Genomic DNA, 72089 nt, shown 5'->3' on the forward strand with positions numbered 1-72089 from the left:
TGTGAATCGAGGCGCCCTACTTCAACGTTTATAGAACCGCGTTTCCCTAGTTCACGTGCGTTCCAAACAGAACGTGGAACCTATCTAGTGGAGCCTTTAGTAACCCTTGCCACTTGACTTCTTCAAATGCCGCCCGAAGCTATATGGCGCGGGCGACAGCAGGCGACGGCGGAGTGATATTTTTTTTTAGTTGATGAAGAATTTATTCTCGCCAAAATCAAACATGTACAATTTTTTATAAAGGAACGCTGCAAATATCACACCGGTATTAATTTGTTGTGTTATATATGCGTAATGTCTTGTTGTTCTTCAACAATATTGACAAGTATGAACATTACACCGTACTTAGACGGGAACATCCAGCTGTGACTATATAAGACTATTGCGCAGGCATTGTTTTACTTTGGCCGGGTGGCTGAATCGAGTTGCAGACAGACAGACGGAGAGACAGACAGACAGACATACAGACAGACCAAAATTTCTGGGTTTAAGGAGCCCAAGAAAGACTATCGTCTTTAAAAAATATTACAAGTCCAGGACTTGGCAAAAATTAATTGTCTCATTCGCCGGCGGCATTGCAGTTACCCCACAGCACTCCCACTGCCAGATTAGAACAGCTGGGCGTTTACAACACTGCAGAAGAAATAGTCGAGGCCCATCAACTCAATCAACTTAAGCGCCTATCGACAACATCCAAAGGTCGACAGATCATGCATAGATTAAATCTGCGAGCTCCGCTAATCACTGATCCCAAAGTCCCCATTCCTCCAAGCATTCATGCGCACCTCTGCATCCGCCCTTCCCACGCAATATGCACCCAGTGCACATCAAAGCACGCAGGAGAGAGAGAGAGAGAAACATCTTTAATGAACAAGTGAGGTCAGCCAGGCGGGGCGCCCGACTTGCTACACCAAATGGGGGTGAAGGTGTGATGAAGATTAATGAAAACTCTCACTTACACATGAATACTCAAACACACAAACTCACACAAAAAGCACACACACAATCAGGCGATATAGTCATTTGTCTGAGAGTTCATAGCTCACTGATAAGTCCAGTGCTCCGGAGGAACGTTAGGAGCACTGTTGTTGCGCGACTTGCCATGCCGGTTGTAAGCCAGGGCCCAAGGAGGTGACTCGAAGATATCTGGGCGGACACGGGAAGGCCCAGAGAAAGCTTTGCCGTGGTACGCTCAAGTTCGTAGCGAGGACATGCGCAGAGAACGTGTTTCAGGTCCTCGCGAACTGCACAGGTAGGGCACAGAGGTGAGGAAACTCGACGTAGTTTAAAAAGGAAATGCTTAGTGTACGCCACATTCAGTCTTATTCGATGCAGGACAGCTTCATCTCGCTTGCACAGACCACTTGGCATCCGAAATCGACACTCTGGGTCTATTGTGTGCAACGGATAATAGGTATTATTTGGGTCTGTCCACAGCAATCGCTGAGAACTCTTGGCAAGCGATGACGCCAGAGTCGCTCCGTCTCGCCTTGTGAAAGGCACTGGCGTAATAATTGGGCTGGAATGCGCTGATGCAGCAGCTCTGTCGGCTTCGTCGTTGCCAGCCACACCGCAGTGAGATGGAAGCCACTGCAGAACAACGATGTGGCGGTTGTTTATTGCCTGCGTGTGCAGGCCATTAATTTCTTGAGCAAGCTGCTCTTGTGGCAGCACCATGAGGTGCTGAAGGGCTGCTCGAGAGTCGGTGAAGATTGCCCATGCCTGAACTGGAGCAGTTAAAATGTGTTCCAATGCAGCACGTAGGGCCGTAAGTTCAGTAACCATCGACGAAGTTTTGTGACCTAGTTTTGTGGTAATGTTTGTGTGGGTTGATGGGATCCATATTCCGATGGCAGATGACGTATCCATCACTGATCCATCTGTGAAAATGTGAGTGTAATTTTGGTAGGTAGTAGCAATGTGCTCCAATGAAAAGAATTTAGGAGCAGGCAGAGGCAACTTAGCTTTGCTCTGGATGCCGGGAACGGTTAATGTTATTTTCCAGGAGGCAAATCTCCATGGTGGCTGGGTATGCTCTGGTGGCCTCTGATACACTGCTGGTAATAAGGCACGTACCTCGGCTTCCGAGTCACAAGCCAGCGGATGGTCGACAGTCCTGAACAGCGAGCACGGGCCTTGACTGAGAAATATCCCATTAAGTCGAGCACCCTCTATGTAGACGCAGCAGACTATAGACATCACGACGCGTACGCTGTCACAGCAATATTCAGCCCTAACTCCCCACCCCTCACCTCCCTCACAATACGAACCCGTCATCCGGCAACGGCGGAGGAAGCGGCAATCGCCCTAGCACTAACTCAACGGCCAACCCCCACAATCCATTCAAAACTTTGGCAGAGGTACCATCTCTCCTCAGGCGCTCCAAATTCTTGTTCAGAATCCCCCTACCGACCCCGTGGAGCTGATATGGACTCCTGCCCATACAGGGCTGGGGTCAACGAGGCAGCCAACAAAGCAGCTCGAGAACTCACTGTCCGAGCAGGCCCAAGCCTCGTACCCTTACACGGAGCCTGATCAGCACGAGAAAGCTTGCTTAGCTATCGGGAAATACCTGAGCATTACCGCCTCGCCCGCCGCATATTCTCGCCGGCTCATCCTGCCCTCTCTCACTCTGAAGAACGCTTATGGCGCCTCATTCAAACAAACACTTTGCCCTGTCGCGCCAAACTGCACCTAATTCATCCAACACTGTATCAGTCCCCCAACTGCCCCGCACGTGGCTTGAAAGACATCATCATCCATACCATGTGGGTATGCAAAAACGACCCCTTCCCATTAATCCGTACCATCGAGCAATGGGAGGCGGTGCTGGGTAGCTCCGACCCGCAGATGCAAACAAGTCTTACGGAACGGGCTGCCTTGGTCACCGGCAAACTGCAACTACCGGTCACCGCCCCCTCCTAACTACGAATCGCAATAAAGTTTATTTCTATCTCTCTCTCTCTCTTTGCGCCGCCGCCCCGCGCCGCCGCCCGAGTCCCCAAAGTGAGCACGCCGGCCGGGATTCGCTCCTACTTAGTGACGCAATTGCACGTCACGAAAAAATGAAAGGGGAGCGGGTGAGAGAAACACCACCTTTACTTATTTCTCAGCGAGGAACGCATCGTTGCTCGCTGAACAAAAGCCCAGATAGCTACGAAACGGATGATCTTTCAGTTAAAACAAAATTTTATTCAGCCTTTCGTGTCCCTTTCATTATTATTTGTCTTGTCTTCCTCCTCGATTTTCTTGTTTTATCCGAGTTTGGGAAACACATTTATTGATTACATACGTCAACAGGGTATACAAAACCAGAATTCCGAGTCAAATGGAGCATTTATGCCGCAGGAAATGCCTCCGCGTGCAACAAATTTCCACGTCGACTTCGGCAGCTGTGAACATTCAACCGCAGAGAGCCCGCCACGAAGGAGCGTCACATTTGTGATACCGCTAAACGCTTGAAGCGATAATTGGGTTCCCTTTAATATCAGAAGTGCGTCCACTGATTACACATTCAAGCTAGCTAGGGATTTTTACAGAATATTAAGACGCCTCATTCGTTGTAGAGGATCAAACTGACGCTAGTAACGAACCCCCGAAATAGTGTGAGCAATGTTGGTTTAGCCGCGCCGTAGCGGTCATTAACTTTATGCACTAATTGCTGACGCGCGAGACATGAAGTTCACGGAACAGAGTGTTCGTTCCTTCATCTCTCCGTGATGGGTGAGCACTGCCCCATGTTAAAGTTGCATCACCCAACCAAGCTCGGCAAATTAAGCCACGCAAGTAATGAACGTGCCCGCTATCGTGAAATGTGCACGTCAACGGCGACAAGCTAAATTCCTGCTACAATTAATTTTCCTCGCTTAGTACTTGGAATACATTTGACTGACTGCGGAGTAAAGCGTACTTCCAAGACTGCGTGCGTCCGAGCTCGTCTCTGACACCTTCCGGTGAGTCGATTGGACCAACAGCGGCATCCACGCGACACCACGGCTGTGGTGCTCGTGTTCTGTCTGAGTAGCCGAATGATACAGCCCATTATATCCGCGAACCCCACACACTCCGCCCTAAACGTCACTTTCTCATCGCAGACGGACTGGGAAGCTGATTGCCACTCGATGTTCTACAGGATAAACTTATCCAGGCCTGATGAGCACTCTTACTGCGTATCACAGTCTTTGTAAAAATATTGTAGGCCACGGCGACCGAGGCCGGAGCAGGCGTGCGGCCCAGCAGGGGTGCTCCGTTTGCCGCCTTGGGCTGGTTGCGGGACTACAAAGAGCAAAGGGTACTTTCGCTCTTGCTTTCGTGGTTTGGCGCGAGGTGCATGCGTTGAAGCGAAGTGCCGGCACTGAAAAACCGGCCACGCGCTGCAATTATAGCGCCAGCCACACTACAAAAGAAAGAGCGAAAGTTACCCTCGCTCGCAGCCGCCACGGAACCAGCTGACAGCGGCAACCGCAGCACCCCTGCTGGTACGCACGCCTGCTCCGGCCGCGGTCTGTGGCCTACAAAATTTTGGCAAAGACTGTACATTTGAACGCGAATGGCAGCATTTTGAGGCAGAGCAGATTTTGATAACAAAAGGTGCCAACGGCACATCGTCACAGGCATGGTCGCATTCGCATTACCTGAAGTCCAACTTTGCCAGAAAGTGTTACCAGGAAAGTGATGAAACTTAAGAGTTACCCGGGAAAAAAATTATCGGAGCTCTACGCAAGGGTTTAGCGCTTGGATCACAAGCATTAGGCTCTACCCTAAAAAAACGGTGTTTCGTTTGCTCTGTTCGGAATAAAAGGAATACCCAAGGAGAATTGTCTCTGTTCAGAATCAATTTCTCTTTGACCGGTGTGAGAAAAAACTTTAAAAACAATAATTTATTCCCATTGTTTACATGAAAAGACAAGTTTAGCAATAACGACAAAACATAATATTCTCTCATTCACACGTAACATTCAGAGTATACATCCGAGTATTTTTCTGATGCCGGTCTGACACATGCGGAGGACGTATTTTTCTAGTTTCGTTGTTAAATTCTTTTTCTTCTCTTGCTCTGTTTTTGTCTTTCAAACGTAGTTCAAAAATTGTGCAGGCGAAGATGGGAGAACTTCGCTATCCCTGTTTAAAAGTTTACAGGAGCGCGAAAGCTTTCTCACATTAAAATTGAGTCAAAACTATGGTAACCCCTTCGCCAAATGTGCCTCCAACCTTCCTAAAAGTGCGCGCAGTCGATCGTCAGGCCTTCAAAGAACTAAATTGAAAACAAATAACGAATACATGAGAAGATTTTTCCTGCGCTAAGTAAACACAACTTCGAACAGATAATATAGGCCAGTACGTGGTTTATCGTACTCCTTTTTGATTATTGGCGCACTTGTTGTCTAATGTAGAACGGTGTTTTTTGAGATCTTCAAGTAATCTTGTTCACACAATGAAAATCGGGTTTCACGCACGCTCCGCGTTTATCTGGATCTGATCAGAGCGCTTCGCGGTCGACAAACCGGTCTCTTGGGGAAAACAAGTCTTAGAGCAAAGCTTTCTACCTCTACCTGCCAACGGTTCGACCTGCCCACGTGCACTAAACTCCCAACGCGGAGGACGCGGCGGCGCGGGGGGGAGGAAGGTGTTTCACTCACGGAGCACACTGTAAATGGCGCGGCGAATTTACACGCTTTCTCCGCGCGGAGGTGCCTCTTCGCCGGCGGGCGCGTCGGTGGTTCGACTTTGTAGCCTGCTTTAGCGACGTTTGTTTTGGGCCTGTTTTGGCACAGCTTCACGTCCGTTGCACGCTTCCTTCGTACGGCTTGATTAACTTGTTCGACAGCAACTTCTGGGTAACCCGGACCCGACAGAATTGAGTAGTCGTACGGCAAAAATACGTTAAGGATTGGTTTCCAGGAGGGAAAGGAAAATGTAGGTATTACAAAAGGCGAAGGGAGCAAATGGTTCTGATAATCAGCGATTATAGAAGTTCCCTCAGCTTTTTCGCAATTCTCAAACTTACTAAACTAACTGATCTTAATCGGCGTAAATGGGAATCTTAAGCTCACATACCGAATTGTTTCTGTGTTTGCGTTTGTGTCGCGTGGTGGTACAGCCCCGAGCTATAACATCGGGATGGATAGGTTCCACGGTCTCACCCTTGAAAGAGGCTCCCCTCCTTTTTCTTCCTTCCGACGTACGGCCGGGCTAGAGCGGCGGCGTCCGCGATTTTAGCCCGGCCGTGGCCGACACTGCTGCGTTCGGGATTCCGCCCCGCGAAATCCTGGTAACAGCTGGCAGAATCTCTGTTTTTACTCTTAGCAGAGCTACGTGTATGAATTCAAGTGACGTCGCACGGGCAATCGTTGGGGGTGTCGTTTGTACCTTTGCTTTCCAATCACCTCCACAGCGTGGATTGGAGGAAATTTTTTCTTGAGATGACGCCATCGACCCCCTCTATGACAGCTCTCGCTTCAAATTAAGGGCTACGTCCCTTATGCGTTCCTTGGAGTTCTTGACTGTTCACTTTACGCTTTGCTTTCTTTGTTTTTAGATGCGCCGCATCTCTTTAACTCCCCTTGTCCGACGTAGTCGGCGTAGTCCGCACGTCTCTCCCCCATTCTCCTCGCCGCGCCAGCTGCGCGCTAACGCCTCTCTCTCACCGCACCGCCATCTGCGTTTCGCGCTCGCTAGCGCTCGCTCCCGTCGCCGTGCCAGCTGTGTGTCAGCGCGCGTTAGCGCTGGGTTAAACACATGCGCATGCGCTGCTCTCTCTCATTCCGCTACATATAAACGCGGTAACTGCGCCGCTCCATTCAGTCGTACCGCCGCCGTTCCACCGCGCCGCTGCACCGATGACATCCGCTGACCACCGATGCTTTGACTGGAGACTAACAGGCCTGCTATCGCGATGGACATGCTAACATAACGGAAACGCAACGGAAACCCACGATGCGTCGCATCTACCCATGGTTCCCCTCGCGGGAAGATGGTGTAAATTTTCCTTAACCCCTCAGTTCCCAATTGTGATTCGCCCTATGCACAAAGCGGCGGACGGTGGCACGAAGAGTCATGCGCTTGCATCACGGATAATGTGTAATAACACGTAACACGCTAAATCAGCTGTACCTGCTCGCCCAAATTGGAAACAGATCGTTCACATGTCCATACATTTGCGGCCTTTGTCATTCCACCACGGAACGTCTTTGGCGAGGATGGGAAGTCATCATCACTATCCTTGTACCCAGCTTTGCATCGTATCCGTGTGCACAGATTCATCGATGGTGTGCGAGCCATGTCAGGAAGCTGCAACCTCGACCATTTTCGCTGTGTCCCTCTCGTTCGATGTCGTTGCAACCACCTCACCGCTGTCACCTTGGATGCAGCGTGTTCCGCGGACAGTCTACACCGAGCCCACCTTCATCTGCCGCGGCAACAACTTCCCTGTTTATTTTCACCTCGTATCATGCTCAAAGTAGCCGTCCACTGAGAGCGGCCTCCAAAAGGGCAGAGGTACCGGAATGTAATCCCCACACCTGCCCAAAGATGTTACGTAGTGGAAGAACGTTGGACATGAAACATGCAAGATATGAACAATGTGTTTCTCATTCAACCACGACAGCTAGATATATGTTTACATACAGATTTTTAATTCAGAGTCATTAATGCTGGATATGGATAGCGCTTTGTGCCACTGTCCACTTCTTTTCCTTCTTTTTGAAGAAGAAGTTACATACGTGCAATGAGCCGCGCGCTTCAGGGCGTCGGTAGCACACTGTGTTGGTCAGTACCACCTAAAAATATTAGATAAAGACTGTCGCCACAGATCCCCGCCATTGCTACGCTTCTACAGCCGCTCGCGTGAGCTGAAAGGGTGTGAGCGACGCTGCCAGATACCGCCTCTCTTATGAGCGCCATCGATGAGACCAGTATGTTGCGAATAATGCTGGAAGCGCATTGAAAGAAGGAAGTTGAGAAGTAGAGATGGGCTATCACCGTCGGCAGGTGCGCATGCATGTTCTGCTCCTTTCGTTTACCGCCGGTGTACCTTTACGGCGCTCCTATGCGGTTCCACCACAGCTCCCGTGCTCCAATTACTGTTGATGGCACCTGTTCCGCTTGATTACCATGCATGGGGATAAAGCTCTAAATGCGCAGGGGATTAAGGAGAGTGTACACACCAGACGCGGAGTGCTTGACGTCTGTCTGGCTTTTCCTGGTTTTGGTATACGCTGTATACGTAACCGTAGCCCACCTGTTCATGTCATCACTCTAAGAAATTGGGGGAGTAGTTGAAGAGTCCAACAGTCATTGTACTCCTGCAAGCGTTGGCGCGCTCCCCTCGAAAGCTGCGGGGAGTCGGATGCAATGTTCGCTCCCATGAGGAGTAAGAGCAAAACTGACAGTGTACTCTTCACGTGCGCGGCGGAGTGCAGCCCCAGTTCAGCTCCGCACCAGTGAAGAGTAAACTGCACATCGTCTCCTGCATCCAGTACGAGGACTAAAATTGCAATTTCATTCTTGTCCAGTGCGGGAGTAAGCATGGAGATGCACTCCTACCATTTACGCACACCAACTCATCAGCGATGTTTTATTTGCATACGTATATATTATATAAAGCAGTTGTGTCAAAAGCGCCCGACTACTTCCGCCGCGCATTCTAAACGAGCAAGAATATGAATTCGTGTAACGATTGCTCGCAGCGCTCAGTGACATGAATGGAGCAAGCTTAACAAAACTAAAAAAACGCATGTCTCGATTTGGTTTTGTTTCTTTGTTTTGTTTTTCCTCTGTCATAGCTTAGTTATCGACATTTAAAAAGTTGGCAGACTATGCATCATAAACGGTGCGCACCACGGAGGAAAGAATACTGCGCGCCGATTTCAGCGATTACGCCGATTACACTGAGGACATCCCAGCGGAGGCGCGGTGGTGGACGCCGCGTCTCCGTAGTTCAGCCCGACGAAGATACGGCGTACTACCACGGCGGATTTTCCGCCACGCGATCTCGCGTCTACGGTGAAAACCGACACAGGCGGTGCACCCTCAAGGACCGGGCGAGCAACGACTGATCGCGCCAGATCTTGGGACAACGCGCAGAATACAGGGCTGCGCTTTGTAGACAAGTGCTACGCACGAAGTGGACTTTCAAACAGACGCCTTATCCAACATGGGAAGTTCGACCTGCCCTTATCGTCGTACTTGCTTGAACACAGTACGACGCGAGCTCGCATCGAATAGGAGAAACTAGGTTTTGAGAATTAAAGGTGTAATTATTGAGAAAACTGAGGTTACAGTGGATCAGGATAGAAGAGCACGGAGAGAAAACGTCTGACGCGGTGCGCAGGCGTGGGGTGACTCTCCTCGGCGAACAGCACACGCACGCCCCACGCCAGACTCCAAAGCATAGCTCGTTGGAACATCCGGCCGCGTTCGCTGCGACGGTGGAGGTTTCAGGTGTTTCGTGCTCCGGTCTTGGCCCCTCAGCAGGCTCCCGGTGTCTGTTTTCGTTTTCGCCTTCTCGGCGCCAGCGTTCTCGGCGCTAGAATTATCCGAAGCTTCGGAGACGGTTCGCACAACATGGGAAGTTTGACCTGCCCTTATCGTCATACTTGCTTGAACGCAGTGTGACGCGTGTTCGATAACTGCTTGCATGCCTGTGCGTCAGCGTTAGATGACGAAAATGTCAGCAAGCCGTATATTAGTTCGTTCGTGCGTGCGTACATGCGTGGAACTAGTTTTTATTTCGAACGGACATCACAGCTGCGGCGGAGCAGAGGCCGATACCGGAACTATGTGCACTGTGTAGCTTGTGGGGTCCTGGCGCCCGAGGCATTGCGCGGCTCTTTTCCCCCTTTCTCCTTCGTGTCCTTCGAGTTGCCGGCTCGTCTCGGCGCCGCTGTGTAGAGCCGAGCCGTCTTCTAAAACTCCTGCAGCCGTTGCGGCGATAAAACACTGTCACGCAGCGGGGGCTCCGCCCTGGTGTTGGAGCTAACCTCACCTCATTGGCCCGTTTGAACGATGCCCGAACACCACCCTCGCCAGGACGCGAACGCGCGCCCTGCGCGGGGGTCCGTTCGGGGAGACGCTCAGGAGGACAGCCGAAGGTGCGTAACTATTTCCTCACCACCCGGTCGCAGCTCTTTTGCGCCGGCTCTAAGCCCGCTAGCCCTTCCGGCTGCCGGCCCGTGCCTTCGGTTGATCCTCAGTCCGTTCACTCACATATTAGCCGTACCTGACACTCGACGATCGCTCCGTGCGGTACGCGCCTGGGAACGAAAGGACAGTGTCTTTCTATTGCGAGCCCATCGGCCAGCACCCCAGATTTTGCCCTTATTGCTGAGCCCACCGGTTCAGCGCACCGAGGACGCGCACACTTGCGCGTGGCGCCAGATCGCCCATCGCCCCTTTTCACCCACGGGGATGTTGAAATGTAACTGAAGGGGTTGGCGCGAATAAACGCCTTCTGATGTACTACACTGGGCTTATTCCTTCGTCGCCCCCTACTCCACCTGCCCAACAGAGGCGGTGTTTAGCTGGCGCGACGGCGTCTCAGTTCCGTGAGCGTTCTCAAATAGCTCGAACCCGCGGTGGCTCCTCGCAATGTGCATGAGTGCATGCCTTATGCAATGCTAGGGTGGTGCATATTGTGAGGTAGAGACCACAAGCTATGCGCGCGCAATTGGCCGGGACAGCCGGAGTGCAGTCGCTGCCTTTGCAGGCTTCGCGCCTTAAGCTTGGGATCTTGGGATGACGACCTTTGATTTATCTACCGGAAGAAGAAACGCTGGCGGGAAGTGGAGGTAAGCCATTAGTTAACCTGGAATTCTTATCTTGTGTATTTAGCGAAGCAGAGTTGCTCTCGTAACTTCGGTCCGTGGAAGCGGTTAGGCCTAACGTTTTCGTGACTCCTTTTGACCGTTTCTTAGATTTGAAGGGCGGCTTTTGCACCCGTGTGAAAACACCGTCGATTCTTGCACCGTTTAAATCCCGGTGATTCGTGAAGTGCTGGTATCCTAGCCTAATGTTTTCGCAGGTAAGAAGCACCGTCGCGTCAGTAGTCGCAGCGCTACCCTTTACTCTTAGCTCGGAGGCTAGGGTTAGAGTGGCTGCCGTGTAGTAGCTGTGGCTAGCTGCGCGGCTCCAAAGAATTGCGTGCAATAGGCTGAGTGTTAGAAGCGCGTCTAGCACGTGGCGGTCACTAAAATTGCAATAATTTTAGTGACCACCGCGCGTTCAGCAGCAGACTGAAATGCTGTTCAGACAGGTTTTTTGCGTTTTGATCGAGGGCAGGATGGACGGAAATGGGACTTTTCGGGGCGTACGCCCCGCACTGTTAAGGGGTAACTACATGCGTCTAAGGCGATGAGCGACGCGAGAAACCTCGCTCAGTGTGTACAGCAAACAGGTATTGTGGGTGACACAGACAAGCGAAAATTTTTTGCAGAGGCCGCTGACGGTGGCCACTCCGGCAGGCGACGGGCCGTCGCCTTCGGGGCTTATTCCCGCCCAGAAGCAGCCCATAAGCGAGCGGCAGCTACGACGACGAAGGGCATTCACAGGAATATATTACTTTTTTTCGTTTGTCGCTGTCGCCGACACTGTTTGTTGTACCCATTGCAATACTTTTTTCGCGTCGATTGTCGCCGTCGCTGCATGTGGCTACCCCTTTAATTTTAGAGCGTTCTGATTGTTCAATAACCAGTTTATTGGTTCTCATCAAATGTTACGATCTGCAGCGTGCATGCAACGAAGCGTACTCGAGAATGAAGAAAACCGTAGCTATATGACCCATTAGCAACTTTTCCACGAAGTAATAGTGTACGTATAATGGGCCGTACGTTGCAGTCAGCTGAGGACGAAATCCAATGCAAATTCATCAGCGATTATAACCTTACAAAACGAGTTATCTTTCCTTAAATTTTGTGCAATGTTTAAATGCCGGGAAGGATAGTGGGGTAAACAATAGGATCTGCGGACACGTAAGCACTAATGGGTTTGGGGCGCAGTGCGTAGGCAGACAGCTGTAGGGCGCGCTGTCTGACATGACATTGGCCAAGTGGCACAATGAGCGTGGCTGCATCCAAGGTCACCGCACACTCGCATCTGGACTGGTGACTGCGCCAAGCAGTATTGCATTTCAATACGGGTTTAGTGCGTGCGCTCGGCGCAAAAACTAATCTATCACCCAATAAACCTCGTTTAACTGTCAAACTCGTTAATTTTTTTTTCATTGTAGAACATATCTTTGCTGTCCTGCTTTTTCTGCCTATGTAGGAACCACAGGAAGACGCTACTTGCCGGAAGATTCTTTTTTTTGAGAGAGAGTGAGAGAGAGAGAGAGGGAGAGAAATCCCCGAGGCGTCAGCAGGAGTGGTCGTCGCATTCAATACACTTCTCGTCGCATCCCTGGACATCGTGGATGGGTTTCCATTGCTGCTGTCTGTGTTTTGGCTGTTCAGTGCGTAATACGCTTCAAAGGCGAAGCGCACGTTCTGTTACTTCGGCTCAAGCACGGTGCCCTGGTCGGTACTGTTCTGAAGGCCGCCACCAACATTATGAAGAAGTCAGCTCGAACGTGTTGTTTTTAATACAAGTTATGCCTTTTTTAAATCTTACTAGCGCATCCTCATTTGAGAACCACCCGCCTAAAAAACCCAGTGGGTGTGTTTCCTGCGGTTTCCTGTTGCAAAGTTCCAGTGTCAATGGCTTTGTATCTTTGTGTTGATTGCAGCTTGTAATATGTTAATAGTAATCCACGCTGAATTGTATTAGACCCACATTTTTGTTTCGCAAAATTTATTTGTAGATGTTTTTATGTGTGCTATATAAGTTCTGGCTCTCCAGTCCATATGAAGCACTCACTGATGTACTAAGACCATTTTGTTTTATGTTAATAGTGTTAACTATTCTCCCATTGCTGTATTTCTACTGAAGCGTTTCGTGCTAATGCCAGTACCTTTTTATTTGTGGATGTCAATCGTCATTTTTATTGTCTTAATTTATTGCTTGTATTTCAGTGTTTTCAATTGCTTGGCTGCCTTTTTATTTGTGAATTTTTCTTGTGTGTATCCTAAACAGGCGCTACGTCTCCTGTGTGCATGTGGAGTAAGAACCGTTTTTATGCTGTGATATTTTAATTGAAAATAAATTGCTTTTTGTGTGAAATTGCAGAATGAACCGATTTTGTGGTATTTTTTTTAAATAAAGTCTGACGTTGTTTTTTTTCTTTTTTTTCCATGTTTCAAAATAGCTTGTCCTGTTTTGTTTGCTTGTAACTGCCTATAATACCATCGTGGGGATGGGGGGGGGGGGGGGTTTGGGGGGTGCTAGTCGCAGGCGGAGCGACAACACGCTGTCTCGCGGGGAATATCAAAACGCTCTTGAGGCGTGACGAGATGCTTTCCAAGAGAGAGTAGTAGTACCCGTCTGCAGTATCCAGGAACGCCGAAACCAATAGAGCTTATTCACGCCAGAAGGGAGTGACGGAACGCTGCCTTGGAGACGGCATAGCGATTCCCACGCAGGGTTCAAGTACTCCGCTTCGAAAGCAGCAAGTAAATCCCACGAGGAGTGTTTCGCCTCTCGTTTGGCCACCACGCGCTACTCCTCGGAAGATTAGCCCTATGCTTCCAAAGGGTGTGAAATATGGGACAAAAGATTTACTCCTAGACAGAGTGCCCAGCACTCCTCGTCTTCTTAGAGTGATGACTGCCCCCGATTTTGCAGCTGGTATTTCTAGTTCAAAGAGTACTACATCTACGATTTCACGAACGTAGTCCTACTTGTCTTCAGTGATGCTTGGATATCAGGCAGCAAAGGAAAGTTCTTTTTCTTTTCCTCCACCTGAGGGGTGAAGGTCAAGGCCTGTAACATGGTGCTCATGTAAACATTGAAGGATATTTATGTTGCCGAACTGACTTCGTCGGAGCCTGTGCCGTGTGGGCGTCCCTCAAGAAAAAATCATGCATTGCCACCAAAATTTACTGCAGTTACAAAAGTTTAGTTCCAGTTGAAATGCGTCACCATCTCCTCCCATCCGCACTGCAGCCCATCCACATCCAAACTACTCCGATGAAATTGCAACCGTAGAGTGGGACGTCGAAGAAACTGGTTTATTGTTACTGCACTCACCAAATAAATCACTTCGAATCAACTACTCTCCTCTATTCGCTCTATACCCTTACCAATATGAACAGTTATCCGTGTTTACTGCTACTTATTAACCCGAATCCTGTCGCTGCTTTTCTTTGTATGCATACATAAACACATGCATATATACACGAATACAATCATACATATTCACACCAGTGTACGCCCAAGTATATTTTTTGGTAATAACGTTCAGTTTCTGTCCTCTCAGATGGCAACTAAAATTACAACTTCGGTTTTTTACCTTAATGCCTCTGTTTATCTCTGTACAACACAAATATGTTTTCCCTCTGTACAACAGAAATATGCCTGTTAGAGTAGCACAGAGGGAATGAATTTCGTTAATTTTGCGGTTTCATCACGGTATATCACTTCTGTATAAATACCCATAGGCGGTGAATTTGTTATAACCGTATTCCCATCGAAACACACAGAAAGAAACTGTTATAGGCTAGTTATTCACTTCTCCGTCATTTTTGAACAGTTTAACACGTGTGGAAATTACCGACGAAAGATTAGATTATATTGTGTGGTTTAACGCGCCGACGCAACGCAGGCGATGAGGCGCGCCGTAGTGGGGGGTTTCGGATTAATTTTGGCCACCTGGGGATCTTTAACGTGCGCCGAAATCTCGTACACACGAGGTTTTTGCTTTTCGCCTCCATCAGAAAAGCGTCCGCCTGGGCCGGGAATCGAACCCGCGACCTCGTGCTCAGCACGCACGAAAGATTAACATACCTCCTTCCGTACAATGTGATGCTGTATGACTAAGCCGTGTCATTAGGACAAGACGAGACACACTGAAGAACCTAATTTATTTCAATTATTTATGCAAACAGTTTTTATTTATTCGGAATGTAATTCATCACTTCTTGCCATTCAAACTAAAGCTGTAGTTAACATTGACGTCCAGTTTTTCGTCCTTTCCTAGCCTTGCTTTGCCGGACGCCAGGTCGCCGAAAAATTTCATAAGTACATGGCTTAGTGGCGACTGTTGGCCCACTGACGTGTTTCCGATTTCTGAAGGAACCATATTACACCGTCCTAAAGTGAAGTTGAAACGCTGCCCTTCACCGCATTTTCGAAGAAGCGCCATTCCGTTGTAGCAGCGATAAAAAAATCCACCATCGGACTCGTGCGGTACACTTGTCAACGTCTTGTTCTTGCACCTCCAGTCAGCACTTTGCTGGTCATTGCTCAAAGTGGAAGCCGTCGTGGATACAACTGCAGTAGTTGTTGTTGCCGGGAAATAATCGCCAGTGCTAGTGTAAGCTTCGTGCGTCGTCTCGTATGGGGATGTTGAAATCCACTCGTCCTTTGTGTCATTCTCTGTGCTAAATGATTTTGTAGTGAAGTCGGCGCCAAACGAAGAAGAGTTGAAAGCAGTCAGGTTTTCTTCCTGCTTCGGAGATTCGGTTGTAGTTTCTGGCCAATAATCAACAGTACTAGTATAAGCTTCGCTTGAGGGCTCGTATAGAGATGTCGCATTCCACTCGTTAATTGTGTCATTCTCGGTACTAACGTCTTCTGTAGTGAACTCGTAGTCGGGCAAAGAGTTGAATGTAGTCATATTTTCTTGGTGCTCCACTGTTTCGTTCCTTACTACAGGGAAGTAATCATTAGTGGTATTATAAGCTTCGTGCGTGCGCTCATATTCAGAGGTAACATTCCACTCGTTAATGGTACCATTCTCTCTGCTTAAGTATTCTGTAGTGAAGTCATCGTCGTGAAAAGATGAGCTGAATGAAGTCGTGTTCTCGTGCTCTGGTGTTCCGGTTGTTCGTGCCACCAAATCATCGACAGTAGTGGTATAAGCTTCGCGCGTCGGCTCATATTTGGATGTCGCATTCCTCAAGTTAATTGTGCCATTCTCTGTGCTAAACTCTTCCGTGGTGAAGCCGTAGTCTTGAGGAGAATAGCTGAATGAAGTACTGTTTATTTCGACCTCTTGTGTATCGGTTGTTTGTGCCGGGAAATAATCATCAGTGGTAGTATAATCTTCGTGAGGCCCCTCATAATAGGATGTCACATTCCATTCGTTAAATGTGTTTTGCTCTGTGGTAAATTCTTCTTTGGTAAAGTCATGGTCGTGAGAATGAGAGCTGAATGCAGTGGTGTTTGCGGGCTGTGGTGTTTCGGTCGTTATTGCGAGGAAATAACCATCAGTGGTGGCATAAGATTCGCCCGTGGGCTTATAATGAGATGTCGCATTCCACTCGTTAATCGTATCATTCTCTGTGCTAATGTCTTCTGTGGTGAAGTCGTCGTTGTGCCAAGAAGAGATGAATGCTGTGATGTTTTCTTCATGATCTGGTGTTTCGGTTGTGCGTGCCCGGAAATAATCATCCGTGCGAGTAAACTCCTCGTGCTTCTCCGTGTAATGAAATGTCCCATTCCACTCGTCAGTTCTGTAGTTCTCTGTGCTAAAGTTATTGTTAGTGGAGTCGTCATCGTGCGAAGAAGAGCTGAATGCAGTCGTGCTCTCGTGCTCTGGTGTTTTGGTAGTTATTGCCTGGAAATAATCGTCAGTGGTGGTAAAATCTTCGCCCGTCCGCTGATAACGAGATGTCACATTCCACTCGTTAATCGTGCCATCCTTTGTGCTACTGCCTTCTGTAATAAAGTCTTCGTCGCGCGTAGAGGAGCTGAATGCAGTAATGTTTTCTTTATGCTCTGGCGTTTCGGTTGTTTGCGCGGGGAAATAATCATCGGAGGTAGTATAATCGTCGTGCTTCTCCGTGTAATGAGATGTCCCATTCCACTCGTCAGTTCTGTAGTTATCTGTGCTAAAGTTATCGTTAGTAGAGTCGTCATCGTGCGAAGAAGAGCTGAATGCAGTCGTGCTCTCGTGCTCTGGTGATTTGGTAGTTATTGCGTGGAAATAATCGTCAGTGGTTGTAAAATCTTCGCCCGTCCGCTGATAACGAGATGTCACATTCCACTCGTTAATCGTGTCATCCTCTGTGCTACTGCCTTCTGTAATAAAGTCTTCGTCGCGCGTAGAGGAGCTGAATGCAGTAATGTTTTCTTTATGCTCTGGCGTTTCGGTTGTTTGCGCTGCGAAATAATCATCGGTGGTAGTATAATCGTCGTGCTTCTCCGTGTAATGAGATGTCCCATTCCACTCGTCTGTTCTGTAGTTCTTTGTGCTAAAGTTATTGTTAGTGGAGTCGTCATCGTGCGAAGAAGAGATGAATGCAGTCGTGCTCTCGTGCTCTGGTGTTTTAGTAGTTATTGCCTGGAAATAATCATCAGTGGTGGTCAAATCGTCGCCCGTCCGCTGATAATGAGATGTCGCAATCCACTCGCTAATCGTGTCATTCTCTGTGGTGATGCCTTCTGTGATAAAGTCGTCGTATTGCGAAGAGGAGCTCAATGCAGTGATGTTTTCTTCTTGCTCTGGTGTTTCGGTTGTGCGTGCCCGGAAATAATCATCCGTGCGAGTAAAATCCTCGTGCTTCTCCGTGTAATGAGATGTCCCATTCCAATCGTCAGTTCTGTAGTTCTCTGTGCTAAAGTTATCGTTAGTGGAGTCGTCATCGTGCGAAGAAGAGCTGAATGCAGTCGCGCTCTCGTGCTCTGGTGTTTTGGTAGTTATTGCCTGGAAATAATCGTCAGTGGTGGTAAAATCTTCGCCCGTCCGCTGATAACGAGATGTCACATTCCACTCGTTAATCGTGCCATCCTTTGTGCTACTGCCTTCTGTAATAAAGTCTTCGTCGCGCGTAGAGGAGCTGAATGCAGTAATGTTTTCTTTATGCTCTGGCGTTTCGGTTGTTTGCGCGGGGAAATAATCATCGGAGGTAGTATAATCGTCGTGCTTCTCCGTGTAATGAGATGTCCCATTCCACTCGTCAGTTCTGTAGTTATCTGTGCTAAAGTTATCGTTAGTAGAGTCGTCATCGTGCGAAGAAGAGCTGAATGCAGTCGTGCTCTCGTGCTCTGGTGATTTGGTAGTTATTGCGTGGAAATAATCGTCAGTGGTTGTCAAATCTTCGCCCGTCCGCTGATAACGAGATGTCACATTCCACTCGTTAATCGTGTCATCCTCTGTGCTACTGCCTTCTGTAATAAAGTCTTCGTCGCGCGTAGAGGAGCTGAATGCAGTAATGTTTTCTTTATGCTCTGGCGTTTCGGTTGTTTGCGCTGCGAAATAATCATCGGTGGTAGTATAATCGTCGTGCTTCTCCGTGTAATGAGATGTCCCATTCCACTCGTCTGTTCTGTAGTTCTTTGTGCTAAAGTTATTGTTAGTGGAGTCGTCATCGTGCGAAGAAGAGATGAATGCAGTCGTGCTCTCGTGCTCTGGTGTTTTAGTAGTTATTGCCTGGAAATAATCATCAGTGGTGGTCAAATCGTCGCCCGTCCGCTGATAATGAGATGTCGCAATCCACTCGCTAATCGTGTCATTCTCTGTGGTGATGCCTTCTGTGATAAAGTCGTCGTAGTGCGAAGAGGAGCTCAATGCAGTGATGTTTTGTTCTTGCTCTGGTGTTTCGGTTGTGCGTGCCCGGAAATAATCATCCGTTCGAGTAAAATCCTCGTGCTTCTCCGTGTAATGAGATGTCCCATTCCATTCGTCAGTTCTGTAGTTATTTGTGCTCAAGTTATCGTTAGTGGAGTTGTCATCGTGCGAAGAGCTGAATGCAGTCGTGCTCTCGTGGTCTGGTGTTTTGGTAGTTACTGCGTGGAAATATTCGTCAGTGGAGGTAAAATCTTCGCTCGTCCGCTGATAACGAGATGTCGCATTCCACTCGTTAATTGTGTCATTCTCTGTGCTACTGCCTTCTGTAATGAAGTCTTCGTCGCGCGTAGAGGAGCTGAATGCAGTCATTTTTTCTTCAGGCTCTGGCGTTTCGGTTGTTTGCGCGGGGAAATAATCATCCGTGGTAGTATAATCCTCATGCGTCCCCTCATATTGAAACGTCGCATTCGATTCCCCAGTAATGTCATTCCAGGTCCTGAGTTTTTCACTGGTGATGCCGCCGTCTGTGCTGGACGTATTTATCGGAACCATTGTCCGTTCATAGTTCTGCGGTTCAGCTGTGGTCTCATCAAAGTAACGTGTTGCGGTAGCAGTAGCTTCCTCATCCGCCGCATACATCTGTGTTGTACCTTCATACAGTGAGCCAGATGACAATTCATGGGAGGTGGAACTCTCAGCTGTATGAATTATCGATTCAAATGCAGCCCTAAGTAGATCATTTTTTGTGGTGTTTACACCATTGAAGTTGTCCATGTCAACACTCCAACCGACGACTCCCGTGATTCCTAGGGATCTTGCTTGTTTGACCTGAAATATATGACCCAATTTTGTCAACCATGGTCAACAAGGGCGTAGCGTGTTGTCTAGGCACATGAAATACTTTCTGGTGTTTTTGAGTCGGTACATTTAAATTGCATTTATTTGGTCCCATTGTGCTTTTTAGTTATAAGCTTCGCTTATTGAATAAGCCCTGGCCGAATGTTTGTATCACAGAAGTAGTCCTGGAACGCAAATTTCAAAGATGCGCCCTAAAAAACGTACATAGATATTTTTATGAAGAAGCTTTTCCAAAATTTGAATTGCACAGAGCTTTCTCTAGTGAAGCCGAACAAGCTAAAAGCCGATTTTACTGGCCTCACAAGAAATATTCTATTGAGGAAGAGGGATGCAAAAAGCAGTCGCACATGAGCAATAAACAATGGCATATCATGCTCAAATGCGTACACCAATTATTCATCAAGGGCTCCACAACGCTGTTTTCTGTTTCAGTCTGACTTGTGCGCCTGTGTAGGGGAAAGTCTTTTATGAAAATTGTAGGTCAGTCTTACCTTACGACGAACGCTCTCGGTATCCTCGTAATGGAGACGACGCCCATTCTCAAGGATTATGTAAGGTGATTTTTGTCTCTCATCCCAGTGGATGGAAGCTCCTTCGCGAATGGAGGCGCAGATCTATCAATCAAAAGACAATAACACACACTTGAAAGGCTGAACAACACAATTATATGCCTCCCAAAGCAGAACGCTAGCCTGCGAACTCTTTTTCCTAATTGCTAATACTCTTGTAAACCCGATGATTCTATTAGGTATTGATTAGGCAAACATTAGTAACCGCACATATAAGGGCGATGTACCAATCATAAACCTGGCATGGCATAGTGCCGGTTTTTGAAGGGAAACACTTTAACTACTAGGTGATGATGGTATTCGCGAAGAGAAGTTTCGGGGAAGCTTCGACGCTAGCAGATAATTTTATAAGTCCCAAAGTGTGTCAGGTCAGCCTTTTCGGAGATTAACACTGCATTAACTGACCGAAGCCCAACCTTTCAGTTTTTTGTTGTGATAGGCTGTTTTCAAGACTGTTGCAATTTATGCCCCAAAGACATGGTGCACTATCATTGCGAGGACACTATGGTCATAAAACGCACATTTACAAAAAGTGGCAACCACGAGAAGGTCTCGAAGTTCATGGATCTTGGAACCCTAAGTGCTATAACACAAATCTAGGCTTCTCCACAGACAACAGTGCTAATTTCAGCTTACGAGGTACTTGAAAACCCTGTTTGATGTGAGCATTCTTGCATGAGTAAGGGGAAGAGTGGAGTGGAGTGGCTAAAAATTATGTAGATGAGCTTCAGGCGCTGATGGTTCGAAGCACACCCGGTGGGGGGCCTCCCCTAGTAGGGAATCCCTGGTCCGCGCTGGCTGCCCAAGCCCTCTCCACCAGGCTACGCTGGACTGAGAGGTCGTAGCTGGACAGCTGGCCCGCCCACTGCTCGTACGTTGGGTGACGATTTGGGGTAAGGCATTGGGCTTTCTGACACTCCCATGCCATGTGGTACAAGGTGCCGGGTTGGGGACAGATATTACACGTAGAGTAGTAGAGGGCAGGGTACGTGGCATGGAGGATAGTGGGGTGAGGGTAGGAAATTATCTGAAGTCGCAAAAGGAAGTCACCTCTGCTCTAGATAAATGGGGATGTGGTGGCAGGTTTTGTTTCTTCTTTATAGTTACTCAAACCACGAATTGCATCGACAAAATAGGACGACATCCGTCGATTTTTTTCTAGATAATTGTTGTGAAACACCTCCTTCCTCTGCACCAGTACAACATGAACCTCAAATGGCAAGCTTTTAAAAATGGCGTTCATGCGCCAATTCCGCCATGGCAGATGAAAGTTCTGCGAACCCTGAAAAGTTTGGTTAACAAGAAAGTTCGCCTTTATCCACTTTTGGTAATGTGCCGCAAAACGTCCGATATTTACGCTGTCTGATATTTACGATATTCACAAGTTTTGCGTGACGATGCCTTGAGAGTACTCCCAAAACGTGTGCAAACGCAATCATGTATCCAGAAAGAGTGTGGAATGTCTTTCAAAACATGCTACTGTGCATCTGCCCGCTGTGCTGTGGTATTTGGCTGATGGGCACCAAATGGCGTTAGTGGCTCACAACCACCTCCTTGCCGCGGCCTACAAGGAAGTTCCTTTGGCCACCGAGCAGATCTTCCCAGAACGCGGATTTCCTTCAAATTATCAATATTATCAACCATGAACAGTTTCAAAGCAAACCACGTGAAGGCGCATTGCATTTACGTCGCATTCTGTTGAACTTTGTGTCCGCGTTTCATGCCTCCTCAACGGCCTCAGGACTGTGCGTGCCTCAGTGAGTACGAACTAACTGTGATTGCAGTTACCATGAAAGTGGCGGTATGGGGTCGGTTAAGTTTGGGCTTGCAGCGTCTAATTGCGAAGACTGGCAGGCGATGTTTCTTTTCTTCCCTCATTCGCGTAGAGGCTCTTACTGTGAGAGCCAGCCTGGAGAGGCGGAGTGGAGCGACGCGCCGCAGATAGAGGCACTTTCTTCGTGTGCATTTTAAGTCACGGAGCACGGTGTAGATGGTGCTGCAATTCTACCCAGAGTTCCCCACGTGGAGGTGCCTGCTCGCCGGCGGAAGCGTCGGAGGTACGGCTTTGTCGTCTGCTCTAGCTACGGTTGTTTTGGGCTTGTTTTGGCGCAGTTTCGCGTCAATTGCGCGCTTCCATCACCTGGATTGAATAACTTGTTCGACAGCACGTCCTCGGTAACCCGAACCCGACGGTATTTAGTGCTCGTACGGCAAAGCTACGTTAAGGATTGGTTTGCAAGGTGAAAAAACAACATGGGCAACCGACATACAGACATCTGGCCGCTAGAGAAGCGCTACCTTTACCCACTGCGTGCCAGAAATGGGGTTTAATTTTCGAAATTGGCGAATACAATTCGGTTGTGTTTTAAGAGGTTATACAAAAGCCCAAACGAGCAACTGGTTCTGATAAATAGCGACTATAAAAGTTCCTCAGCTTTTGCAGAATTCTCAAACTTACTAAACTAACTAATTTTAATTGCCGTAAGTGGGAATTACTAAGCTCACATGGCGAATTGGTTCGGTGTCTGCGCTTGTGTCGCGGGGTGGTGTAACTACGAGCTGGCACATCGGGACGGGTAGGTCCCACTGCCTCAACCTTGGAAAGACGCTCCCTCCTGTTTTCTTTGTGCCGACGCATGGCCGGGCTACAGTGGCGGCGTCCTCCGCTCTAGACCACCGTGGCTGATGCTGCTGCGTTCGGGACGCCGCCCCCGCCAATTCGAGATAACGGCAGGCAGAATCTCTCGTTTCACTCTTTGAAGAGCCGCGTGTGCGAATTCAAGTCACTTCGCATGGAAAATTGTTTTGGATCTTGTTTATAGCTTTGCTTTCCAATCACTTTCACAGCGTGGATTGGAGTCAATGTTTATCTAGGCTCTTCCTCTGGGGGGCGGTGGTCACACTTAGCGCTTCGGCCGTAACCGGCGGCGGTTGGTCCTAAGTCTCGGAAGTATGCGAGGGAAAGTCCCGCGTGATCTCGCACCGGGCGCGTTGAGTGCCCAAACTCTGGCGTGGGACCGCAAGTGGCAGCGGCCGGGTCATAAATCGCTTGGTGGACTCGTCAGAAAATAGCGAAATGTCAATGCGGTGGCGACGGCTTTCTTAGAAACTGTAACAGGCTCTGGTTTGTCTTGAAATGGGTAATTAGGTCCCTTTAAGAAAGGGGCTTTTGTGAGGTGTCCCTTTTATTATCTATGGCTGTCTAAAAATGACAGGAAGCACGAAGAAGTTACACATCGGCCGGGGTGCTGACTTGCAAAAACAAAATGCGAGATAAAACTTCCATTATCTCCCAAATGAAAGATTGTTTTTCGTGCCTTCAAGCTATGAAGATTTCGACGTCATTATGATGCTTTAACTCGAACTGGCTATTTGTTGGAAAAAACAGTATTTCGCGTGGAATTCTCTCGTTCTTGACTTCAACCACGGGAAAGCTAGGGAGAATGAATGTGCTTAATGCAAGTCATTGTATTCCCAAGTTGGCCAATTGGTTGAGGCGTTGCGCAGCTGACTTCAATGACGCGGGTTTAACCCTTGTTATTGGAGCATTTTTGATGTAGGTCAAAAATGAAAACAATGGTGTGCAAATTTTGTCATTCTCAACATATCTCTACGTGGACGGAAATAATGAGTGCTCCACTAGGGTGCGCCTCATAACTCAAAGCGCAGCTCCGCCTCGCGAAACATCGATTTGTAGAGTTTTTTTTTTTTCATTTTCACGACCAAGCGTATAATTCATGTATGAAAATAGGCGAGAAAAAAACGGCCATGGATACGGCACCAGCACCGCTAGCAGTAAGTTCCGTTCAATGCTGTAGCCAATCAATGTAGCAAGTTCTATTGGAGACACTGTCAGTTTGGGCGACCACAGTCGGGCTCATGCGTAGGCGCGCTTGACGTTAGGTGGGGCCTGGGACGGCTGTGACTTATACACCCTAGTTTCTGCCCCCAGCGCAGCCTTTGTCGCGCCGATGTTCATAGCTTCTAGTGCACGCACGAATTGGCGTAGGCACCTTCCACCCCTGCATATGGCTTGAGGCTGGTTTAAAACTGCAGGCGGAAACAAAGTTACAAATGCGCGAATGTCTAAGTATTGTTTTGAAAATTGCATTAGAGATTATCAGCCACGCTGCTAGTGAAAATGGCGAGCAAATAAGTGCAGCGATACTAACACTAAAATATTTTTATGACAACGTTTCAGAACTACAGACACCGTAGCCTTATCTCGTACTCCACAGGTAAGACTTTCTCCTCAAAAAGAAAATATTGGGCGCTTTTCGGTTTTATTGTTTGATCGCCTAATTCGTCGCGGCAGCCACTAGTCTCACCATATAAAAAAGCCGCACTATTCGCATCGTCGCAACATATCTCGCTTAACATTATTTCATAAACTAAACTACCATGTGTCCCTTTGTAACGAATTCTGTAAACCCGCGGCCATTTGTCCGCGTCGAGATCATTCATGTAGAATCAAACGCATCACATGTAGTACCCTTGCTTTTGCCGAATCATTGGTTCCTCGTACCACAATAGACTGGAATAATACAATCAAACATTGTTATTAAACCGAATACCAGGAAAGTACTAACGATTTGACCAAAAATACCAATGTATAATGTGTATCATTTCACTGCATCCTTTCCCTCAGTTCTTGCGCTGTCAAATGACGCGTGGTAATATTCCGTGTAGTAATACTGTGCGTAGTTCATATTAGTTACTGTACCAAAAGCTGTTCTTATTGTTTCTACTAAATTTTTCCTAATTGGTTTCACTCTAGCGATGTTAATTATATTTGCCTTTTTTAGTTCTTGTATTTATTTTGTTCTTTTTGTAGATTTTGTGACACCAGTGTAACCCCCCTTACCCTATGTAATTCCCTCCCTAGAGGGCCTTTAGGGTTCTTTTGAAATAAATATATAAAACTTTGCACGGAGGTCCTGTTCCAAGCGTAGTTGAAATACATTAGAGTCACTGCTTATAAATTTAACTTACCTCGTAATAGGGGACCAAATCTTCCTTTCTTCCAATTGTCAATGGCGATACGGTATGTATGCTGCTGGAAATGGGCGGGTCATTCAGTCCAGAAAACTGAATTTCCAGGAGCAACTTGTTTGTAGGCACACCAAGATGTCGGAGATAGTGAACACCATTAGCCTGGTCAAGAGGAAGTAAAGTAGAAGTGTTAAGCTTATAAACCAAATGTACTGAGTTATTTTATATGTTGTATTTACTCATATATACCGCTAATGTCGTGAGATATCACAGACAGTGCGCAAATAAATCAGCAATGAAGTATGAAAAAGCAATGCAGAATATGATTGGAGGTCCTGAAAAGTATATCAATACCACGAAGAATAATAAAGCCCACTAATAGAGCAGCTTAAGTGACCACACGGTGCATATTACACGTTAGCATAAATGAAATGGCGTAGATCATCATCATTAGACTCATCATTATCATCAGCCTATTCAAGTCCATTGCAGGACGAAGACTTCCACCCGCTGCTGTCATGCCCTAGCAGAGTCAATTCCTTCTGTCCGAATATCATCATTTCGTTTCACTATTGACTTATTAGCTTTCCCTTTCTCCTACAACAACCACCAAAACAATGCCATACCGAATACCACAAAATTTACTAATGATTTAAGAAAAAATACCTATGTATAATGTGTATCATTTCACTGCCCCCTTTTCCTCAGTTCTTGCGCTGTCAAATGACGTGTGGTAATATTCAATGTAGTAATATTCTGCGTAGTCCATATTACTAACTGTACCAATAGCTGTTCTTATTGTTTCTACTGAATTTTTCCTAATTGGTTCCACTCTAGCGATGTAAATTATATTTGCCTTTCTTAGTTATTGTATTTATTTTGTTTTGTTTTTGTAGATTTTGCTAGACCAGTGTAACCCCTTTACCCTTTATTCCGTGGTTGAAATGTTCACAACAGTTCGATATTTTAAAGTAACACAGGAAATTATACAAAATATAAATGTACTGTGAACAAAGGTACAGATGATGACCATAGGTTACAAAACGTTTAGCAATGAATGCCACGTTTGTCTAAATTTGAATTGGACGTATTTATTTGCCGCAAGTTTTCTATGTGTGTCCAGTGAAGTAGCATTCGTGATTGATAGCCTTGGTTTCGTTTCGTTCTTTATTCGTTAGCGGGAGAAAGGAGGCCTTGAGGCTGTCAGGGCGCCAAGGGAATTCGGTTAGTGCAGGAGTGTGCTTATTACGCGTAGGTCGTGTTTGTAAGACCGAGACAAGGCGTGTATCTCATTATCTCACAATAACAACGTTATCTTAATATGAAGCCGTTGGTGCCTAAATTTTATAAGAACTAAGTTCGCACTCTTATCATAGTCGACAATCCAGCTTAGCCTTATATTTAAGAGTATCAAGCCGGGTTATGATAATTACATTTTGAACCGGCTAAATGTCCTCGCATCAGGCACGAAATCTACGGCATAAACAATGACACAACTTTCGTCTAGACGTCCGCCAAAGAGCAATAAATAATTTGTTTTCCGTGGTCAATGGATCCAATAAAATTTTATAATATCACTGGGTGGGACCAATTTTTTTTTTCAGAAGCTCAAAGTGAGTACGCAATACAACAGAGCGCCTGTGAATCCCTCAAAAACCTTTTTGATAAGAATATTTGGCGTTTTGATGCACAACGTAGGGAAATTTTATATTTGGTACTTCAATATTAGGGAAATTTCAGTATTAGATAACGCTGGCACCACGCCAGCTGGATTATATTTGATTCCATAATCATCAGCATCATCATCATCACCATAACCATCCTATCCACGCCCACTGCAGGGCAAAGCCTTCCCCAATGACCTCTAATTATCCCTGTCCTGTACTAACAGCGACCAATTTATCCCCGCAAGCTTCTTGATCTCATCTGCCCATCTAACTTTCTGCGGCCCCCTGCCACGCTTGGCTTCTCTAGGGATCCACTCTGTTACCCATAATGACCAGCGGTTATCTTGCCTTCGCATTACATGCCCTGCCCACGTCCATTTTTTAGTCTCAATTTCTACTAATATGTCCTTAGCACGCGATTGTTCCCTGACCCCGTCCTCCCTCTTCTTGTACCTTTATTTTGCACCCCTCATCTTCCGTTTCATTACTCGCTGAGTCGTCCTGAATGTAAGTTGATCCCGATTGGTGAGCCTCCAGATTTCTTGAATATTTGATTTAGGGTGCATTGAAACAAGAATAAGCTTAAGAAGAGATGAATGTGTTTGGCCACGTATGTTGACATAGAGAAATAGCTGCTACATAGGAGCTATTGCATATCGCTTAAACTATTTCTTCATATTTTTATTGTCCAGTGCATAAAGGCGGTTTTTCGTCAACATTGAAGTGATCAGCAAAAATGTAAATGTAGCAGTACAACTTACGCAAGTTATCTTTCAGCGTACTCAGCAAGCACCAATGGGCAGCTAATCACGCGCCAGTGTGATGACAGGATCTCCAGTGAAAACGCTGATTCTCTTTGTTATCGCAACTTATTGACTATTCTTCCCTTATGTAATGTCCAAGACAGGGCTTTAAGGGTAATTAAATGATGATGATATTGATTAAGTCGTACTGCGACCTAGTCGGAGGCAATATTCTCATTTGTTTTCGCGTCTTGTTATTGTCTTTTCTGGTGCTCGAACCGTATAAAAACGCCCAGAAGCAAGATACGCAGTGTTTAGAAGTTGTTCTTCGCTTTGGTCATGCTAGAGTTGTCATTGAACAGCTTGATGGTTTTGTATTTTTGAGTAATATTCCATCCTAGATTACCGGATATTTGTTTTTTCGTGTTTCAAACCCGAGGGATATTTGTATCAGCTGTTAACGCTGGCAAAAATAACTTTGTCGGAATAGCTATTAAGCTCTTTTCTTTCTAACCAGGACAATAGCATTACGAAAAGTTATTTTTGGATAAGATGGTTGCGGTTTATCCCAAACGAGCGCCCTGAACAGCAATATTGGGTAACGGAACGACGTTCAGCATGCAAAGCGTTGCTGGATGTATAACATCCTTTTTTGTCCGGAGGACTTTAATGTTTATCGTATTATGTTGAATCTTAAAGGGACACTGAAGTGATATGTAAACATTCCGGGATTACTAGCGCAAATTGTAGTCCGGAGTCCCCAGGCCATGTTTCGACCACTCTAGACGCGTTTACGCGATTTTATTTAGTAGAAAAACTAATTAGAAAATGCTGTCCTCCTCTCTTTACGCTCGCCCTTTTTCTGTGGCGTTTTCGTGTGACGTCAGGAGGGGATGAGCTAGCAATTGGCTGCGCTACTGCACGGCTCCCCGGCCTTCGGACAGAGTCAGTCGGCCCAGCGTTTCGTCCGCCGGCCGCCGGCGGGTCGTCGCAATCAAGGAGGTTAAAAAAAATTGCTTGGTCGCAATTCGTTCGCTTAGTTGAAACGAAGCCAGGACACGTTTGTGAATGGAATAATGTGCCTTTCTTTACTTGGTTTGTTTGTACACTGTATCTAGCTCCAAGTCAAGGCCACTTCACACAAGCGCTGCACAAGCGCACATGCGACGCTTCGCTGACTGGTACGCCAGTAGGAAAATATAAGGCCTCTTGAAGGCGGGAGAAGAGTCAGCGAAGTCAATATAGGTACTAAGGAAATAAAATCAACTGATATTTTTACCGTACACCGTAAAACTAGGGCGCGGGAAGCACTTTTTTGCGCTGGGCGAACAAGCACAGCGGTCAGGAGCACGACTACGCATCTGCGAACGCTTTTCCGTCTACGAAATGCAATTGCTAGACGTGAGCTGCTGTGGAAACTCGGGCGATGCTTACTGCACGAGCGCAGTACAACAAATAGTCACCTAAGCTGCTTGAAATGCCAAAACTAAATCAAAGTGTAAACTGGTTGCACAATATATACCCTATATTACCAGTGCCAACTGAGCCCGCTCCGTGGCTCTGGGTTGCTAGGTATGTCCCTGCAAGTGTTTTGCAAGTCAGGAGTTAGAATCCCCGCGGGTGCGTGCTTTTTTTTTGTAACTTAACTTTTTTGTTTTCCGCCAATGTTTTCTATATTGATTTCACCTTTTTTTGGGCCGCAACGTTCATGGCTACACGGACTAGTTCACAAAACGCGCGCAGGCTGGCACTGGCGCGCTAGCGAGTTCTCGTTGGCGTGCTGTTGCCATAAGCACCGACTGCTTGCAGGCAGTGGGCACAGGCCAGAATGAATAGACCTTCGGCCTGGTGCGAACACGCTTTTTACGATACAGGCATGAGGGAGGCAAGCTCCAAATATGGGGGAAAAGCGCATGACATTTGGGCGTCTGCGGGTACGCGGAGGGCGTTCATGCACTGCGTATGTCTCGGCTAGTGAATGCTACGACTACAAACCGTCCTGGGAGGCTTATCTTGTGCATTTTACAGCCGACAACATGGCAGAAGCGCGGTACGATGATTACTGAGATATTGAGAATGCCCATCCAACAACGCCATTGGTTATGTTTTACAGAACCGAAACCGAAACCGAAACTTGTTTGATTGCTAACCTTGGGCATCGTCCAATCACGGCGCCCCTCCTCCCAACGTCACAGCCTTAGCTGGTGCGGCCGCCGCAAACCGCGCATGGTAGTTTTTCTTCTTTCGCGCTTTGTAAAATAATTACAGATTTGTCAACCGGATAAACGATGAAAAGTGTGCTAATTTGAGCCAGTCTACGCAGTGCAAGCAAAAACGGGAGCTTGACAAATTCACTTCAGTGTCCCTTTAAGTTCAAGGCGGCAGCTCCAATTGAGTTCAAAGAAAAACCAAATGGACATCAAATTACGTTCTACTTTAGGGACTAAACTGACATCAATATTGTGTTGCATGTGTTGCATGCTGTAGGCGCCAGAACGTGTCTTTAAAGTAGCAACTTATGAAGTCTTCTTTAAAAAAAATCGATCATGTACTGGTAACCTACGAAAATACTATGATGTTATTTAATATATATCAACAGCCCCTCAGACAGTATACAGACGACATTTCTTGACTGCGTACTATTTCGAAAAGCGCCTACTCACCAAATCGTCGTAAGAGGAGGACTGCAGCAGATTTGCGGCGCTGGAGTTGATTCTCTCAGAAATTGGAGTGTTGATGTCGCCGCCCAGCGATAATGAGCGACTACTCAGGTGAAAAAAGTCCATATACCTGTAGGGAGGCAATTATAGTTATAACAAAATCATCCCAGCAAATCGAACTACAAGTGTCACTCGTTACGCAATATGCCGCCCTGCAAAATAATGCGTGAGCAGCAGTTCAGGCAGGCAACCTCTCCCTCTGCAAGCATCAATGAACACGACTTTTGCTTCCGAACATCTTTATGTATGCAGTCGCAATATATTCTAGGGGCTTCATGTAAGAAAAGACGCCCGAACTTCACCGCTTCTTATAAAAACAGAATCATTCAGATAAACCTACGTACGGTAATTGTAGTAATCACCTATCTACCAGCCAAATGAAGGATCTAGTTTTCTAACCACATAACAAAGTAGGCGCAAGGAAGTTTTTCTCAACTAATTGAACATCGGTCTGGTTCTGACAAGAGTTTACCCCTTTGCATTTACATCACGGCACGTGCATATTGGGCCCGTCATGACTCAAAAATCGCGTACACGACGCGGAAAATTCGGAGGCGCTCGTTATCCCACTCTAATAACAGAAAGGGACGGGTGAAAGACACATTAAGTGAACATAAAGCAACCATGCGGCTGGATTCTAATACTTCTATTCTTTACCAACAATGGCGGATGTTTAAACAGTACAAAAATGTGGCGTGATAGTTCATTTATCGGGAGATGTTCACGCGTAAGTTTTCATGTGGGATTTAATAATTCCGTCGTGATAGCAACTAAAAGGAAAACGTCACACATTTGCGGGCTCGATATAGAGTCAGGTGCAGACTTAGTCAATAGGCGTTCACCTTCAGAAATGTGAATTTATATGTCCTAAGGAACTTCTTTTAATTGTATTTGCATAAATTGCGATGCTTTGATGATGTAATCTTGTTCAGTTACTCATTGGTTTGAACACGGGTTAACAGCTTAAAACACGTAGAGGGAAAAGTTTTGTCATTCGATTGCGCAATACCTTCGCGTAATAATTTTTTTAACTAGCGAAAATAGTTGCGCAATTACTTTTAATTTATTCTGACATTTCTTTGGTAAGCCCCTTCGGAGGTTTAGTACTACTGTGCTATAATATGAGCCAACACCTACGTTCACGGGGTATTACTTCTCTCATTACAAGTATATGAAATAAAAGCACGACTTTTTCAGCTCCACTAAGATTGAATGAATCAATAACACCACCTGACACGTAAAGTGTGCTAGTTTGCACCGCCTTTGGCCTACTGCCTTGAAGATAAACTGGGCACTTGCACGCCAACAATTCAGCGCGCACAGATGAATGAGCTTGAAAAAGCTACCTATCTACAGTAGGATGGAAACGGGCCCAGGGCGCAGTTTGCACCGATTCTTTCGGTGCCAACTCCCGCTTCGAATTTTGCGCCCACCATCCACCAGACGAAACGTGAGGAAATTACTAGCATGTTCCAGGTAATTATTACCCTAAGAAGGAGCATGTCTCTCCACACAACATCGGACCTTTACACTACTTCTCAACAAACAGACAGCCTCGTTCGCTATCTATCGATTCCATAGTTTGAGAATTCAAGAAACCCCAACCCCGAAAGACGGATGAATCACCACGTTTCTTATCAGTCATCTATCACAAGTTCCCGGCTTCAAAAGGATGGCTTCGCCGGAATTGACGTGTTGTGTAGTGATCACCTGTGTTAAGCACATATTTTTTCTAGTAGTGGTTATTTTCCTTCCTTTGTGTTATATTATTTCGATTCATATTTCGATATTTCGTATCGAAATATCGAAATATTTCGATATTTCGATATATCGAAATATCGAAATATTTCGATTCACTGTTAGAGAGAAGGTTGCTAGCTAATTCCTCCTAGTTGGTGCGTCCCCTTTAGCTTGCAATTATTCTTTACGTGATTGAGACGTATAAAGAACTCTTCAAGTACATCGTTACGTTGTGACGAAAACCTGCGGGAAAGTGCAGTTAAATTAAGCGGTGGGCAATCTTTTCAAGTGAAGGGCCGAGTTGCATGAAGCCGAAAGGTGGAGCCCCGTGAGGCAAATCGGGGGGGGGGGGGGGAGGGGAGAAGGGGGGGAGAGGGCGGGGGCTAAGCAGCCCAAGAAAGAAAAACATTCATTGAATTGCCAATAATATTCTACAAAAAACTAGCTGAGAGTGAATATGGGGAACAATGTCAACTGGAACCGTTCAATTTTCTGTCCTTTTCTTCGGTCTAACCCCATTTCAGGTCAAAACTGGCCTGCCTGCCGTCAGGTATAAAGTGAAACAGGGAGGGGTGGAGCTTCCGACGTTGTGCTGGGGGTCGCATAATGCTACCCGGTGGCCGCATACGGCCGCCGGGCCGCACGTTGCCGACCCCTGAATTAGGTCCTTTAATAAATGAGTATCACAATATTTAGTTGCTAAAAATGCTCTAACCACGAATACGTTTTACAAAAGGACCTGCTTTTGCTTGATATGTTTTTGCAAAAAATACCTGCTTTAGACTCTGGCGCTATTGTGCGGACGTACGGGTTTTAGAGGTTTTTGCAAAGGTTGCTTGTCCCCAACAAAAAAAAAAAAAACACCAATTCAACGAACATTGCATTGCGGAAAAAATGTGGTGGCATGAGATGTACTCCGTAGGAGCCATTGTTTTCACATTAGCACGGTTTCTTATTGAAAGATAGGTAGTACGAACAAAACCAGTATGTAAATCCAATAAAAACTACAAAACCAAAAAATTCTGTTAATCTCACGAAGGAGGCGCTGCCAAATGATCTTATGCCAAGTACATGCGTATATGTGAAACAAAAATAAGAGCAGTTATATTTAACCCTAAAAAAACCGGTCCCCTCTCATTCGATAATTACATTAAATTCGCGAGATTTACAGTTTGTGGGCAGTTTTAAATCCCTTGGTGTCGTGTTTGCTTCAAACACGTCGTTGGATGATCAAGTAGACAAGGTTATAAATAAGTTGGCTCGAATATTTGGTATTGTTAGCCCTTTAAGGTATTCTCCCCAAATCTGTGGAATCGCTACTGTACAATTTTTTATTGTAATTTGAATTATTCTCAAGTTATTTGGCGTACAGCAAAGCATTCCCCTTTATATAGGGTATTTACTTTTATGAAGTTTTCGTCCCGTCTATAACAAAGGTTACAGGAAGCCAACCCGTGACATTTTTCTTAAAAGTGGTGTTATGAAAATCTACAACTCGTACAACTAACGTTTAGTAGCCGATTAAAAATAGAAATCAAAAGAAACAAACCGTATGAGTAATCTGGCCTGGTTGCGACAAAGAAAAAACGAAGTACCGTTTGCAGAATAAGGAACCTTGTGAGGTTCCTGAAGCTCGGTTGAGCACTGGGAAAGAACGCATATACTATACCCTGCCTCCTCTTTTAAATGTATTTGAGTAAACAAATTTTGATAACTACAAATGTTCTAAGCGTCAATTACGGGCCATGTGTGTCGAAACATCTTCCTCTTTTTAATTCTTTTATTTTATTTCTCGTTTAATTTTTCTTTTTCAACCCGTTGAAAATAACAGGCGTTACGTGCAACGGAAGGAGGTCTCTTATTGTTAGTTTTTTATTGTTACTTTTTCCGGTTGCCTTATAACTGTGTGTTAGTCGCCATGTTGCCGCTGAGCAAAAAGGGGCTGCGGCCCGGTCAAGCTGTCTATGACAGCTTTTTCCCGCGGTTTCAAATTCTGTATCTGTGTTTATGGAGCAGGAATAATATTTCATTATTATTATTATTATTATTATTATTATTATTATTATTATTATTATTATTATTATTATTATTATTTGTACACGCTTCTTTGGTGGGTCTTATACGTTGTTATATCAAGGAGCGATATTGCTATGTAAGTGTTGACGGTCAAACATCATTTAGGTACAAAGCAACCAGTGGTGTACCCCAAGGCTCCGTTCTGGGTCCCCTTCTTTTTTCCATTTTCATTAACGATGTTGCTTCTGCCATTCAAAATTCTTCTTTTTTGTTGTACGCTGATGATATAAAAATCTTTAGAGAAGTGCGTAGTGTTCAGTACTGTAATTCTCTTCAGGTTGATATTGTGTCATTCCATCGTTGGTGCACCAAAAACGACCTTATTTTGAACCCTTCAAAAACTAAACTTATCTCCTATAGTAGAAAAACTCAACAGCTGCAATACCCTTATAAAATTGCAGGCACCACACTGCCGAGGGTGACCGAAATTCGGGACTTGGGAGTACTTTTTGATTCTCCTCTGACTTTCTCTTCCCACATTGCACAAATTACCCGTCGGTCTCTTCGTTGTCTGGGTGCTGTTTGCAGGTATTCTAGAGAGTTTAAAGGTCCGCTTCCTTTCTTAAAGTTGTATTCGGCTCTCTGCTTACCTCTTCTTGAATACGGGTCTGTTGTCTGGAATGGAACTTGCAAGTCCAATAGTGACCGTATCGAAAGGGTTCAAAATAAATTCCTTTCTATCTTTAAGCACCGCTTCCGTCATGTGCAAGACGACGCAAACGGCATCATGTCTCTTCTGAAAAGCATTCCTTCCCTTCGGTGCCGACGAATGCGAGCTGATATTATCTTTCTCTATAAAGGTCTTCATGGTAATATTTTGTGTGACGATTTGGTTACACTTATCAATGTCAATTTGCCAAATAAACTTTTCAGAAAATTTCCAGCTTTCAGACCAGTTGCTTTAAATAGCCGACGCTCGCCCATCTGCCGAATACAATGTGCATATAATGAATATTCCGTTCGGCTTGATATATTCCAGAGCTCCTTTACTTTGTTCTCTAATGAGTTGAAAACTGTTGTAGCTTAAGTCCATTATGTCATTCCAAATTTATGTACCCTATGTATTATGTGCAAACTGTTCTTGCTTGCTTTTCACTTTTTCTTGTTTTGTGTTGCTTGAATATTTGTACGTTTTAGTGTCAGTGTTGGTAATGCTGAAGCTTTTCCCCCCCCCTTTTTTTTTGGAACTTCCTAATATGTTGTTAGAAAACCTTGGTTACATACGTATACTCTATGTCATGTTGATTCAATATTTGCTTGTATAGTTCCTATTTTTCACATCTACTGAACGTTTCGCTGGCCGAGTGGCATGGCTTGCAACACTAAGCCTGCCTTTTATTTTTTGACTTTCTGTTCTTTTTTTTCCCTTTTTTGCTTTCTAAGATTTCTGTAACTATTTTTACTTTATTGTTTATGTCATACATATAGTTTTTGTGTGTTGTCTTGTCTTAATTGTAGTGTTTTTTTTGTATGGTGTACCAGTACCAAGACCCTAGGGTTGTTCCTGGGCACCGAAAATAAAGGTTGGTTGATTGATTGATTGATTATTATTATTATTACTACTAACATTATTATTATTATTATATAACAGAGCTTCTTCCCTTATTCTCGTTCGGAATTTAAAAAGACGCATTTCAGCTAAACAGTTCTGACGTCATAGCTGCAAGAGGGCATTATAAATAGTAACTTTTCTTATATAGAAGCCGGAAACAAAAAAAAAAGACCTCGCCTATGTAGGCACTATGCAGAAAAGGATATCATGCCCATGCAGACTTCTTTTTCTTTGTACAGAAAGGCCGGTTGGCAATGAACGAAAGTCCGACACTCACCCCTGGACTATCTTGATCCAAGAGTCTTGTGAGCCATTCCAGTTTAGGAGTGGTAAACTGACGGTAGAACTTACTATGAAAGGGGGTTGTCCACGGAACGTTCCTTTTATTAGCTGTGGAAAAAAGGTAGCATGTTAATTACTTCCTGCGACCTTCTTTGGTGAGTCAGCATAGAAAATTCGACTTCGTGATCATAAAATCTTGTTAGAGTATGTTGCTTTAAAGCATGTAACATAACAAACGATTCGTAATTATTTTCCATGCTCACTCAGACTGCCGGTTAAAAAAATTTAAACAAAAAAAATCTTGTTCCGGCTCATCCATACAAAAATTTTCAAACTGGTTTTTGATGGCTCGGTTCTTGTCGAGTAATCATGAAATGACTGAGTGGGAGATAACACCTCCATCGTAACACTGCTCGCTAACAAAGAAACGCGCTCAGCCCGTTCAAAAATGTGAAATTCGCAAAACCCACTCTTTGTTCGAAACTTCCTCGTCAACAAACGTCAATTATTGGATGTCGATAGCGGCGTCGAATATGTAACTCTTTTTGAAGTTTCGCAGCCCCAAAAGCATGCTTGGCAGACGAGATGTTGCACATAATGTTTAAAAGATACCCTGGAATGGTCTTTGCTGTACGGAAAGGTTACAATGCTTGATCTATAGGTTGCATTCACTGGCGAGGCACGCATGCAGGCAACCATGTGAGTGCGCCATCACTGGTTTCATCCGGCTCTGCAGGATAGCGATACTTGTCCGTGCTAAGGATATGATGTGTGTTTGAAGTTCTAAACTATACCGCACCGAACGCGAAGTAATTCTTCGACTGCAAGGTGACTGCGAATGATAACATCTCTCTTGACCCCAGCGTTGAGAATCAGTTTGAAACGCAGCAGACGACGCTCGCTGGTGTTTTCTTTTCTGCAGATTGGGGGATACGTCCGTGCCATGTATGTGGCGCTTCGGCCTTGTCCATGGCCGTTTCCAGTGTTGCCAAGCGAATAAATTTACAGCAGAAGTATTCAGTGATGTATAGTTTATGACGTTCTACCTTATATATATATGAAGTGCTACATGTTCAGTGGTTAAAATTTACTTGTTCAGAAATTAAGCTTCGGATCCCCCATACGTGAGCCCGTTGGAAGTGTAGCGGGATGATAAGCAGATTAACAAACCGGACGCAGCTAGCTGTTAGGACCATTATTCTCTATTAGAACCCGATACCGAAAGTTTTAGTTACACAAGGGTAAGGCATCGCTACAAATCATCATCATCATCATCATCATCATCACCAGCCTATCTACGCCCACTGCAGGGAAAAGGCCTCTCCCATTATTCTCCAATTACCTCGGTCCTGTGCGAACTGTGACCAATTTATCCCCGCAAACTTCTTGATCTCATCTGCCCATCTAACTTTCTGCCGCCCCCTGCAACGCTTGCCTTCTCTAGGGATCCACTCTGTTACCCTTAATGACCAGCGGTTATCTTGCCTTCGCATTACATGCCCTGCCCACGTCCATTTCTTCTTCTTAATTTCTACTAATATGTCTTTAACACCAGTTTGCTCCCTGACCCACTCCGCTCTCTTCTTGTCCCTTAATGTTACACCTATCAATTTCCGCTCCATCGCCCGCTGAGTCGTTCTCAATTTAAGTTGAACCCTCTTAGTGAGCCTCCAAGTTTCTGCCCCGTAGGTGAGTACCGGTAAGATGCAGCTGTCATACACTTTCTTCTTCGGCGACAATGGTAGGCTGCTATTCATTATCTGAGAATGTCTGCCATATGCACCCCACCCCATTCTCATCCTTCTAATTATCTCTGCCTCATGGTTGGGATCTGGGGTCACAACTTGGCCTAAGTAGATATATTCGCTTACCACTTCCACTGCCTGGCCACCTATCTCGCTACAAATGTAGTCCCAAACCATGATGTCAAAAACTTTATGGTTTTATGCGAGATACGAGGCGTCTTTCCCAGCCATCTTGTTGACTTAAGTTGAAGACTTTCCGGTAGTGATGCGTTTCAGATGCTATTTTTTTCAAGAAGCGTTTTTGGTAATCCTGACGTCTCTCAAATGAGGCGAAAGCTGTCGGCAAGCAGCTGAATGCTACCAACTACTTTGCTTTCGTTATAAAAGCTTTTATTCGGATTTTCCATCCTGCCTTGAGTATTTCGAACAAAAATCTAACGGAATCAAACAAGGCTAAGGAAGGAAAGCGCAACCCGGCCCAGCTCTTGTCTCATTCCTTCACGTATTCGGTTTATCAACAATTTTTGGGTGCAAGAGCTTACAGATTTATGGTATGATGTTATCCACCTTTAGTGTATTAAAGGGGTTCTCTTACAGCGGGTCAAGATTAATCAGTGCATTCGCACATAGGTAAAGTAGATTTCTCAAAAGAGATCGTTAGTATCTGCTCAAAAGGTATTTGGGGCAAGGCGGGTAACTTGTTGTGCATACCTCTATAAAGCCATGCTGTCGGTTATACAGCACATGAACGCAATTATGAAAGGATTTCCGCCTGCCTTTCTTATGAAAAACACACAAAACTCCTCAAGAACGCGCGCTCAATGCACAACAGGAAATTTTAGGGGCTAATAAATAAAGCGAAATATCCCAGGCCCACCGTATGTTTCCGGCGCAATGTTTCGGGTGTTTCCGGGTTATAAGACTTCATTGAACAGCCTCTGTCAGTTTCATTTTGTTGCTTTAATTCCAGAATTTTGCCTTCAATGTCACAGACATCGCGAAATTTTAAGTTTCTTTTCCTCTTTGGACGGAAAATCGCCACATAAATCAGTCACGGAATAGGCGTAGCGAGAGGAGGCGGGGTTGGTGGTTCGATCCCCCTCAGACATTTTTTTAGGCAGTGCCTAAGTGAGGCTTAGTGTTCCTCTCTGCAGAACTACTCCTTTACGAGAACCCATAACCCCCTCCGAAAAAATTTTTTAGCTCTGGCGCTGGGCCACGGTACGTTGAAAAAGCGTGCTGAAAAACAACGCCGCGAACGTTGAGGCAGTGGAACCACCTGTGGCTTTAAATTATCAATCTGATTGATACACCGCCAAGATATGTAGGAAAAAATGGCAGCATCTCCACTCCATGGACGATGGCGAAGGTGCGCAGAACGGGGACACGAAATGTCATCCGATGTGTGCCCCGACCGTCATTCGATTTGAGCAGTGAGTTGCACTTTGATTATTCCCTAAATGAAAACTGCAACTCACGGCTGAAATCGAATTTCGCTTCATTTTCGCTTGATGGTGGTGTGCGCGCGGATGGACGCGGACGGACATTGGGAGGTCCTAAGGTACTCCGCACCATTACGGGCGAGTGAGTAAGCCGTTTGAATCACGGGCGTAGCGCAATGGGTAAGACGACTGACACTAACTCTGTCTGGTCTACCAGACACAGGCTGGAATCCTGCCGGTGCCTGTGGATTTTTTGCGATTGTAAATGCTATACGCACGGACGCGGACAGATATCGCGCGGTCCTACGTTTCTCCGCACATGCGAGCGCAAACATAACCATTGCAAGCTGATGCAGTCTATGTCAAAATTTTGTGCGCCACGACGACCATGGCCGGAGCAGGCGCGCAGCAAAGTATGGGGGCTGCGCTTGCCGCGGTCGGCTTGTTACGCGGCTAAAGAGAGCGAGGGGAACTTTTGCTCTTGCTTTTGTAGTGTGTCCGGCGCGACAAGAGCTGCCCAAAGTGCCTGCGCTGAAGCGAAGTGCGTCTGCTCTGAGAAACCGGTCTCGCTGCATTTATCGCGCGACGAAAGGAAGCGAGAAATTTCCTATCCCTCTTTTTAGCCGCGTAACCAGCCGGCAGCGGCAAGCGCAGCGCCCCTGCTCGGCTGTGCGTCTGCTGCGGCCACGGTCACCGTGGCCCACAAAATTTTGGCGAAGAGTGTACCATAGTGATACATTGAAATACGAACGGAGCAACTGGCCTTCAGTAGACGCCGCGCAATTTGGTCACAGGCCGCAAAGTGAAGTAGAAACAAGTTACCAGAGTTCGTGGCCAACCTTGATATGGACCGAACATCGCCGTTCCATCGTCTGCTGGGGCTTAGCACAAAGTAAAAACACAAATATACAGCTGCGTGCGCCGCTTTCACACAGTGCAGAGACGAAGTTAGATAACGCTTGCGTGAGAGGTCGCCGAAAGCGGCGGGAAGAAAAATTGAAGTGCTCACACGCCGAACGATAATCTTTTCATACCAACGGATGATAAGAACTCTTGTAACATGTTCGTGCTGCGCATACGCGGCCCTTCGCCAGGAGAAGACACCCGCTCCGTAGTTCGTATTTCAATGTATCACGATAGTACAATATGGGATCAGTTAAGCTACAGTATTCTACATTGATTTTCATTATTTTGGCCTGCTATAATCTGCAAGAAACATTAAAGTGCTCTATACATGCGACGCTCCTATAGCACAATAGCAGCAGTAATTATTAATCAGAAGAGAACCTGGAGAAGCCCGACCCAGAAACGTATTTTTAACTGTCTCCCTTAACGCTGTGAATTTTTGTTTGGATATTTGAACAGAAGCTGTATATTGTAACTCCAAAGTTATTACGGTACACTTTGTTTGCTAATATAGGAAAACTTACCGCATTAAACTTCTCGAACGACATGGCGGTGGGTCCGGATGCCCGAACACCCTCCACTTCGGGAAGCCACTCCCAGTTGAAGTGCACACCGTCGAAATTGTATTGTCTGAGGAGTTGGTACAGCAATTTCAGGACTTGAAACTGCCTCATAGGGTTGTCCAAGTTATTTTTCCATGCAGCCAAGTCACTTCCGTAGCGGTCTCCCAAAGCGAGCAGCAACTTTACCGAAGGGTATCTTCTTTTGAGGTCTATGAAGTGCCGGTACCCAGCTATGAGGTGAAGTGTACGAATATTGGTTAGGCACATATCACGACCGCACGATCACAAGAATATAATTAGCTAGTTTCGCGAATTGTTCTGAGTCGTCGTTAGTGCGTTCGGTGGTGGTGCAGATTTATCGACCATTTAATGGAAACTAGCAAGGTGACGTTGCAGTGAAACGAAAGTAAAGGATCTTTGTCGGGTACTTTTGCAGTGAAGCAACGAAAGGTCTACATCCGTTTCGTGAAAACTCCACACTGTGCGCTCTTCTGCATATTTGTTGTGCTTTCACGGCAACCGATACGTTATGATGCCCCAGTGAAAGTTTTGCTAATAAACGGTTATTCATGCTCCTCTTAAAGTAAAAAAAACGTTGTGTTATATTCAATAACCTGATATTTTTAACTGAAAGTACAACAAACGTTTAGAACAACTGACTTGAGCAACGTAGCTAGGAAGAAGAACCTCATGAAAAGTGAAACAGAGGTCGTTCTCATAAATCAAATGTTCTCTAGGCTTCTCCATAACCTTTAAGAAGGTTTCAGCAGCCTCCAGGATGGTGTTTTCTTATTACTCGTGTGGAATAGAAAAATTCGGCACTTGGATTTGCTCCAGTGCATCGTTACGATGTTTCAATTCAATTTTGACCTTGTTGAAGGATCATGTATCGGAAGGGTATGTTCTGCCTTAGGTAACTGCAAGTGTTGGAGCCCATACACCTGTCAAATTTCATTTTATAGGGAGATTCGTGTCAACGTGAACCTTGACAGCATATTTCCTGTTGTGTTTTCCCTTGCAATTCATTTTCCGCTCGATATAGTGAAACGATTTCCTAAATATCGGTGTTGTTGCTATGGAAAATGCACAACGGCTTTGTTTAGGCTTCCCTGAAGGTCAAATTTTCGACCGCCTAGTTTTATTTTACAGTATAAAGTATAGTTTTTATAAGTCTGAATTATTTATCCAGACAACCAAAGCCCAAAGAGGCCAGAATTCTTAGTGCTTGCCGTCTAGCTATTCCGAAATGCCTTTAGATCCGCACGTATTTATTGGTATATACGCGGCAGCGACAGGAACGGCGTATACACAAAAGCTACCCGGAAAGCAAAAAAGATCCAGAAACATTCGCCACAGACAAAGCTTCAGTGATTATCACCCGAACCACGAGTACTACGTCATCATCAAATGTTACGTGCAATCTCTTGTTCATTATATATCACACTCAAGAACTATCCCTGAAACTAATGAGATATGATTCCCTGTGTTCAAGACTTGAACGCCGATGGCGCTTTAGGCACTTATGTTTCAGCACAAAAAGAAATCAGGGGAACCACTAACAATATTTGCTCGATGCCACCCATCCCGCTGGCTCAGTGGCTAGGGCGTTGTTCTGCTAAGTTTCGAGATGCGGTTTCAATTCCAGATGAAGTGGCAGCTTTCAAATGAGGATGCGAAAGGCAAAAACGACCATGTGTCGAGATTTAAGCGCACGGTAAAAACCCTGAAATGGTCGACATTATTCCGGAGCGACGTGCTGTTTCGGTGCGTTAAATGCTCAAAATGTGAACTATTGGTCGTACGAGGAACCCAAAGGTTGTATTGACGCATTCGCTAAAACAGTGGCTGATGCAGCACCAAAACAGTGCGAGACAACCGAACATGTGTTTATATATATTTATTAGACTACATGCAGAGCCGTAGAGCCCTTAATGAGCTAAAGTTTGGGTGGGCTACAGTGCACGACAGTGGTAAGTAGAAGTAAAATCAGTGAGTGAACAACATTTTAGAAGCCAGGGTACTGCAGTAGATATAAAGAAAGTGCATTGTTGAATGAAGCAGGTTCTTCAATGGGCACAATGCGGCAGGGAAGGTGGTTCCATTCCTTACGCGACTTGAGGAGAAACGAATTTTGAGAATGTATTCGCGCGGCAAAGTGGATCCAAAAACTTGAAATGATGGTCGATGTTTCATAAATGGGTTGGGGAAAGGATTTCGGGAAACAGGCAAAGACGATAACTTTTTCGGCGATTCAGCAAGCTTGGTAGATTCGAATTATTCCTCAATACAGAATCACTGGTGGTACGTATCTAGTTCAAAAGTATAAATTGAGCTGAGCGATTTTCTACAGATTCTTGAAGATAAATTATGTTTTATTGTGCAGGGTCCCACATTGCACAGGTATACACCAGTTTAGGGCGAATTAGTGTCCAACAAAGTTTTCGTTAGCTACAATGAGCTTTTTCGCGTACGTTGTGTTAAACTCTAGACGGAAATCGGTCTTCTTTTTAGGCTTTTTAATATACGAAATCACAGATATTGCCTGATCTTTTCACCAATATGGCAAAGCATCAACCCTACAGTCGTCATATGAATCAAGGTTTGATTTTAGTACCTAGATTGCTTTGCCCATATCCATGGTGCTTTTCTACAATTTACGTCATTTCTGGCTCTGCTTTAATTTATGCTGATGGCTTTCCCGTGTACTGAAAATATTTAATTCACATACTCGGTGCTATAATTATCCGGAATCACAGCTTCCACTTCGATCATGTCTACGGGAAGTTTGTAAATCATTCATGAACATCGCCGTAATATAGTGTATCACGTCATGTGGTCACATTATTTGCTGGACAAAGTAAAATACAGCAAACATCATTTCCGATTAGCAGGAAAGATATTTACGGTATACTAAAAATGCAAATTTTCAGGGCTATGAACTATTGCATGACCCAATGGGTTGATATTTTCAGCAGCAATTTTGGGTCGCTGAACACGCATTTCGGCGCTTTTGCGACTGTGTGTGGATGCACTCTTGGCAGGGAAGAAAAAGCAGAAAGGGAACGAGTAGGCTTCCTGGAGGCGTCTTAGAAAAAAGAAAAGAAAATTGAATACAGTGTTGTAGTTGTCCTTATTTTTGGGGGAGGAGAAGGGGGTGTTCCTCTCAATTCTACCCTTATTTCGCGCTAGAACTGCGATACAGACCAAGTGGGAACACATGTGCTTACCTACTCCGGTATCAAACCCTTCGTCTAGATATAAGCTGGTGGCCTCGTTGTCTAGCTTGGCGTAAGAGTAGATCACGTGCGTGCACAGATGGACAGGAATGTCGTCGACGTTGTAAGTATAAGGCTTCAGCCTCTTGTGCGACCAGGACTGCCAGTAGCAGACAATCGTCTTGCTATCGCCGCCATCTGAAAAAAAAATGGGTTGAGATTAAAATATAAAAGCTAATTTGTTCAATCACACAGTTCACTTTAATCGCTGGTTTCATTGAATACTTTCCTAGCAAACTTTCGGTGGGCCTTACTATCATTGTCTTCAAGATAGGTATCGTAATGTTCCCACATTCGATAGCTCTACCATCCCATAGATGAAACCAATTCTATAAAAGTCAAAGCTCCTAAAAAAATAGAAAGGCAATAAATGGCAATAAAATGTAATAAATGGCCATAAAAAGTAATAAACCGCATTCCCTAGGCTGAAAGAACCTAACACTAATCGTGGCTTTAGTATTCTGGGGCATCCGAAAGTCATGCAGCACGGCCATGGCAGGGAAGTGGGGGATATGAAAGTGAAACGATCGGCTCGCTATAGGCATGCACGTACGCAACTATAAACACAAATAAAGATAGACTAGTTCATGAGGAACAAATATTAACCAGAGGCGCAGCGCAGTGTAATATAAAGGCACATCTTTAATTCGGGATCCCTTTGTGATGCTCACAGGGCGCAGAGAGTCACAAGTGAATGAAAAAAATACGGCTAGGAGAGAGAGAGAGAGCGAGAGAGCGAGAGCGAGAGCGAGAGAGAGAGCGAGAGCGAGAGAGAGAGAGAGAGAGAGAGAGGGAGAGAGAGAGAGGGAGAGAGAGAGAGGGAGAGAGAGAGAGAGAGGGAGGGAGAGAGAGAGAAACTCTCCATATGAAAAAAAAACGATGTTTAGACGGCGTACAAATTTTCTTCATGCTACTATGTTAGGGAGAAAACAGGACAGGTTGGCTGAAAAGAGAAGGAATCGGACACAGAGGTAAACTAAGTTACTGGTAAAGCGGCAATCGTCAGTCTCTGACTATAGCACAGGTATATGTAGTCCCCAAGGGGGCAACTAGCGATGCAACGTAACTAATAGTGACGTTCATGATGCTTTGACTTTCCAATAAACTCGAAAGGGGTCTCCTGAAGAAATCGGCGGGAATTGAAGAAAAAGAGTAAATGTAGGACTTTAGACAGTACACGTGATTCACTAAGAGTTATGAGCAAAAGAGCTCTCACCCTACCCCTAGTTCGGTTGGAAAGCTCTGCGGAGAGTATATGCGTGTAGCTAAGGGCCCTTTATTCAGTCGGTAGAAGAGCTGAACACTTAAGTTACTGCAGCGCTGAGGGCCCGGTCTGGTACTGGGTCGGCTGTCAGCTCGGTGAACGGCCCCGGATGACATAAGTGGATCTTGCTATATGAGTACCCTTTGTCCCGCTAGTTGCGACGCAAAAGGTACTCAAGAGGTTGCGTGTGGCCGTGCCCTTTGATAAGTCAGGCTGTTTCTGGAAACGCTGTCAGGGAGGGAGTGTGTATCAAGGGCGTATTATCTGAATTCCAGTTGCGCACATGTCGGGGTTATCATGAGCCTAACGTCTTACGATGAATAGGCGAAGAGCTTTCGTTGTGCCCTGTAAAGAATAATGAGGTCGCTGTCGATTGACGCGATATCCAACCACCACCCAAGCATAAACAAACAGTGAAATCTAAATTGAAGGGTCTGCAGGGTGAACTTGGATGGGTTAGTTGGTCCCTGTGTTTATCCACTCACTATAATGTATAGTTTCTAGTCTGTAGAAGTGCGTCACAGAATATCAGCTACCCTCGCCCATGCACATCATAAGTAACTCATAATCAATTGAATAGCTCAAGGTGCGCTTAGTGATCCAAATTTCCACACCAGAAAATTTCAATGGAAAAAGTTTGTATACGTTTAAACAAGTTTAGATAACTTTACGCACGCTTTATCGCATTACACCACTCTATCTTATCTCGTTAAACGGAACTTTTTCTCAACAAAAAAGCTGATTTACAATCCCTAACGTGAGAATTTTTCGAGCTGGTACTCTACTGAATTATGCTTCCAGCATGAACAGCAAGACGAAGAGAGTGGACGAAGAGAGTGTCTATACGGACAAGCGTTTTCCTTCTTTAGGTCCCAGCGCTTTGGTGTCTCTGTTATTTTTGAAAAAATACCATCGCCTACATCGTTTTTTTTTTCAGAATTTTTTCTCGACAAATTTCCGGAGACCTTCATTAAAGGGAACGCTTAGGCCACTTGTTTAAAAGACATAAAAGTTTTCTTTATGTGCTGAGTGTCATCCAGAGGGTCCGATATCACCAATTCTGAAACTGTTAAATCCGCCCACTTTTACTGTTTGTTTTCTCGGTAACATTTTTATAAGCAGCTCACCTCTAGACTGCCCATTTTATGAAATATTTAAATCATGTATGCAGGTGGCCTTGCGCCAAGAAATCCAACCATCATCATAACCATGTATGCATTAATATATTATCTTCATGTCCGTCAATCAAGTAGGACCTTTTTCATGTAAATACCAGTAACTTTGGTGGAATTTTGCTGTTTCACTCTCTGTTGTTAGAATTGTTAAAAGCAATTGAACGACGAGAAAAAGCAAAGGACTGCCCTAGTTTTCTCTATCATATTGAGACAATGATGTTTGAACATTTTTGATCATAACGAATTGAAAAAGATGAGTGCCATTCCACGCTGTCAAATTGGGTTATTAGTGGAACCGAGTAACGCATAGATAACAAGCACAATGCCATGTGTGACGTCCACATTAAAATAACCGACTTAGGCCATTGGCAATTTCCAGCCATTGGAGATTTCCTGTTTTACATGTAGTGTAATATTTCGTTTGTACGCAAACTTGGTTATAGTGTCATCTACAGATTACACCCCTGCGGTAGGCGAGGATGTCTACCGCAGCTGTGAAGCGCGCCCACACGACACCCAGACCATGAGTTTAAGGGCGCACCGCACCTATGTTTAGCTCAATCGACGTTGCAGGTATTTTTGTCTACATGTTCGGTCTACGCTCGTATTGGTGCCCCGAAAACTAGTGCTATAAAGCTCCGCTCTAAAAGCTTGATAACGATGGTGATAAATTTTATTACCCAACAATCAGCCAAGTAGCTGGGCGTCTACTTAGATATAAACAAGCCGTCGAAACGAACAGCCACGGGTTTGCACTAATACCCCACACTTTAAACACTACAGTTGCGCAGGGCTCTACGACTACCGTCACATGTTCCATCTCAAATTTGTTATACGGCGCCCCACCCCAAAGAAGCTGCTAGACCATAACCAAATGACAGCCAGGCATTTTGCTGACATCGCCAATACTGCTGTGAGCCCAATTATGCCACGGGGGTCCTTATCACGGGGGTCCTTATCACACACACCACAGTTCGCCACAATAGCACAAATCAGTGTGCCTTTATAAGAAACACTTCGTTTTTATGGCACTATCCAAAGTTCCTGAGGACCCTGTGGAACAAATATACTATCGTAAATGGTTTTTATTCTCATTTCTCATGCGTGGCGCTCTTCTTTGCATTTTGTTGACTCCTCCGCAGTTTATCTTCGGGAGAGCCTACGACTACCGATAATGGTTGTACGTAAAAAAGAAATGTGAATGGTAGGTTGCGATAGGAGCACCGTGAGTTTTAGATGGCATAACTCGGAATTTCGGCCCTCAATATTCATACGAAGAGTGGCGCAAATTTTTCTTCCATAACGAGACGATATATTTTATGAATTCCGCAAGGGGTAAATAATAAAACCTAGCCTGGACAACATCTCTTACCTGTGCCATTCGCGCAGCAAGCAGCCACGAACCCTATGCAGAAGGCAGCCGCGAAAAGTTGCCAACGCGGCCCCATATCGGTGCACGGCGGCCGAAAGTGTGCCTTCGCTTGGAGACCGCAGAAAAATACCCAACGCCTAAGATTACTCAATGACGTTGCTGGCGTTTTTTATTTATCAATTCCACCTTTCTTATCGTGTTTCGCGAAACAAAGGGGGCAAGGTTATGTGGGCTTTAGGGGGCATTATGCGAATTCAGCGCAATCATATATCTTTTCTCGTTTATCGTTGGTATTTCCATTGTTCTAGTCCCGAAAGTAATCTTTCACAGCGATGTGCAATTCTTTACACACAGCACCCAGAAGATAGAGGAGCTGTCGGTGCCTCATGAAGAATCAATGCTTTCTTTGCCGGGCAATAACCGTCACCTCATCGGAATCCGCTGGGCCATGGCTTAGCGCATGCCGGGCAGTGTTCACGAGGTGTCCTCGCCCGCCCTGTCAGCGCATTTCCTGCCGTCTGTGATATCATTGCATTACCCGGCCTTCCAATAGTTTACCTAAACTCTCGCTCAGCTCGCGGCACCAATTGCAGCCTACGGGTTTCTGAGCATTGTGCGCTCTTCAGCAGCGTACGGAGTCTCGACGAACGTACAGTGACGGCTGCACGAGCAGCAGCTACTCCGTTTGAGACCATGCCCATACCTTGCTACGCTATGGACGGTTAGCGTCAATTCATGCATCTTTCCTTTTAAAAATGAAACGCGGCGGTTACTTTCCAGCTGCGTAGATAGAACAACCCCTTCACCAGGGCACTTAGTTTAACGTTTTGAACGTCGTCTCCGGCATGTGATCGTGGTTGACAGGAAGGTCGAAGTTAGCCTTGATGACTACCTTGCCGACTGACCACAAGGGACTGTCTGACGCTTTCTTGAGTGTTGATTGATTGTATGGTTTAACGCGCCGACGAAGCGCAGGCGATGACGCGCGCCATAGTGGAGGGCTCTGCATCAATTTGACCATCTGGGGATCCTTAACGTGCGCCGAAATCTCGTACACACGGGCGTTCTTGCTTTTCGCCTCCACCAAATTAGCGGCCGCCGCGGCTGGGAATCCAAACCGCGAGCTCGTGCTCAGCAGCGCAACGCCTTAGCCACTGAGCCACCACGGCGGGTCTCTGTTTAGTGTCCGCCAATCGCTTGTGGTGAGCAGGCAATGCGGTTATAAGACTAATTTACGCTTCGCGAGTTTCTGTCCGTCATAACTGGCAACGTTACCGTTTCCGAATGAGCCGAACTACGCGCCAGGAAACTTTAATTAAAAAGATACTACTTATTGCAATCGTTTTTATTCAACCTACGGGCACAGGTTGTGTCAGTACAAAGTCAGTGTGTTTGCAGAAGAGTGATGCTAATGCACTTCAAAAAGTGCGACAGCATGTGGCTCGTTAGCCAGCCTGGATGGTGCGTGCGCAGACGCGCCTCTGATGTGCACGCCTGTACGTGCTCAGACCTTTTTTTGCATATCCTGGTGTGTAGGGAGTACTCGTGCCATCTACAAGTTTTTCTTTGCCCCTGTCGTATAGTGATATATCTTATTTACAAAAAAAGCAACTACAACACAGAAGTGCAAACGCAGAAGTGAACTATGCAATTGAAAAGAGAGTGAACTATCTTGAAATTAAAAAAAATTTCAAAGATTCTAGGAGGTGTAATAAACTTTGAAGTACTATACGGGGAAATGCATTTAGCGATTACTACAACAGAGGTTTAATAGCAGAACCGTTTATCCTTGAACTTGGACTGGGGCCGCTCGCGAAACATTACGAAGAAAACTACCAAGCCCACTTGAGCGCCCGCCTCGTGAGGAGCACCCGGCGTCGCCCAGTTCCACCTTTGAGAAGAATTTGCCCAGCATTCGCGGCGTGTTCTTCCACTCACCAGTTCTCGTGTGTTCGCGCCTCAAGTGGGTAGCACAAGAATGCTCGCGCTACATACGACGAGGTCGCGAAGGCAGTTACCGCCGGTTCTAGGCGGAGCTAACGGAATCCACTTTGTGAGAGGTGTAAAAGCCTGCGGAAAAAACGGCAGTCATGGGGAACTTTCAGTGGCAGGTACGGATGTCCGTGTGGGGTTCTACAGCTGGGTCCTCCGAAGATGGGACAGGGGCCGCTCAGCGGTTTCTCGAGCCATGAATGACCAGTGCAAGCTGCGACGATTTTTTTCTTTTTGTTGAGATCAACAAGTGACGGTTTGAGGGCTAAAAAATAATGGAAATCAACTACGCGCAACAATCACATCACCAGGGCACTCGAAATACCCCACGCGCTGAATTAACTGCAGAGCAGTCAAAGCATTTTCCCGAATATGATGCTAATGGAGAAAAGATATCACAGAAATTTGCAAATTAGCCCAGCTTCACTGAGGTAGCGTCGCGAACGCTAATGTTAAAACGAAGCTTCCTGGCGTTCCCAAATCACAGGCGTGAGATTCGGAGATCTCCAAATCCCGCAGATCCATTTGTGTTCGCGCGCCAATTTTCCCTGATTCTACCAGCGGCCCGCTTTCTCTTGCGGAGAGCGCGGGACTTCACTCGTTCTCATGACACTCCAGAGACTACCGCCAAGTCCACTCATTTAAATATGCGCCCTCCTGCGTCCCATCTCGCGAACATACTCTCTCCGATTGGGCTGCTCGTCTTCTCGGCTCCTCGGCGCCGCCCATCAGCGATTGGCGCGCACCTCCCTCTCCCCACAACGGTACACGAGGAATGGGTGATTGCTTTCTTATCCTCACTAGCTGCACGTGCTAGGTGATTGCGGTCCCCCTCGCTTCTAGTCTGTGCCTTCTCTACATCGCTGCCCTCGCGTTACCACATCTCGCCGCATGAAATCTCGACCAAGAGCAGCTTGGCGGCTAAAAGGTCGGGCTAAGTTCCTTTGGACATGTTTGATCGTCTAGTGACGGCAGCCAGAGATTGTGGCAAAATGTGGGAAGGTACCTTTACTACCTTTAAGGACATGGAGTCGCATGCCAAAATTCTGAAAAAAAACCAAGCCCAGGTAATAATACCGGCTGAAACAGTTCAGGTCATGGGAATGACTCAACATCCCCGTCCGACCCGACGCACCTTTCTCCCACCCAACCGACACAAATCCAGGAAGCAGGCACACCATAACCATGCCGCGCAAGCGAACACCATTCCCCACTCTAACAGGGTCTGCAACTACTCGCGCACTCTCTCCAGAAACCGAATTCTTACAACTCTCCCTAGCTCTGGATGCATGCCTGGTCCTGCTATATGCAGGTGCTACCAGCTCCGGTTGGTTGAGCGGGATGTAGCTACTGGCAAGGCATATGAGGCCCTGTACTGAGGACTTCACCTCCGGAGGGATCCATAAAAATGTTTTCGACAAGAAAGATGTTTATTGCTCTCTTTGTTACGAATATTGAGGCAGTTGCTTTCCGTTCGCATCCTGTTTCTCTTTTAACAGCGGAGATGCTGTAGGTCAAGTGTTTTAGGGGCGAAGCCCCTTTAGGAGCTGAGGCTGTTGGCGTCTCCTGTCGTCGTCGTCGCAATCATCGTCTCGTATAGTCAAGGTACTAAAACACAGGGAAATTCATCTACACCTCGCTCTAGAACGTAACGCGTACTAAAAAATACCGGGACAGTAGGTAAGTAAGTAAGTAAGTAAGTACGTATTGTTGAATAAGGCGGATTTAGCCTTGCATAGCTGCCGGCAATTGCTCCGCCTAATCGTCCCCAATACCATATCAAAACTCTCAAAGTCATCACACCTCACTTAGTGCTAAAATAACAGACACACAATGTCACCACACCTCGCTGAGTCCTGTGTACTACATGAATCTGAGTAAGAGATCAGACACCTCTCCTCGCACAATCCAGTGGTCCCGAGAAAACATAATGTCCTCCGATGTAGCATGGGACACTCCTAACTTCTGGAGATTACGAAAAAAGTTCGTCCGCTCAGGGCTGGTTTTGGAGCAGTTCATAATGAAGTGATCAATGTCACCAGTCACACTGGACGAGGGGCACAAAGGGGATGGAACAATGTTGATTTTATGTAGCCAAGCTGGTGTACGGGCTGCGTCTGTTCTTACTCGGTGGGGCAGACAGAATTCGGTTTTTTTCAGGCCTTTCGTCACGACTGGTTGATGTACTGGTCGTCACAGCTGCCTAAAGTGCTCGCGCACGGTCTGTTTCTGTATGCGTTGGAAATCGCAACGCGTTTGCACCGTCCTTGCAGAAGATAAGGCGTCCTTGGCTAAGCTGTCAGCGTGTTCGTTTCCTTCTACACCGACGTGCGCGGGATCCACTGGAATGGCACGTGATTCAAAGTCAGCCCTTCACCTGTTGCACCGGGGTATACCTGTTGAAAAGACGTGTCAGCGATCCCTAGTTCTACTAAAGCGGCTTAAGCATGAAGGCTTCACCGTGTAATACCGGGACACTCGCTTTCGCCTCGCACTGGAGCACGTCGAAACGCGTATTTAAAAAAAAAAAAACAGGACACGTGTTTACAACTCGCACTAGAGAGTTTCGTGCTTCAAAGACAAGGGACCTGTACAGCAAAGCTGTATACCTCTACACCCCAACGGTCTCACATGCGTTGGTAAAAACGCCAAGGTGCCAAGAATACGCTTATACACTGCATGCTTCGCTTCTCCCCAGGTTTCACGTTAGTTGAGATGGCCCGGGGATTTTTTTATATGACCGCTGCAGATAGTGCATAATGCAGGTGGCCTCTCAGCCATAGAGGGTTTGGTGGCATCCCAGCGACGGTTTGGGGTGGAAGAGGGCGGGAGCCTCCGGCTGATGGTGTCTAACTGCCGCTTCCTTTGCGTTAACCATACAATTTGCGCGGCGACAGCGCTGCCGTTTTCTTGCGAGCGTCCACTGACGTTCGAGGCGACAGAAACCACCCACAGCTCCGCGGTTTCAGCAGATTTCACACGAGGTGGATGTGGGATTATTTTTAACGCTTTTCTTTCTCGGGCGCAGGCATGTGCTTGAAACCACTTGTGAGCTGTTATCGCGTTTTATTTTATTCTGCATTTTGTTCTTTCCACGTGACCGCAGGCCTTCGTTTTGATCATTGGAAATTTTCGTGTACGTAACGGGTACTTTCAGTAAATGAAATCACACGGCAGTCTTTGCCGAGTTTGCCGACGTTTTGTGATTCGCTCTCAATGGTTAAAAGCACTTTATTGTCTTCATCGTATCGCACCAACTCAGGCAATTATACTTAGGCACCAGGTTTCGCGAGGCGTCCCTTTCGAAGTTGAAAGATTGATTATAAACGCTTTCTTTGAGTGTGTGTGAGCAAGAATTTTTTATTGCCTCAGTCACAGCAGTGGTGAGCTCATGCTACATAAGACAGTATGCGAAGAGCCAAAAGCCAGCTGCCCTCTTTCCATATGGTGCGATTACATTAGCAGGTGGGGAATTAGCCGTCCTTCACAAATAGGCTTTTGAAGCCTTTTTTTGTTTTGCTTCGGAACTGTACGCGTAAAGTCGCTTGCGTATGAGTCAAAAGTCACACACGAAAGGTATCTAAAAATGCCTTGAATAGCAAGAACTGTATCTGAAACAAAAGACATAAACAGGTTTTTCGGTAAAGCACGAGAAGAGAGAATGGGTGGCGGCCCTGTTACTTTTTGCCCATCAAGATATTAAAGCGCGCGACTAAAACTTCTTGAGTTTCGCAGGCAGCCAAGAAGTGTTGCTAGCACGGTGGGCGGGACAACCTTTGTACCAAATGTGCCAGGCTCAAGAGGTGCAGCTACATGGCCCATCAGCTTGTACTGCAGAAATGGGCGAAGCGAGCCGCCCCAAGAGGTGAAAGAGGAGATCATAGTTTGGCCATTGGCGCTGGAGTGTGTCCACAGAGCTGGAAAGCACCTCAAAAACAACAAAAAAGTTTCTACATTACACAGTGTACCTGTCCCATATACACCGAAGTAGTTCAAAAATAGTGTGTAAGATTTCCGCAGAGGTTTACATGGGTGTTTACGACGCAATACGGGAGCTCCAAAAATTTTGCTAAGTAACTGTGGCACAAGTAAATTCCGCCGCACATGATAAGATGGATGATGTTACCCGACGAGAATGCTGGTCGCCATCCCGCAACGGTGGATCAGTGGCTAAAGATTGCAATGCTGAGTCAAGGGACGTGGGTCAGATCGAGTCCGCGGTGACTGCTTCTCGGATAGAGGTTGGAAAACGAGAACGTCCTTGTGTTTAAATTTCGGCGCATGTTAAATATCCGGGCACCAGGTTGTCAAAATTAACCCGGGACCTCCTACTACGGCGCGCCATAGCCTAGGTGCCACTTTGCCGCGGTAAACCCGTCAATTTGACAATGTTAATCACAATAAAAATTGACAGTTGGGCTAGTTGGTTTTCATTCATCGTAAGTAGCGCTAGAGACGGGACACAGAAGAGGAGACACACACGACGGCGCTACTGTGTCGTGTGTGTCTCCTCTCCGTCGTGTGTGTCTCCTCTTCTGTGTCCCGTCTCTAGCGCTACTTACGATGAATGTTAATCGCAAGCAGGAGTCACCCCGATCTTGTTACGTTCAAAGCCAGAGATAACCCGTGAGGCATACAACGCGTTTGTACTGATATCTGTGGAAATATGAGGGTGTCAACACCCCATCAATGATGTTTCAGGCGTAAGATATTTTCTCAAAAGCCTCTTATTAACTTCATGTTTGATGACCTTAGGCCTTTTCTATGCTGCCTATACATGATGGGTATGAACGTTTCTGATCGAGCGTTACAGTGGCAAAGTTCGATTTTAGCAGTATGTTCTTACGACACCCAGCGCGCGTAGGCTTCACTGATAAATATTGTAAAGCTCTAAGTAGCCCCTTTCATTTGCCTATACGTTCACCACTTCAAAAATGTATGGCGCCGCAGCGACAAACCAAGTTCCACGGAACAACGATAGATTGACGAAACTGGCAATGTATTTCTTACTCGTAAGCTCGTAAAATCATCTGCGCAGGGCTAGTATACTCATGCATTAAGGCATGGCTCATGCCTGAATTCGCAGCTTTTTGTAGTTTTGAAGGGGGCACTTCAGCATGGCGGCATACATAAAATTGTCCTTTAAAGGAGTACTGAGAAGAAATTTCAAAGCTGAGATAGCTATGTAAAATGCTTCCTTTTTATTAGGAGATATCTCCCAGCAAGTTTCAACAGCAACCGTTAGGCGTAACAGATTCATTATTAAATTCATTTTAATGTTCGCCTGCCCGAGAAAGCCCAGAGCGGGCCGACATGACTTCATCTGCTACTCGCCCCAAACTGCCGGAGTCGGGGCTCCCTTGACGAAGCCTACGCGCTGGCTGTGCTTGGCGCGCACTGCTGCGGGGTATGTAGACGTCATGGCCTTGGGACTGACGTCATGCTGCCTGGGCGCATTGGGACGCTCATGGAGGAAGAATACTTCCTCCATGGGGACGGTGAAGACCTCGGCCGGTCTGATTCCGCGCGTGCGGTCGCTCGCGCGCGCGTCCGGAGCGGCAGCGGTACGGCAAGAATCATGACGTCACGGGATACCTTCTGTCATGGCAGCTGCTCTGCGTTCGTTTTGTCGAAACCGAAACTGACACGAATAAACGAAGCCGTAAATGAATGTTCACGCTGCGCTCGACCGTCTAATGTGTCATTCTATGATTAGTGGGCTGCTAGGCACGCATAGCAGCGAAAAAAAACGTAACACAAAAATTTCTTGTCAGTACTTCTTTAACAATCATCACAATCACGCCATGAATGTCAACAGCTATCGCTGCAGTTGGTGTGGCTATGGCGTCATTTGTAACGTTACTGACACTGAGTAGGGTGTTGCTTTATCTGCGCCTATTTCAAGATATCGCCTTGGAAACCTGCATTGTTATACCGTACCGGGAAGCCGCTATCATTAGAATAAATATTACGTTGCACCAGCCACCGGCGTACGAAGAATAGGCGTTCATCAGGTAAATTCTAAACTTCAGAACTTCCTTGTGGCGAAATAGAGACTGAATTATGCTGCTTACCTATGCTGTTCAAGGGCGTGGCTGAAAACTATTTTTCCTGGCTGGTACTTGTGACTCCTACATGGCTCTACGTGCATGATGCTTTCAAAATGAAAAAAAAAGCGCCACATAATGCTGCTACAATTTTCTTTCAACATGAATCCTTAAACGTGTTAATCAACGTCAAAGGATACAACTCTGCAAATTGTTTTATTACGTCATTGCAGTTTTTTGTGTTAGAGTAGAAATGTCCCAGATATAGCAGAATGTAAGTCCCTCCGCTCCACCGCCGTCTGTTCTTGCTTCGATCTGCATCAGCTCATATACTGTCATTATACGGTGTCTATACCCCCTATGTCTCATGTATGGTCGCACCTTAAGTAATGTCACGTCCCCGGGGTTTTTCTCTGTTCGTTGCGGCTGAAGCTAGAGGGGGAACAGTGACGAACTATCAATGACTTGAATTGCTTGCTTTTTTAAACCCATTACAGTACGCGTTTGAACCGGTAGAAAAATTTGTGCGGAACACGATTTAAGAACACTTATTGGTTGCTAGGTAGAAGCTCTGCTACTTACACATGGGCCTTTAAGACAAGGGCCGAACGGGGATTGTCACGCCAAACCCCGCTGCAAGCAGGAGTCAGAAAAGTAGAAACGAATTTACAATGGAAGAAAAATGGGAAAAACGGTCCCGGCACCCTAACGACATGGAACTTTTTCTTGTTTTGGGCGTCATCATGGAATCGGAAAGCTCACAACGACACGGGCGGGGACAACGTAGCAGAACGAGGGAGATAAAACATTTACTGAAAATGAAAGGTCTTAACTGAGTTGGAGTCGGTCCCTGTTCCTAGGGCTCGAGTACCCTCCCTCTCCCCCATCTAGCGATTTGATCCTACTGCTTCCCAGTAATGGAGCTTACCAGAGCTTCCTCCCGTAGCACATAGGAGTCGGTGTTCTTGTTTGCGGCGAGAGAACTTCGGCGCAGAATACAAATAGGCTGGAGTGATGTCGGCACACTCCCAAGTAATAAGTAAGCTGCCTCTATAACTCCACAAATGAATACACATCTAATGCATCCTGCCGGTGATGACATATGTAGCGGAAACGTGGCGGCTTGCTACACAACTGGAAAGCAAACTTAGGTCGGCTCAACGGGCCCTGGAACGATAAATGATAGGAGTAGCACTCAGGGAAAGGAAACGAGCTTCCTGGATCAGGGAGAAAACTGGAGTACAAGATATCATAGTTTAAGTAAAGCAAAAGAAAATGACTTGTGCACGCCATGTTGTAAGACGAAAGGGCAACCGGTGGACATTTGGGGTAACAGAGTGGATACAAGGAGACAGATCTAGAAGAAAGGGAAGGCCAATAACACGATGCAGGGATGAAATACGGGAATTCGGTGCCCGAGAGAGTACTCGAGCGGCGCAGGACAGGAGTGATTGGACGCCAATGGCAGGGGCCTTCGCCATGATGTAATAGGAAAACCCTTAATACACAAAATAAGACATATATTTCACCACACTGTGCATGGGAAGTTCTTTGGGAATACCTTAGTATAATTATAATGGGGTGGTGTTTTTCTCTGTATATCCATAGACTGTATTTCTCCAGCTGATAAGTAATGTACCCACATGTTGACCACCTCCGGCACCAGCAATGGCACGGCGCGGCGTTCAAACTTATGGCAAAGGATACCGCACAAGTTGGCCGGTTACAACATTAATGGACCATAAGGAAACACTTTTCAAGACATTAAAAAGTCTAAAGTTACGCTTGACTTAACGCAGCGCATTGTTCGTATCCCCTGCGTCTGCGTTCACTCAAGAGCGCTCCTCTCGCGCTCTTATGTTAGAGTCAGGAGCACGGAATGTGGGCTCTTAGGAGCGGAACGGCCCTGAACTGCCCAATCAGGAAATTAGAGATATTTGTCTGACCGTTTTCGATGGCGCTTCCGCTCTGATAGCAAGCGGGAGCCACATTGCGCGTGTGTGGCGCGCTTCGGCGCAAGAGGCGTTGCCGGAGCGGGGCACCGCTCAGCTGGCCAGGCTGTCTGAGCCGACGGTGGCGGCAGGTGACCCAACCGCGCGGAATTACACCATGGCTGCCGCCAGCGACACGAGTGCGCTACCGTGAACTGTGTTTCGTAAGTGGAAACATGATGGACTAAATCGCGGAAAATCCTTTGAATAGGCAAATATGTCACACACCTCAACGAGGTTTATGACGGAAACCAAAAGCTTCGACCGAAGCGAGAGCCCACTTCTATTCAGCCTCCAGAAAGAGAGCCTTGTCTTGGCGATTCGAAAATTGAACGGCTTCTTGAAATTATTTGGGCTCATTATATCGTGTCAGCGACTACATTGTATAATAAAACAAGATAGGGCAAGGAGCACGTTATTTTTTCTTGATTTGAGTGACCAAAATATAAATTGTTATATTTCCTTTTGGATGAAGTTATAGTTTCCACATGCAGAGGGAATACATTGACGCGAATTATTCCCCTGCATTGACGCGAATTATTCCCTGTCCATGGAGATATAGTTTTCTGTTAGGTAAAGACCTTTCGGCCGCGGACGCTCTGGTTGGGCTCAGCGGGCCTGCGGTAGTGGAGCTGACCGGCAAAAATGGCAATCTAGAACTCTCTGTGAACTACAGCGCTGCTACAGCGCTGCAAAGCACTGTTGGGTCCAACTCAATGATTCTATTCTCCACAAGGAAAAAAAACCCACTGCAATAGCTGACGTTTGGGAATTTTCACGAGGGCTCGGAAAGAGATTAATTTTAGGTGAGACATATTAAAGTTGTACAGTCATAGATCAACGAAATGCGAACGGAAAAATATCAACCACGACACGCAAAATTGTAAAATACAGTTCCTCGGGGTCAAATATGTCGCGCTATTGGGGTTTTTGGAGCGCCACAATTCCTAATTTTATTTTGTAACAACGTCGCACCTATTTTGAATTGCTTGGAAAGAAATCGCGTGATTTGTGTGTTCTTGCTTGCATATTTGTGTTCGCGTTTCATTTGTTCATGACTGCACGTCACCCGCTGCTGTGGCTCAGTTCCTAAAGTACGAGGCACATGCAGGACTTGAGCCCGCGTTTGGCACACGACTGGTCGTTCCGACTGCCTTATAAGGCCAGTTTTGGCGCCGTACGCTGGTTGGAGGAGCTCGCAACGTGTGACTGCCGAGCCCATCGTACGGTCGTTGCGGCCGTCGTACGTCCGTACCAAATGGGGGCCCGAAGTTATCGTCGTAAGGATGCCATTGTGAAAGATTCTTTCAAGGCCTCGAGGGGGCGTTAGTGTCAGTTCCAGGTATTCTGACGGGAACAGGTCTCCGACAACGCCGCCGACCCGTACGCTCTGCGCCGACAATGCCCACACCTTTTAGACGCCCGTTGCCAGCGGTACAAATAGCACGGATGAGCGGAATCGTCGGTGCTAAGCGGCACCACGCCGTTTTACTGATCATATAAAATGCATTGTATAACGTAATAACATCATTCACTTATACTTCAAGTTGGTAAATGTTTTCTTTTCCAGCTGCGATTTCTCTTGTAGGTATGTTAATCGGCTGGAGTGCGCCTAAACAATGGGGCAGCTATGGTGCCAAAACAGTGGGCGGAGCGGCGCCGACGACGCATTGCGCGCACGCATTAGACCACGTGTCTCAAATTCACGCGTACTTTTAGTCATGGAAGCCATATCTACGAAAAGTCGTGAATGGCATTCGGCGGCTTTGTTGTGCATGTCTCGCGCATAAGGCGTGGTGTGGCTGAATCTTTGGACAGTTGCGGAATCTTCGCTGCGGCGGTCATTTTTCAGGTGCAGGTGATAGACTAAAACGTCCGTGTGCCGAGAAATGGGAGACCGTTACATGCGCTCAAGTCCTCAAAATAACACGTAACCATTTTACTCCACCGATAATCAGAGCACAGGTGCAGCGTCGGTAAGACAAACCTCTAAAAATGGGAATTTTACAGAAATGTTTTACTAATATCGTCGAGCGGTTGCGCCTTCACGGTAAATCTCGCCTTCATTTGACCGCAGCGGCGCCGTTTCCTTTGCAACTCATCATGTGGCTCGCCTGGCCGAGCTCCGCCGAGGGCGATGTTCGTCGCTGTCGCTGGCGCTAACAGCTTCACGCATGCGCTCTCCGCAGCTCGTTCGAGCCTGACCACGTGATTCTACGTGTGCATGCGAGCTTGGCCATGAATGATAGCGAAGCCGGACCGTCTTCTCATTCGTCCAAAACTTGCTTTCCCTGCTGTTTTCGTCCTGCTTCCGGAGTTTCCTAAGCCTGAAGGTTCGCCGGCTGATATCAGCGGAGTGGTAAGACGTCCAGCCTGACCACGTCCAGCCTGACCACGTGATTCTACGTGTGCATTCCAGCTGGGCCATGAATGAGAGCGAGTTCGGGCCGTCTTCTCTGAGTTTTGCGCCGGAGCTGGAGGCTTTGAGCCGCCGTCGGCAAGCAGCGTCTACCACTACGCGGATATCACTTGCCGAACCGCTAAATGCTCAGAAAACTCCGGAAGATGGAGTAACACCGTGGGGAAAGCAAGGTTTAGACGAGTAGCATAACATTTACAGCTAAATCAAAGGTTAGCGAAGTAAAGTCAAGAAATAGCCAGGCTAGGCGAAGCTCTCGCAATGTATATGCATGGTTAGCTGAGATGAGACACCGCCAATTTTTTGTAACTGAATAACTAACTGGCTCACGGAGCCATTTACTGCTTTTGGCATCGGCATATGTAGAAGCGGAACGGCTCCTAGAATTCAATTGTGTGGCTTTAGCGCACCGAATGTACGCCTTGGCTGTGAGGTGCGCGACATTGGAGTGCTATGGAATAATTTTGACGCCACCTGTGAATCTTTAACGTGCACTGAAATATCGACATACGGGTGCTTTCCGTTTGCCTCCCCGTGAAAAGCAGCCACCACGATCGGCATCGAACCCCCTCCCTTGGATGAGCTACACAACCCGTTAGTCACTGGGCCACAACAGCAGATGGCTTCACAAGTGGTCGACGCTACGTCGTTCGACTGCGGAGTTAGAGTAACTCTACGTTTAGGGAAAGCGTAGTCGTGACTTCCCGCTGGCTGAAACGAGCTCCGCAGGCTAAGTATCACATATAATTTGTTAGGACACACAATCGATTTTTTGAATATACGCTCCCTATCGCAATCAAAAGGTGTTCACTGAAAACACATTGAAACACAATAATTTTTCTTATAGAGCCACTCCGCGTTTGAAAGTGGAATTTCTAGATATACTAGCCTTACGCGAACAATGACAGTGACCCATGCGGCAACATATCTATAACTCCACGTGAGACGTTAACAGCTATTTAAATACCAGCGGCAAATTCCACTTTTTCCTATTTATTCCTTCATGCGGTATTGAAACCCCGCATTGAAAGCGACAAAGCAGCTCGTATCAGTGTCAGCAGCTCGTAGCGGTGTCACGTTTAGACACCAGATGGCGCACTTTTCAGTTGTTAGAAACTGTAGTGCGAAATTAAAACTACTCTTTTCAATTTATTTATATATTTATTTGTTTATTTTAATATATATATAAAAACTGGCTTCGATATGGGATAGACGACATGAACTTCACAATACTCGGTTGGCCGTCTTAAACTCGCGAGAAATACATTGGTTTCATCGAATACACAGGCGAGACCGGTGTCTGCAGCGCCTTGGGAACAACGTGGGCCATATTGGGCGCATAAAATTATTTTTGGTAGTACTGAGAAGCCAGCCTGACCGTTTACCGTGCCACTACGTGATGTACCGCCCTGGTGTCTAAGCCATCAACATCGTCGGAGACCGCACCCCTTTCAGTTGTGAAACGTGGCTATACACACAAGTGTACCTCTGTTGTAGTGAGGAACAGGGGAACGCAAGAAAGGTGCCAAAATCAGTCAGAGAAATTTATCATTATGCTCTCACAAAAGCACGCTACTGTATACCAAGCAACGCGGCCTATACAACTACAATATAGACAAGACACGTTATTGTGAAGGAAAAATTTGCCATCCACCTCAATTGCAGCCACGGGACTATGAAGAATAACTGTACAGCCTTCTCGAAAACATTTCAGTTTAACAAAAATTTGCCCTAGTTCAGGATGCGTGACCTGCGAAGTTTCTGAGGAAGCTATACAGATTTCCTGTGTAGCCGAACGGGTGCATTTGAGTTTGTTGTAAAATTTTCCTTCGCAGAAACGTAGTACCCTTTGAGGATTTCGCCTAAATAATGTCGACTATTACGAAAAGATGACATAAAACCGTTTCACACATTGTTTTCACACATTGCTTCGCAGTACTGAGCAGAACTCTAACAAAAGTAAATGAGCGCTGCTAAAGTAGAAGGAGGACTCTGCCTAAGTGCGGCTGATGTGGCTAGAGTGCGCACGCACTGCTTGAAAATACCTCGCAGCAATTTTGCTCAGATCTTTATCCGTCCTATTTTTCCGCAGGGTTCCCGGTTGCATCACTGGGCCACAACCGAGTGCGATGCTTCGGAACAATGGAAAAGTCTGCGTCATTAGAATTGCACAGGCGTCACGAGCGCTTGTACTTCACATCGCACATCAAGGTTTCCGAAACACGCCAGTTGCAGGCGATACCACTCATCCTTTGTGCACGTAATCTCCCTCCCCCTATTTCTACAGAGCGGATTCTTTTTTTTTCCCATTGTCTCAGTCGTCTGGTGTAATTCATGGAGCTGCCAGCTTTAGCAAGCCGTCACCGCTGCTCATTGCGTAGTTATAGCAAAGTTATGCCCTGCTTGAAATGCTTTCAGTCAAGTCGGTGATTGATGTCATTGTAATGCGCTGTCCGTTTTTTTAAACTTTAGAGCAAATCACGGGCTACTGGTCTGGGTTTGACAAAAAAAAAAAAAAACGCGCCGTGCTAAGTTCAGCATTCGCCCGAAGTATTTCAGGAACCTGCCGCTAAATTCCTCTTAGGTGATCACAAACGTTCCAATGAAAATAAACAAAAGGAACTATGGCTATGAAATGCTGGTAACTCACACTTTATATTGCTATTAAAATAGTCCTTCTACCAACACATTCGCCACAGGTTGTGCAGGAGAAATATTGGTGGACAATGTGTACAGTCTGGTCTCTGTAAAACTGTCCTGAGCACATTTTGTGGAATCCAGTTTGTATTAAATTGGCAGTAAACCAATTCGCAGAGAAAAATTGCAAACAGTGTCTAAGCATAACATAATAAAAAAACGCAATGGCTTGGGAACGATTGAACTTTTGAGTACGAAGACTTCCAAGCATCGGCCATGTCGGCACTTCTATCATATTATGCGTTTACTTAAACCAGTTTCAAAGTGCGGCCTTTAGGTCAGCACCGCCAATCTGGGAAATGGACCGCCAGCTAACAAGTTCGTGCACAGCGCTATCTCTCTATACCTTAGTGTTGATCTAAAGCCTTGCGTATTTGTTTTCTGTTTTGTTAGACATGCACTAAGAAGCGACGAGGTGGGCGTACTACTGTTCTTTTTCTTTTATTTATCTTCTTATACCCCAATTCGATGATCTTTTTAAACCATAATTCAAACTGATTCTAGCACGATGTTGCGGCCCATGCTGGGTTAGAGTAGTGGTTCTGTCACTTGCCTGTCGTCGCGCGTTCCTAGGTTTGAGTTTACTCCTACCAAAGTCTCTTAAGGTGTAGTCAAAAGATCCCCGTGTTTCCGTCGGCAGCGTTCACAGTGAGTTAAGAATCGGAGTGTGATAGAAACATTGCAGGGCATCTTACGGCGCCCAACAAAGCTCCCGGGACCTTAATGCGCTTCCTCAACAGATGCTGTGAGAACCAAAGTAGAAAGGTTTCACGGCTCACGGTTGCCTGCTTCTACACGTCATTTGACACACTCACTATAAAGAGGCCACTAGATGCCCCGGGCTGCAGCTGGATCATCATCATGCAGAGAAAAGGAAGATGACGCTGATGGTGACGCGCGTGGACTTCGTTCCTTGCTTGCATGACGTCATTATTCATGGCGTATTCTTTGTAAATACCCACGTGTATATTAGGACCAGAGATACATTTTGTAAATACAGCTCTGCGTCGTATGGATATCATGTACTCACGCATTCTAAAGTAATTCGAAAAAGCTTGGTGGCGTCACGGTTACTCTTTCTGGGTCAATTTTGGAAGGCGTTGTGAGATCACAAAAATTCAACTATCATTACCAGAAACCTTATTTTTAAAGACTATAGTCCTTCTTGGGCTACTTTAACGCGATAATGTAGGTCTGTCTTTCTGTCTGCCTATCTGTCTGTCAATCACTCGATTCAGCCGCCCGACCAAAAGTGAACCTGAATCTGCACAATAGGCTTATATACCCACGTCCACATATAATATGGTGGTTGGGTTGATACTTGTAAACATTGTCGAAAAAGAAAGAAAAAACATTACTCAAATATGAGGTAAAAGTACATAAGCGGCATTTGCAGCGTTACTTTATTAACAATTCATGCATGCCTGATTTTTGCCGTAGCAAATGCAATACTACAACCCCTGCAGAAAAAAAGTCGCTTTTTCGCCTGCTGTCGCCCGCACAACTATAGCTCCACGCGGAAGTTTAAGAAATTAAAGGCAATAGTAACAAAAGTTTCACATAGATAGGTTCCACGTTCCGCTTTGGAAGGCACGTGCAGCAGGCAACGTGGCTCTATAAACGTTGTAGTAGAGTGCCTCAATTCACGTGCGCCTCCGCCGTACGGCAGCGCTGGCATCGAGACACCCGGTCTGAAGCAATGGAACGCGCTAAATTTAAATGGGCTTAAGCTAACCTCCATGGTGTTTATCTTGGCAGGGGCGAGACTGGAAAGGAACAGCATAAGAGGTGAGCGGGCAAGAGAAGGGACGCATTTACTTGGCAGGGGCACCAGGCGACTATCGTCTTTAGTCGACATTTGCAACAGAGGGCGTGATACGCAGCCAATATTTTTGGTGCGGCTTTCACTCTCTGGTCTTCGTGACGTATTTCAACTCCGTCGTCATCAACATTTTTTCGTGTTGAAGCACTTGCGCGGAGCCAATGCATCGGTGGCCCCATCTCGTGTCCCGAACACAAGTGAGCAATGTTTTTTCCCGCTGCGTATACAGTAAGTACGTTTTGGCTATGCATGAGTATCCATGTTGACTGTAAATGTCGCGGTTCAAGCATAACAGTCAGTAACCAACCTGCGCTGTGTATTTCTTTTCAGTCCCTTACGGACGGCAGCATCATGGATGCAACGAAGGAAATAAAGGTAGAGTGCCACCCGAAGGTTGATTTTAAGTGTGCGTATGTTAGAATACAGCGAGAAAGAACAACGACGCAATAGTAACACATAGGAATAATAATTATTTGCATAGGACATCTACCACAAGACATTTGCATAACATTTATATAGAACAATTCGACGCGCACTCATTTTATTCATATAATTCAGCACTCGAAACGTTATTCACCTCAACGAATTCCTGATCCGTATCTCAAATTGTCTGACGAATCTTTGACTGGTGCTATTACTAGGAAAGTGTAATTTATGCGAAAGTCATTTTTTTTCCAACGCAGGTTGTTTTTATGAAGTTTAGGTTATTTTATAGCCCACACTAAGCAGCTGGTCCTAAAGTACGTACAAACGTATAGCACCTCTAAGTAGCTTCACTTTCTTCTGCAAGACCAACGAGATGAAAACACGACATGGCCCATGTATGTTACTTTTCGGGAGACCAATTAGAGCCGTATATTTGTGCACGATTACTAGCAGCAACATTTCATAAATCCAAACCGTCTACTTGAAATTTTCTTCATCCCTCAAAGTTCTTCTGATGACTCATCTGTTACGAACGCCTGGCCAACCCGTTCATGTTATAATATGAGCCTCCTATAGACCACATGATCGGTCACGGCGGATCATTTGTACCCCCGAAAATGCTACATGAAGTGAGGAACTTCACGACACAACCGCCCACCCCCCTTCTCCACCTTCTCACAATAAGAAGGAAGCCCTCTGGAAGAACCATCTTCTGGGTACATTCTGCTGATGCGATTTCCAGGGGATGCAAATGCCAGTAGACGTCAATATACGGCGTCCTGAACAGGGCCTGGGTAAGCAATCGCATGGCGACGATGAATCCACCCTGAGTGTTTGGGCCTTATATTTATCTGGATGACTTCGTGCGAGTCATTGTCATCGTATCCGTCAGTAGATATAGTGGAAGCCTGTCCAAGCCATGCCGGGAAGGGGTATCGCATTCTTACGACTGGCAAATGGCAGGCATTATATATTAAGTGCGAATGCACTTCTTAAGCGACCCTGAATCACGCGTCCACCGCCGTCCGTCCATCCGCACCACATACCCACTTAGGGCGATTGGCCAAGAAGAGTTCCTAATTTCTTTAGCACATACCCACTTAGGGCGATTGGCCAAGAAGAATTCTTTCGCATCACCCGTGCATTCCCACTTCCCCATCGACGACTGCTGCTTCGCCAGGAGCGGAAGTCGGGGCGAGTACTGCGGCGTCTACCTCGTCGGTCACGTCTACGCGAACCTCGTGTCGCACGCCGTGTCCAGCTCGCCGGTCAGGGACGAGTCGCCGTACAGTGCCGTCTACACCGACGCGTACTCGGGCGACGGAATCGTGGTCGTCACCCTCTACCTCGCGCCAAACATCTCGCGCGACGACGTCGTCGAATACGTGGACGCGGCGATGGAGAGTGTGGCCAGGCGCGTAAAGCCCTCGGACCCGGTCGTGGTTGTTGGGGACTTTAACGTGGACGTGCGAAAGGGCGGCGAGTGGTTGATGGAATACATGCTCGCCAACCTCTCCATGACGTGCCTACCGCTAGAGACTCCCACCACCACCAACGGCAGCTACATCGACCTGGCCTTTGCGAGGAACTGTTTGATACGCGCGGTCTTGCAACAACTCTTGACCGTACATTTCAGTGACCACAAGGCGGTCATAATGACCGTCAACTACAACGACAACACCAACAAGTGCTGAATAAAGAATACTGTCGTTTCACTTTACTTGCGTGTGTGTGGGATCTCCTCGAACATACACTTTAATTCACCAAGATTTCCAGAGAACGACTAACGGGGTGTGTGAATCCCCACTTGATCACGCGGGGGTGTTAAATGCAACTAACGGGCGAATGCCAACACAGTTCAACATAACTCCCCCTCATAGCATCACCCGTGCATTCGCACTTTCCCATGCTCCCCTTCGGGGAAATGCGAGTGAATTTGTGTAAATCGGGATTGTGTTCGAACAAACAGTAACTGGTTGAACACTGTGCAAAGTCCCCAGACATGGATCATTGTCCAACGTATCGCCAGCATTTCCTCAAGTCGCTACAGATTCGAAGAAAATTGGGACATCTTTCGTGATCTTGGGTGAACATTCTCACTGTAGATTAAGCTTCAGTTCTATTTTAAAGCAAACATTGCTCAGAACTCAGTGTGTTGCACGGTCCTTCTACCCGAAGGAACTGAACGGACGCATCCTTGGTCACCGATATTTTTTGAAGACATTCATCTGGATTCCCAGCTAGCACCCAGCGTTCGTTTTTTTTTTTTCAATTCTTCCGGTATGATTGGGTGCCAAATCGTCAGCAGGCAAGTGATGTGTCACGGAAAAAGCTAGTGAAGATTACGCACCCCCGTAATCAGCGGTGGGGAGAAATGACGAATTTAAAGTCTCGTCTAGCACACAACGCGCCACTATAATGCAATACACGGGCTAAACAAAACTCGTAGTTCGAAAGGTACATGTTGCGTCTGGAGCCGCTGTCCCCATTCAGTTGTGGTAATTCTATAGCAGAGGAACCGCCATTTCAAAATAGTCGACTTACTAAAGCTGTCCACGTGAAACGTAGCGATTTCCAGCACCTCTTTACGAGCTTTTAACATGACGTGTAGAATGAAGAGGAAAAAAATACAGCGTTTAAACAACCGCGCCGATATGGACATACAAGAAACAGTGGCTAACGCATAAAAAATTATTTAAGGTGTTCTTCCGATGCAAATATCGAAAACACACTATTGAATCCTAAAGCCGAAAATATTCTGAAAAGATGCGAAGATGTGTGGACAAAAACCTTAACAGTGCCCTCAGTGGCAGTTTAAAATCCCAGCCGTGACTTTAAACAAATTAACTAGTTCAAAACCATGTTGTGAGGAAAGTGCATACAAATGGGGCTAGAGCAAAAGTCCTGAAGTACTTTAAATGGTAGAGATATATGTTCTTGCACGGTGGATAACTATCACGCGACAGGCCAATGTGTGCATTCTACTCCTCGTGCAATCTCAGGTTCGATAAGGAAGTTTTAAATCTATCTGATTATAGAATCGTGCTGGCCCGACAAGCAGAAGTGAATCAATAGGGGGGATTATTCGACCAACTGTAGTTGTAAAATGGTTGCCTTCCAGGCAATGATAGCTCCAATACGTGTTTATTGTGTAGACTTTCAAAAGCGAATTTACCATACGTTCTCTCCTGTCATCAAAAATATATTGCACTTTCGCTTCGCATATGCAGTGATGCGATTGCTTCATAGGTGCTTTGTTTGTAGGAAATGATAATAATTTCAATAACATTAAACTTTAATACGCCTCGAGACAGTAGTCAGTTGATCATTATTTCAGCGCCCAAAATATTCCAAAAGTCATCCTCAAAGGCTTAATGAGGCTCAGCAAGAAAATCATAGCAATAAACTACTGGCATTCTTCCTTCCGATTGTTGTATACCACCAAGAATATAATAAAGAAACAATTGTAAATTTCACAACATGATGCGGGTACTAGCGCCCTACGGTTACTGGTTGCCTATAGCATTAGAAAATTATACCTTTGCTGTGTTCTTTATAAAAAAAGCATGTTTGTCCAACTAGCCTTTCAAAAAAATATAGATGCCGAGTACATGCTATTTATTGTGTTCCCTAATGTTGCACAGATGCATGATTGTAACGTGCGGTACAGACAGATATCTCTCTCCAAAGAGTCTTCGTCATAAGAAAATCTCTAAGACGACGTGACATCAACAACGACGCACGTGGCATTAGGTAGCTTAACCGTCATCATACCATCTACCAATTTTTGCGATCATGATAATACATCTGGAGGTCAATAAATGTTGGCAGGCTTATTTTGTACGATTAATAGCTTCTCGCAGGGGATTATATGCTTCCGGTTGAATGCACATGTATGAAGAGAGGACGTTGTCATGATCTTTCTTCAGTCCGTGATGGAAGCTCTAGATAAGCTGTGGAACACATTACAGAGCGAAGGCAGACGACAGAACACAACAGCAGTGCCGATGTCTTCTCGCCTATTGTATTCTAGTGCGTAATATGAACTTGCCAAACAACATAGCCTTCAATATCGTAAATTTCTAACGCCATCGGCATCAAACACTCTGCAAGCTTCAGGTAACCGCCGCAGGAGACCTCTAACTGCAAATGGCCCGATAATTTCGTACAGTTACCGCCGGAAAAGTAAGTTATTTTATTTATTTATTTACACAATACTGCAGGCCCAGTGAAGGGCTGAAGCCGGAGCGACATAACGACAAATGATGTACTATGCACAACAGAGGTTCAGGGAACATGAAAAGCACTAATATTAAGGAGATCATTGAAACAACGCATCAGAAAGAAATTTAACACATTAACAATACAGGTCAAAACGCAATATTGTCAATTGAATCAATGCTGTATAAGAATAATGCAGGTAATTGATTCCATTCGGTTACAGTGCGCGGGAAAAAGGAAAATTTGAAAATGTTAGTTCTAGCATTGAAGGGCGTTAGGGAGTCGGCGTGCCGGTGTCGTGTTTTGCGAGCGGTGAGTGGTTGGATGTATTGGTCTGTAGCTGGATGTATTGGTCTGAGTGGCTGGATGTTTTGGCCCAGCGCTTTGTGCTTAGCTGCGAATCGGTGGTTTGTTAGGAATGCAAGTTGAAACCGCTTGTTCAGTATTGGAAAAATAAATTCTTGAGAAATGCAGGGAGATATCACCAAATGTATAAAACTCTTATTCCGCTGGTCTATATTTTAACCGGTTCATTGTCAGATTTGGCTTTTAGAAGCCAAAGGCGCTGGATTGTTTGATGGGTTACAAATTTTCGTTGGTTTCTTTTCTCCACTGATATAAATTTATTCCAGTATAGCGATCAACCGCCTTTACTCTGTCAATTATGTATTTTCCCGAAGATACGATGTGCAATGCAGGATATCCTTGTTCACGGCATTTTTTTTGTTCAAATTCGGGCCGTTCTTTCCAAGACTCCACGATGTCTTAGTCTTTTGTAGAAGATGTACAAAATGCATAGGTTGTTTTCGTCAGTGTTTTTTAGGCATTTGATATTTTTCGATGGTGTTAATTGTAGTGTTTTTAAAATTCTGTTCGACCCATTGTCTCCACGGACGCTATCATAACGATTGAGTGTGTTATTTCCGTCAATTCTGCAGTTTTGTGTTAATGCAGTGGGCTACGTAGTCCTGGGTGGGGGGGGGGTGCTTGGAAAAGAATGCTGCGCATCATTTAGAAATAATGTCAAACAATGACTCTACGAATATCATTTCTCATTAGAGCATACTCTCAGATGTTTTCTTTGAGAGTAGCTGCAGGAAACACTACAACGCGTTTAAATAATGTGGAATTTTTTAATGTACACAAACCTCAGAGGCTCAGAGAAAATGGATTTATTCCCGCCATTATTATTGCGACTTTGCAGAAAACGGCTCGCGAGTAAACAAGAACAAGTACGCACACGTTCTACGGTTACTCACCGCAGCACAACTGCCACTTCAAAAGAGACATCCCGCGCAGGAGAAACAGGCAGCCCAGTGTAAAATGATTTACCGCTTCTTGTCTACACATTTCTTACACCGTTTCAAAAATAAACAAAACAACCCTTTCACATGAAATAATTAACGGTAAAGCGCCCTTGCGAAGCGCGTATTCTAGTGTTTTTCTACTGCGTAAGGGTAAACGAAAGAACACCCTAAACGGTTATTTCCCATCGTCGTTCTACCCGAGTGTAGGAATGCTGAAGATTGACAGCGATTTCGCCGTTAAGGGTGTAAATAATTTTACAGTGAAACAGTACAGCTTCTAGGGAGCCGACGATCATATTTTGCTCCTTATCAGTACTGAGACAAAAACACGTAAACCAACGTTTCTGGTACGAACGCCCATCAAATCAGTGGTACCGCTTTTAAGCCCTCTTTTGAAACGCATCGCCTTGAGCGTCGTTTACACTGCAACGAGGATTTGATGCTCTCACTTTGTTTTGGAACAGGAAAATTCGCTCTGAATTCTCATTCCAATCTCATCAGCTAGGAACATTCAACGACTTTGGAAATTCTCATCCAAACACTGAATATTTTAGTTTGGAATGGCGACCACTTCGGCCGGCTCCCTAAAACAAATATATTTAAAAAACTAGTTATATCCAATTTCTACTCCAAGTTGTTATCAATTGTCCAAATAAAGAGTGTGTTTCAGCTTGAGCGGTTAAATGTTGAAAAAAATTTCTCCATCTCACTGATTTTTGAGAAGCGCAAAAATTTCAAAAAATTTGAAAACAAAAAAAAAACGATGCCACAGTAAAGCATACGAATGTTGGGCATAAATTTCACGCGGAAGAGCATCCTAAAGGGCAAATAATTTTTAACGGTGTTTTAATTTTACTGTTTTCTGAAGACATCTTTTATACATCGTCAAGTGGAATTTGAAATAATTTAGTGCGTAATGGAAGTAGTGTGCATTTAGAGAACGCTGAATATTGAAAGATGTAGTGGAAGAAGACTTAAAAAATGCCGCTGTTGTTCAAAGGAAGAACCGTCGTGGCTTTCTTTCAGAGGCAATTTAAATTCAACAAACAAAAATATCCCGGGCCATCTCACTAACCTGAAACCTGGGGAGGGGCGAAGCAGCAGTGTAAAAGTGTATTCCGGTCTCATTGGTGATTTCGTCCGCTGAGATTAAGGCATTGGGGATAGAGGATTGCATCTTCGCGCGATGTCTTATATCTTTGAAGCACGAGGAATTCCAGCACAAGGATTTCGAACATGAGTGCACCAGTGTGTTTTTTAGAACGCGTTTTTGGCCACCAAGATAAAATCTTCAAGTGCGAGGCGTTTGAAAATGAGTACCGCGATGTGTTCTTTTAGTACTCTTTGTGTTCTTGCGCGACGCGTTGAAAAATGAGTGCCTCGGTGTATTTGTTATGTGACTACACCAGACGACGGCGACGACAGGGCACGCCGATACGCCAAGTCCCTAGGGGGCTTCAGTCATAAAACGTTTTACACAAAATGTTAATGTGGCGTAAGAAGTCCCCCTAACACGGAAAGTGGCTAAGGAGACGCCGTAAATGTCTGCACCCTCTTAACGTGTATGCAGGTCCTGTAGCGATTGCAAGACCACTGTAAATTTTTGAAGCGCGTTGTGATTTGGG

At 45.8% G+C, this 72089-nt stretch overlaps 1 protein-coding gene across 1 annotated transcript; it reads right to left on the reverse strand.

Annotated features, from left to right (window-relative positions):
* Nucleotides 1-14931: 14931 nt before the first annotated feature.
* LOC144149607 (uncharacterized) lies at nucleotides 14932-47676 on the reverse strand. The gene is made up of 8 exons (XM_077681251.1): nucleotides 47543-47676; nucleotides 43684-43869; nucleotides 40418-40686; nucleotides 35796-35908; nucleotides 30094-30220; nucleotides 25021-25182; nucleotides 19951-20073; nucleotides 14932-19429 (listed from the first exon to the last, which is right to left on the reverse strand). The coding sequence occupies exons 1-8, from the start codon at nucleotides 47616-47618 to the stop codon at nucleotides 15002-15004; spliced, it is 5484 nt and encodes a 1827-aa protein (XP_077537377.1). The 5' UTR covers nucleotides 47619-47676; the 3' UTR covers nucleotides 14932-15001.
* Nucleotides 47677-72089: the final 24413 nt, after the last annotated feature.

The sequence above is a fragment of the Haemaphysalis longicornis genome, unplaced genomic scaffold, assembly GCF_048455015.1.
Source record: "Haemaphysalis longicornis isolate Haplotype H1 unplaced genomic scaffold, Haemaphysalis longicornis Haplotype H1 scaffold_8, whole genome shotgun sequence".
In the NCBI taxonomy this organism is placed as follows: Eukaryota; Metazoa; Arthropoda; class Arachnida; order Ixodida; family Ixodidae; genus Haemaphysalis; species Haemaphysalis longicornis.

Excerpts from the sequence above, each read along its gene's own strand:
- LOC144149607 (XM_077681251.1), bottom strand. The coding sequence starts at position 47,618 with ATGGGGCCGCGTTGGCAACTTTTCGCGGCTGCCTTCTGCATAGGGTTC. Across the intron at positions 40,687-43,683 it reads AGGGTTTGATACCGGAGTAG|CTGGGTACCGGCACTTCATA; the intron begins GTAAGCACATGT and ends TTCACCTCATAG. Across the intron at positions 20,074-25,020 it reads ATTTGGTCCCCTATTACGAG|ATCTGCGCCTCCATTCGCGA; the intron begins GTAAGTTAAATT and ends TTTGATTGATAG.